Raw genomic sequence first — 72,089 nt, 5'->3', positions numbered from 1 at the left:
CTATGCATGCTGCTGGGATGCATTGATGAATCAACGGCTGTTTCACATAACCACCACAGAAATTTATTTAGGCCCCCAAGGGGCCGCAGCTTCTGTCAAGCTAACTTCAGCTGAACAACAATGGTATCAAGTGCCGAATGCCATGCCTCATGTGACCCTTTTAGTCTCAGAAAAGTATGAATCCCATGACCTAGGTCCAATGGTAAAGACAGCCTCAGAAGTTGAAGAATGGCAAAACATGGAAAGTCCACAAGTACATCTGTCAAAAGACCAGCAGTTTATACGAATTAATTTAAAAGTAAATGATGAGGCTATAGCTCAAAAAGTGGAGCTCAATCCTAGATCAGAGGGACAGATGGTGTTATCGGCCCAACAAGAGAAATTGTTAGAGCAAATACCACCAGTGGTGTGGTCCAAAAGCAAAACGGATGTAGGACTAGTAAAAACAGCCTTACCAGTAAAAATAAAAGTAAAACCGGGAGCAAAACTGCCTCACCAAAGGCAGTATCCATTAAAACCTCAGGCTATTGAAGGCATAAAACCAGTAATTAAGGGACTAATGGCAGCTGGAGTTTTAATAAAAACTGCAAGCCCATGCAATACTCCTATCTATCCTATCCCTAAAAACAATACCAAAGAGTATCGGCTGGTACATGATCTGCGTCCTATCAATGCAATAATAGAAATGGATGCACCTATAGTACCTGATCCGCATACTATACTATCAAGCATCCCTGCTGGAGCAAAATGGTACACAGTAATCGATCTGTGTTCAGCCTATTTCAGTGTGCCCGTGCACCCAGACTCACAACATTTGTTTGCATTCACATTTCTGGGACAACAGCTAACGTATACACGGCTACCTCAGGGACTGAACCTGTCCCCAGCCATCTTTAACAAAGTCCTGGCTGAAGATTTACAACACCTTGATATACCCAGTACATTGGTGCAATATATGGATGATCTCCTTATTGCATCAGAGACTCAAGAACAGTGTGAAAAAGATTCATTAATTGTATTGCATGCATTGGCAGATGGAGGTCATAAAGTAAGTAAGGACAAATTGCAGTTCTGCAAACAACAAGTAGAATACTTGGGAAGGCAGTTGTGTGGGACCACGCGATGTATAGCCCCAAGCCAAGTGGAGGCTATAATCAAGGCTCCCAAACCCCAAACAGTGGGACAGATGCTTTCATTCCTTGGGATGGCAGGGTACAGTCGGCCGTGGATTTGTGATTATGCTATAAAAACTGCACCTTTGCGTGCCATGATTAGAGCAGTGGGGCAAACAAGCAATGCAGCTCTCCTCGTCTGGACAGATCAGGCAACGGGAGCTTTTGAGGCCCTAAAAACAGACATGCAATCTGCTCCCGCGTTAGGTAACCCAGATTATGGGAAACCTTTCCATTTGTATGTTACTGAAAAAACTGGATATGCTTGTGCTGTACTAATGCAGGAAACAAATGAAGGAAAACAACCATTGGCCTATTATAGTACAAAGCTTGACAACATTGAAACAGGATTGCCACCATGCTATCAGGGTCTAGCAGCAGCTGCCTTTGCATTTCAAAAAGCATCATCCATAATCATGGGACATGCAGTAACGTTGTACACGTCGCATCAGTTACATGCCCTGCTAACCAGTCAACGTTTTGTCTTAACACAAGCTAGACGCACTGGATATGAAGTTGTGTTGTCCGCTCCAGAAATAACAATACAACGTTGTCACACGGTGAATCCCGCCACCAAATTGACCACACCGTTAGATGGTACTCCACATAACTGTGTGGCAGAGACAGAGAAATTTTTGAGAGCCAGAGAACATTTGTATAATCACGCCATAGATGCAGATCTAACCCTGTTCGTGGATGGCTCATGCTTTCGGGATGCCGCGGGATTGCATGCGGGTATGGGGATTGTTAAACTAAACACGGATGGCGAGACCTTTGAATTACTGGAGTCCCAAGGAATTGATCAGCCTTGTTCAGCCCAACTGGCAGAAATCAAAGCCTTAACTATGGCTTGCCAGATAGCTAAAGATCAACGTGTTAATATCCACACAGACTCAGCCTACGCTTATGGCGTATGTCATGTACATGCAAACATTTGGAAACAAAGGGGATTCCTGAGAGCAGATGGCACCCCTGTCACTCATGGAGAAGCGATTTCCCAACTGTTACAAGCTCTCCAATTACCGTCTGAGATAGCCATCATTAAATGTGCAGGTCATCAAAAGAATAATAACATCATAGCTCAAGGTAACAACCTAGCAGATGACGCAGCGCGCAAAGGAGCACAAGGAGAAAATATGTTTCCCCTGCTAACCATCCAAGATTGTGCCCCACTGGTTTCACTTGACGCACTGATAGTGGCTCAAAGTAGGGCCAGTGGAGAAGAAAAACGAATGTGGGTTAAACGAGGCGCTATTGAGACACGCAGTCAGGGGCCAGCGGACAAGCTGTGGCGCAGTAGTCATGGACATTTTGTGTTACCCACCAATTTATTACGACATGCAATCATTTGGGCCCACGGACCCGATCATTGTTCGCGAGTCCAAATTATGAACAAACTAAAAGCTGTCTGGTGGTCACCATATATGGCAGCAACAGTGGACCGTTTGTTGAATGAGTGTGAGGTATGTGCACAGTACAATGTCCGGAAATCATTCACAGCCCCTTTAGCCCACATTCCGGTCCCTGATGGGCCATTCAGACATCTTATGATGGATTTCATAGACATGGGAGCTGAAAATCGAGTTAAACGAATGAGATATGTTTTGGTAGTGATATGCAGATTCAGCCGATGGATTGAGGCAGTAGCCTCTGCAAATCAAGACCATAAAACGGTAGCCAAATTCTTGTGCCGAGATGTCTTTCCAAGATTTGGCATTCCAGATACTATCTCATCTGACAACGGTAGGGCTTTTGTAGCCAAGGTTACACAAGAAACATTCAAACAATTGGGTATCAAACAGAAGTTTGGGTGTGTTTATCACCCCCAATCAAATGGGGCGGTGGAATGGGCTAATGGCATTTTAAAGAACAAACTAGCAAAAATCATAGCAGACAGCAATGGCAAACTAACCTGGCTGGATGCGTTGCCGCTTGCTTTATTGTCAATGCGCTCACAAACTAACCGACTAACCCATTTGACACCATTTGAAGCTCTTACAGGTCGGCCGATGCCTATTCCATACCTGAGAGGACCCTACGAAGGACCATCGCTGGAGCAGCTACAAGACGAATGGCATAATTATCTGAGACAGTTAACCCAAATACACAAAACTATCTTTTTGCAGGTCAAAGGTGCTACAGAAGACAGAGAAGCAGAGATTCCACTTGAAAATCAGAGCATCCAGCCTGGTGATCTGGTTTACGTCAAGGTGTTCAAAAAGAAGTGGGACAGGCCCCGCCGAGAAGGTCCTGTCAAAGTTATTCTTGCCTCACGTACAGCAGTCAAAGTAGACGGTAAGGACACTTGGTTTCATTTAAACCACTGCTGTAGGGTTGGTGGCCCAGCGCCCCTGCGGCCTCGGCAAGCTCGTCTTGGCAGAGCCGCCGGGCCAAGGGGGGAAGCAGGAGAAGCCAGAGACCCTACAGCAGCACCGAGGGACGGCCACGCCTCCCTGCAGCCAGAAGAAGCACCGAGGGAAGGCCACGCCTCCCTGCAGCCAGGCGAACACTGGCCAAGGCGCTCACAGAGACTGATTGAACAAAGACGACGCACAGCTTCAGAGAGTAGTGGATCCCTGCCAGATAGAGCAGCGACAGACTCAGATGCAGACTCAGAGACAACTGGAGACACAGGCCAACAGACAGACAGAAATACAGACCGACAGATAGACAGGCCACAGGAGACATCAGACTCGGACAGCAACTCAGTAGATTTACCGACAGAAGAACCGCAGGAAGTACAACCCAGACAAAGCACAGATACACCACACATCCCTAGTGACAGCTCATCTAGTGACGGCTCACTTAGTAGCACATCTAGTAGCACATCTCAACAGTCATCAGAGCAATGATTAAGGAATTATTCAAGGGATTGACAATACTACTGGTGGTCAGTATGGGAGAAAATAGACATCCAAAACATACAACGGACTGTGCCGTGGCCATGGCCGCAATAGCAGCTAAACAAGGCATTCTAAACACAGGAAAAACATATAATTTGGTATACATTAAATCAAAAGCCTACAAGAACATAGGAATACAGGGAAAGCTGGGGGATTACATATTAGGCGAAGCCATTAGCATCAAATGTGAAGAGGAGGGAACACTCAACATAGAGGTAATTTGTGATAAAAGAGGATGCAGGGAAACCAAGCAAGACGTAACTGTTACAGTACATGAAGCCACAAAATGGGTAAAAATCAAACCAAGGAAAAAGAGGACAATTAGAAGCCTAGAAACAAGCAGTCACTTAGGGAGATGGGATCCCAGTACAGACCTAGCCCGCACACAAGGGTTGAAGACCACTTTATTTTACCAATGGTTGAAATTTTCGGCTAGGCAGATCAGTGAAAAGCCTTGCATAGCCTGTCACCGGAAAGGTGTGATACCTCAGGCTAAACCCCTACCTGATATCAACAACTGTTATAGGAGTCCCCAACATAACTCAGACCAAGCAGAATGCTATACACAATGTGTTATGAAAATGGCAGTAGGTGATGAAAAATATGCTGCCGACAGTAAACTTTGTCCAGTGCCCCTAAGTACAGAAGGAACCGTTCCACCTATGATTAAAATAGAGAAAGGGATGATACACCCATTCTGTATAGCTAAAGGCTTAGTAGCACAATACATAAGCGATTGGCAGGTAGAGACGACCCAGCCAAAACACCACATACAGTGTATGCAAAAGCAGCAAGAATACAAACCGGCCAAAACAGCATGGAACATTACCGTCTGTCACACCCTGCCAGCAGCAGGCATACAGTGTGAACAAATAGTACCGGCCACAGGGGGGTCGGTAATTGGACTGAATCTCACCCATGCTTCATGGGTATCTACTCCAAATTTAGCTAAGGGAACGGTACCCTTAGCTGACATCTTTTGGATATGCGGACAAAGAAGGAAACTCCTGTCATCGCTGTCCCCTAATTGGAAGGGCCTTTGTGCTCCTGTGATGCTCACAGGAGCTATAACAGTAATTGAAATGCCAAATTCAATACAACCCATGCCACAGAAACTTCGTAAGAAAAGAGGAATAATGACGTTTAAAACAGACTACAACATCACAGTAAGAAACGGGATACCAGAAGGGATACCCCGACAGTTAGAAGCCATAGACAGTAGCAGAGTTAAAGCAGATGAAGATGCGGATAAATGGGGATGGGCATTGGCTCTGTTCGGGGTTACTCCAAAAATCCGTTCTAGGTTCCAGGAGGTGCAGTGGATTAATTACTTGTGGTATAATCAACAAAGATACCTGAACTGGACATTGGCAGCAGTAGGAGCCTTAACCGAACAACTGCACGCCACCTCGCTAATGACAATGCAAAATAGATTAGCTATTGAGATGATGATGGCTGATGAACAAGGAGTTTGTATTATGATCAAAGCCACCGAATGTTGCACAGCTATTCCCATGCGTACAGGGGAAGACGGAAATTTGACAGAGCTCTTAATCACACTTGAGGAGATGCAACAGGAACTGTTAAGTAACTCCATAGGAGGGAGAAATTAAACTGACGATTCTGGATACATTGTAGGGAATGGAATGAATATTGGCCCACTGTTTTCACTGTTTGGGACTCTAAGGAGAGGGTGGATATCATGGAAAGACTGGTTGTACCAGATAGGTGTAATCTTGGCACTAACAGGGGTGGCGGTCTTGCTGGTAATATGTTGTGGTATTCCCTTGATAAAATTTCTGGTCAATAAATTGATTTCATCCACAGTAGGACAGCTCCCACTGTTAGCCATCCGAGCCCTAGAAGAAAGCACAAACGAAACAGACAGAGAACCAGAATATATGGAAATGGATGAAATACCAATTATCCTCCCCGACAGCCCCCAGCTCCCTAATATTGTGGCGTACACCCCAGATAGGGAGGACTGGGAAGGACCGTGCTTGGTGATATTGTAGACGAGGAAGAAGACATGCACGCACATTTACATTCACACACATGCACCCACAAAAATGAGGGATAGGATAGACAATATCTGAAAGAATGACATGGAGCTGTAATAATGAATGTATATGTATATTACTAGGACACAGGAGTATGGCTGAGAGACCAGACTCCTCTGATCAGGGACCTATGCCTGATCTGCCTCTATCAAGTCTGATTGGACTCTCAGAACTGTTTGGAGAAGAGGATATACAGGAGGGATGGTCGAGACATGATTGGTCGCCACAGCCGCCTTCCATCCAGCAGCTAAACCAGTTGGCAACAGAAGGATCTTCATCGTTCCAGCACCTGGCGATGACGGCTTCACAGAATCTGCCTGCAGCAAGAGTCGGCCCGAGGACTCCACCATCACCTGAAGGACCCTTTGGACTCAGGAACACACCCCTTCCGCAGATGCCATGGAGACAGTCACATGTGCCAGTGGCAACGATACCCTCCAGGGGAGGCAGCCAAGGTCGGCCATATGCAGCAACCGCCCGAGTGCATCCTAGACCCAATTCACTGCTAGGACCTGTCCCCAGCTTTCCACCCCCAAGGCAGGAGAGATATTTTGATCAGCCCAGTACCTCTGGAGGAGGATCAGCAGGGGTAGACCTTAGCCGAACTCACCCACCAGGACAGAGGGGAGCTTTGTACAGGCTGCTAAATGCCCAGAGTGTCCCACCCACTTGCCTGTGCGACATCAACAATACTCCCCCCACACACGAAATGCCTTCCCCCTTGTACTGCCTGTCCCCTGGACTGCACAACCTTAATCTGGTCATGGTCACCCCACAGGACATGGCAATCTTGGTTCGAGAGCTTCGTCTTCCACAAGAGTCTGTTCCAAAAACCTTGGAGCAGCTCCTGCCCCTCACAAATCACATTCCCCATGAGCTATTTGAGGAAATCATGCCACAACTAAGTCAGACAGCTGCATACCTGTTCAGGATACACCGTGACAATGCCAACATCTCTTGTGCTCAGGAGGGCCTCCATACTCAACTGTGTGGTCTTCAGTCTAGTATGGACATGCTAGCCTGCATGATGGAGCATATGGAAAGGGAACAGCTAGGGCTGGCCACCACCACCCTGAATGTGGGCAAGAATTCTCTGGGGGCCCTGTACAACCTGGCCAAGCAGCACAAGGAGCTGGAAAGATCCATCAGAGAACTGCACGACTGTCTGAAAGCCAGAATTCCTGATCCTCCCCCCACTACCCCTGAAAGGCCAACCTCCCCATGTTCCCCAACTTCTCCCAAAACTTCAGATGCTGAGTAAATGCTGAGGAGCGCGGACTGACGTAATGGCACTGAACACGAACTATGATCTTGGTTCTTGAGTTTGAATTGCGGACTGGTTTCAGAAATCTGAGTGTAAATAAAAACAAAGAAGGATATATGTTAGTAACGAAAGTTGGGTAAATGTCTGTCTTTACCATCATCTGCGTAACACAGATAAAGCTAAATGCATACACATAGATATCACATTGCAAAGTTATAAAAAGGGGACCCTTACACGGCGTGTTTGTAGATTTAGTAGTAAAGATGCACCATAGGGACCCCTTTTTCTTAAATTATAGCATGCCTCAAGAGACATGCATCGCCTAAATTTGGCGTCTGGCCAAAAAGGGCATTAGAAAACAAGCTGAAAAAGAAGAAAAACAAAGTGGAGAATGTTGAGAAATGGCCTATAATGAAAACCATTATATGATTGACTAAGGCAAATGACTTAAGGACGGACATGAAGGGAAACCATTTATTGTGTTTATCATTTAACTAGACATAGCTGCGCTAACCTTAGAATAGTTTCTTGATTGGTTGACTAAATAGTGGTAACGTAGGGGTTATTTGATGCAGTTAAATAATAAATGTGTGACGCTTTAACAAAATAATATGTAGAACCAAGTATAATGGGTTGGAGCCTCTGGTTGAGTGAGTCAATAGATGCCAGAAGATGATTGGTTGCACTGATGTCAATGTAAAGCCTTTACTTTGCCATGATTAAGAAGTTGCTGTAACTTGTTTTATGTGGCCATTTTAAGTGCCTTGAATTACACCAAAACTCAATGTTTGAATGTCACCTTGCGTTGATGTAATCCAGCTAAATTGCTCACCTTGTGCCTTAGTATGTAGGTTCACCTGCACTGCAATATATTTACCGTGTGAAGTATCACTGATATTCATATCCGCACCAGAGTTATCAGTAAGTCGAGTGATGTGTTTTTCTTTCTTTTTTATTGCAATGCACAAATGAGGATGTCTTGTCAGTAAACAACCCAAGAGTATAATTGATGTAATGGGACTCTTTCGAGTCCCAGAGGAGGGACTGTAGAAGAATTTTTAGGTCCTTATTTGAACTATGATGAACTATCAAGTGTCCTGATCCGAACTGTATGTCCTCTGGTTGAACTAGCAGGTGTTCAACCCAAAAAAAGGGCTCTATTAGTCATTCAGTCTGTCAGGGGCTTTCCAAGGCCTTTTAGGTGCTTTCCCGCAGGCCACGTGCAGGGGCCTCAGGCCAGCTGCACGTGTGACTGAGGCCACGTGCGGGGGGGGCCTCAGGCCAGCTGCACCTGTGGCTGAAGGTCTTTTAAAAAAATCAGTTGTAAATCCTTCATGTTTTAATGGGAGCGTTTGTCACATTGAAATAATGGCCTAACACCTGCTTAGGGTTCACTAGAGGACGCTTCCAATAGAAAACCATGTCTTAGGAATGAAATAAATAAAAAAAGTTGAAGGAGGAGCGATGCCCGCGGGTCTCCAATAAATAGACGAGCGCGGTTGTCATATTCAGTCTCTCTAGAGGACTCAGTTTGTCTAAGCTCTGTGTCGAAGGCTTAAATAAACTTGAAAACTCTGTGCATTTTATCTTGCTTAAGGCTGAATTATTCTAAAGTGTTGTGTCATTTTCTAGCATATCACTTGCAATTAGTTTGTGTTATCTAAAAGACGACATCCTGAGAAGACTAAAGACGAGCCGCGACACATGCTTCATGCATCACTTTGTAGCATGGTTTCCTTCGTTTGGCTGTGGCCTCCTGCAGACGTCCAAGCCGATGACTCCTCCCCATCCCCGGACAGGTGTCAGTAAGGGCTGGAAACCATTTGGGAAGGTTCTCCATCAGATAACTCAGTGTACTTGGAGCCTTGGCAGTTGAACCCTTTGTGTACAACTCCAGGGTGGCACACAGTGGTAGAGTCATATGAGCGCACCACGAAACATCATGCTGACAGGCAGGCCTGCACGATGCCAGCGCAATGGTTTGTTCATGCGACGTTGTCTGTCGAGCAGCTGCATTGTGTTCCATGGGACGAGCTGCACCACATCGTGCTACTGATTTGGAGGAAAATGAAATAAAAACCAGCTGTATAATTAGTGAATATCACTGGGTTGATAGAAGTAATACATAAAGGGGCACACAATAAAGAACTCCACAGTTAAATGGCCCTGGTTAAAAAATACCACTCATGGGATTTGACCCCACACACCCTGATTACCAGATGACAACTCTACCACTGCACCACAATCACTGTCAAATCAAAAGGAGTGTGAAATGGCTAAAATCAACAAGCACAAAAATGTATTTTCTAAAAAAAAGAAAAAAAAAACGCTGTGATAACTGACCAAACAGAGTTTGCTACGATGTATTTCTGCTGATACGTGATTGAAAGTGGCATATATGTCGTACTGTTGGCCTGTCATATGGTCCTGCGGTGCCCCGCACACTGTCCTGTCAGACAGACGTGACGTTCAGATTGCCTGCTGCATGTCCACATAAACTGACGTCCGGTCCAGCTGGAACAGCCTGTCAGTGTGCGCGCTCTCCAGCCCATCGCGAGCTATATATGTCTTTATGTTGTCGATGTGAGTACAGCAAGTGCACACGTGATGCGTGTTCTGCAGCTCTGATGTCCAGGGCCAGAGATGTCACAGTGGTGACGCGTATTGTTTATTTTCAGGAAAGTTAGTCCCCCTTGGGTTTCTCGCTTTGCTGCTGAAGGAATAAGACACTTGCGACATCACGTGTGACACCAGAGCCTCTCCATGTATGGGAAAATCAAATTATAGACACACTAGCAGCTCCCCCTTTTAAGACAAAACAATGCCTCGTAACCCTGTACCTCCAACGATGTATAAGCGGTTACTTCATTGCAACACCTATATCAACAGCAAAAATAATATAAGCAGTACTTTGTTGCTGATCTGCAGCAAAGATTGTGCACTCTCACTCCCGCCACACCATCCCTATGACTGTGCCGTAGATTTTCTCCTGGGTGCGACGTTGCCGTTCAGTCGCCTGTACAGTCTCTCATGCTCGGAGAGGGAATCTATTGAGACCTACATCTGCGACTCCTTGGGTGCTAGTTTGAGCCATCCCTTGTCGTCTCCTGTGGGGGCAGGCTTCTTTTTTGTCGGAACCAAAGATGACAATATATGCCCCTGCAACGATTTTGGGGGACTGAACGCAATCACGGTTCGGAATCCTTATCCACTCCCTCTGTTAGATTCCGCATTCAGTCCCTTGCACGGGGCAACCAAATTTACCCAGCTAGACCTCAGAAATGCCTATCATCGGTTCAGGTCAGGGAGGACGACGAGTGGAAGATGGCCTTTAACACACCACTCTGCCACTTTGAGTACCTGGTCATGACCTTCGGCCTCCTGCCACATTTCAGGCACGAGTTAATGATGTGCTGCCTGACTTCCTCAATCAGTTTGTCTTTGTGTACACTGATGACATCCTCATCTTTTTCCCGGTTGCTCGTACCCACACCCAGCATATCCGCCTGGTTCTCCAATGGCTGCTGGAGAATCGTCTGTTTGTGAAGGCCGAGAAATACAAGTTTCATTGCTTCATTGTGTCATTCCTGGGGTTCATTATTTCCAACAACCACATCAAACCTGACCCCGTGAAAGTCAAGGCGGTCGCTGACTGTCCCATTCCATCATCATTAAAACAGCTGCAGCCGTTTTTGGAATTCCCTCATTTCTACCACCATTTTATCCATGGTTACAGCCACGTTGCCACACGACTTACCATGCTCACCTCCACTAAGATACCATTTCAATGGTCACCTCAGGCCGAGCAGGCATTTAACACCTTTAAACAGCATTTCTCCTCAGCTCCTATCTTCACTCAACCAGACCTGGACCGTCAATTCATTTGTTGAGGTGGATGCTTCTGACTTGGGAATCAGGGCATTTTGTCTCAGAGGGCTGAGGGTGACAACTGTCTGCACCTGTGTGCCTTTTTCTCCTGGCATCTGACTTCCACTGAGAGAAATTATGATGTTGGCAATTGGGAACTTCTTGCTATCAAGGAGGCTTTAGCTGAATGGAGATATTGGCTGGTCGTGGTGGTGGTGGTGGTGGTGGTGGGGGGGGGGGGGGGGGGGTAGTCCCGGTCCTGGTTTGGACTGATCACCAAAACCTTCAATACATCAAGACAGCCAAACAACTGAATTCACGCCTTGTTCTTTGGACGGTTCAATTTTACACTCACCTATCGACCTGGCAATAAGAATGGCAACCCATTCACCCTATCCAGGCAGTTCAACACTCCAGACCCCACAGGAACCCCGGATCACATTCTCCCCCGGTTCATGGTTGTGGGGGTGCTCACCTGGGATGTGGAAGGAGTCATCTGGGAAGCTCTGAATCATCACTCTGACCCTGGAGGGAACCCCCCAGATGCTTTTTTGTGCCACCAATAGCAAGGTCAGTCATAATCCAGTTCTGTCATTCCTAAAAGCTTGCCTGTCATCCTGGATACCATCAGACTGTGAACCTCATCTGTCAATGCTTCTGGTGGCCTTCAGTCCAGGCAGACGTGAGGGAGTTCATAAACATCTGTACCATCTGTGCCAGGGGCAAGACCACCAACCAACCTTCTGCCGGACACCTCCAAGTATTACCCACTCCAGGATGCCCATGGTCCCATGCCTGCCTGTCACCGGTCTTCCACCATCCCAGGGGCACACTGTTGTCCTCACAATCGTGGACTGGTTTTCCAAGGTAGCCCAATTTGTGGCTCTGCAAAAGCTGCCTTCAGTCCAGGAGGCCGCGGAACTCCTAGTCCACCACGTTGTCTGTATCCATGGCATCCCCCAGGACATTGTCTCTAACCAGGGCCCACAATACACTTCACAAGTTTGGAGGAGATTCTGTGAGGCACTTGGGGCCTCAGTCAGTCTGTCATCCGGTTTCCACCCCCAGATGAATGTGCAGGTAGAACAGACCAACCAGTTCCTGGAGTTAGTCATGAGGTGTATTTTGTCTTCCCACCTGACAGACTGGAGTCTCCATCTCAATCTTTCAGCTTGGGACTCCGACGAGGGCGGTCGCATCTCCTCCACTCTCCCTTATCTCTGTTCTCTGCCTTTAACCTTCAAGTCCCTATTTCACCAGACTGTAAATTCCTCAAATCATATTAGATTCTGGATCTATTTGGGGACTATTGGATTAACCATGGAATTGATCAGCTGGTCTCTGAACGTTATTGACACCATTTTTTCTACAAGAAGGTCAGGACCGGGGGATCCTACCTGCCCAGATGGAACGTATCCTGCAGACTATGTCCTCGACTCCTGGGGGTCTTGGCGTGTTGCATGCTTGGAGCCTTTCTCCGTTGAAGATGTCGAGGATTTATTAATTTTTGGTTTCATGGTAGCAGGGCTGGTACTTTTTGGCTTATGTGCTGCCCTGATCTACCGGAAAATTGGCATGACGGCGGCATCAAGAACCATGTCCCCTCGCTTGTCCATCATGATTAATGAGGTTGGCAAGGCAGTGCATTCTCAGACTGCGATGACTCTTGAACTCAGACGCAAACTGGATCACATCTTGGAGCAGATGCGTGTCTTGCAGTTGAAGCTGAAGATTTCAGAGGCCGGTGAATATTCTTAATTCATAATTGGGAATATTCTTAATTCATAATTGGGATTTGGTTGAGCAAGTGGAACTGTTAAAAAGTGATTTCACTGCTGCAACAATACATTACAGGCTTATCAAGCCGAAGGTCAAATTGCCGGAGTGTCTCCTCCTGAGGGATTTGTTTTGGCCTGGGGAACATTGGCTCTCATCTCACAAAGACAATAAACTGCTTTTCACAGGACTGAAGCATGTTCCATTCCTTCCACCCCCACCCCCTCCTTCCCCCATCAACACCCACCCTTTCCGGCGCCTGCTTCTCGTCATCCCGTTTCCCTTCGGCGGCTCAGTACAGTTTTAGCTGCAACCCACCCCCCCAAGCTGATGTTGGTGGCGCAACTCAGGGTTGCTGCATGGCCTTCACCCACTTGCCTCAATTCGGATAATGGACTTCTTCAAACTTAGTGCACATAAACAATGTCAAATGTGTATGTGTTGCCTTTAATTCTGATGTGTGCCATTATTACGGTAAACAAGTAATTGTGGACTAATTGCTGTCTGAGGTAACTGGAGTGTAAATGCAATTTCTCCATTGTGAGATCAATAAAGTATATATCTATCTACCTTTGGTGGATTGCGCCCACAACAGTTAAATGTCAGCATCAACTGGACTTTCTCCATTTGAAGCCTCCCTAGGCTACCAACCTCCACTGTTTCCATCAGAGGAAGTGGATATCTCTGTTCCTTCAGTATAGCGCCACCTCAGGAGGTGCCGTCAGATGTTGGTGACAGTCTGTTCCACCCTTCTCAAGACCGAGGCTCCGGACCCCAACTACCAGCCCGGGCAGGAGGGGTGGCTGTCTTCCTAAGACAGTCCCCTGTAGACTGAGTCCACTAAGCTGGCATCACGCTTGATTGAGCTATTCGTGGTTGACCAGGTGGTCAATCCCTCAGCTGTATGTCTGCGCCTGCTTCGATCCCTGCGGATCCACCCAGATTTTCATATCTCCCCACTGAAGCCGGTCCACACCAGCTCTCTCTACCCTCAGGCACCACCGTCCCCTCATGCCCTTCATGCATTGCCTGATTTGCTTGAAACTTGAACTGTGTAATAAGGGTCAGCCCCTGTATGCAACTGCCCACATCCAGTCACAAGGGGATGCGCTGACCTGGGTAGGCTGTCGCGTGGCACGAGGGCCCGTATATGACTGCTCGCAGTCCTAGTTATGTTTATTATTATTTTCAGTATTATTAATATTGTTATTTTATTTTATTACTACTTCTATTTTGTCATTTGATTTTTAAATGGACCACAATGGAAATAAGTGTTTTCACTTTCTTGTGTCATGCATGTATTTTTTTTAACACATTTACAATTATGTACTTACATTGAACTTACTAAATAAACAAACACACACACGCTTTTAGATATTCGGCATGTGAATGAGGTACGTTCAAACATTTTCAAGATGTGTAACAATTCATTTAATTTTGCTGAGTTTCATCATCATGACATTAAATTATTTTCACGATTACACATTTCTTCATGCAGCACAGTGGAGGAAATAAGTATTTGATCCACTGTCATTTTTGCAGGTTTCCCAGCTAGAAAGAATGGAGAGGTTTGTAATTTTTATCGTAGATTGACTTCAACTGTGAGAGACAGAATCTTTAAAAAAATCCAGAAAATCACATTGTATGATTTTTAAATAATGAACTGGCATTTTATTGCATGAAATAAGTATTTGATCCACTAGAAAAACAGACCTTAACATTTGGTACAGAAACATTTGTTTGCCATTACAGAGGTCAAATGTTTCCTGTAGTTCTTGACCAAGTTTTCACACACTGCAGTAGGGATTTTGCTCCACCCCTCCATACAGATCTCCAGATCTTTCAGGTTTGGAGTTTCAACTCCCTCCAAAGATTTTCTACTGAGTTCAGGTCTGGAGACTGGCTGGGCCACTCCAGGACCTTGAAATGGTTCTTATGGAGCCCCTCCTTAGTTGCCCTGGCTGTGTGTTTGGGGTCATTGTCATGCTGGAAGACCCAGCCACGACCCATCTTTAGTGCTCTTACTGAGTGAAGGAGGTTGTTTGCCAAAATCTCATAATACATAACCCCAGCCAGCCTCCCTTCAATACGGTGCAGTTGTCCTGTCCTGATTCTTGAGTGGAGTTGATTCCAAAAAGCTCTATTTGGGCAATTTCATATGTGTCGTACAGGACATTCAGAGATACATTTCCAGCCTGGTCAGACAGTGTTAGAGCAAATACCTACATTTGGGTGCAGATAGGTTGTGATACCACTGGGCAATATTGCCTTGTGCATACTTTTGATCAGAAATGTTTTTGGGGGGAAACAGGCAAAAAAAAAAAAAAAAAATCAAACATGTACAGGATGCAGAAAATTGGTAAAATTCTTTCCAGTAAATTCAACACAAAAAGCCTGTGAGTTGAATGGAGACAGATTCATGTAACCATGCTGGAAATCTTCCCTAGAGTCTGAAAAGAAGCCAAATGAAACCTTTTCTCACATAAGACTATTTTTTTCTTAAATGCAGAGACTTTACAAAAGTACAGGGCAGTGTGTCATACGGGACATCGTAAATGTGTCATACCGGACGCTCTGAAAAATGATACGGTTTATCCCAAAACAGTTCTATAATCTGTCATTTCAGTTAAGGTTGTTGCAGCATATGCTGTAGAATATCTAAATGACTGATTTTGTGCTTGATAAATTATCTTATTACCATGTGTGGAGGAAAACTGAGGTTGTATGTCATACAGGACATAAGAATGTGTCGTATGGGACAAATGACTTAACATGTTGGGTACAAGGCTACAAATACCTCAATCCTAGCAGGTTTTCAAGCAACGTACATTTTTAATACAATGGTCTTGAACCTAGAATAGAAAATAGTTTGTTTTTGGTAAGAAAACAGATAATTATAGCTTGAATTCTTAGACAAAATGTGAACATGAGAACAAACAAACGAGATTTTAAAAATCTATAAAAAAAAACTCAACTTTCTTTGTCTACCGGTATTATGGTATGTCAAAGCTACACATAAGCCCCTTTCACACCGGGGCTGATTCGAGTTGCTTCATGTAGTGTCATGACGACGCAGGAATGTCTGCATTAGGTGCGTGCAGCAGCGTGGCAGAAAGGAGGTGAGGACACAGCCTGCAGGTCCTCTACACAGAGAAATCAGAGTGCACAGTTTGGCTGCAGCCAGACTGTGCACTCTGATTTCTCTTCTAGTTTATATGTGTTCTTGTGCTGAGTTGCATGTCTGCACTCTGACTTCTGTTGTAGTTTATCTTTCTTCCTACAACCGTGAGCTGCGTGCGCGCGTGAAGGCGTGCGCCAACGAACAGTCCGAGTGTAAATGTGGAGATGTCTGGAGTTATACTTGATGTGGACATGTCCTCTGGTAATCAGTCTGTGAGCAGGACTTATGTCCTTTTTTGTCCTTTAACACAATTATGAGAGAGTTTGAGGGGAGAGCGAGGAGCTGCAGCAGCCAGCCAGTTTTTTTGTTTATTGTTCACATGTGCGCGCATAAACAAACCGTCTGTGAGTGGACTGGAGATGTCTGGACTTTTTACTGGATGTGGACATGTCCTGTCTCTGGCAATCAGTCTGTGTGACTTTTTCAAACTTTATTTACCGTTTTTTTAATTTTAGTATACATTCACACAAATATAACAACACACAAAACAAAATCAAACAAAAGAAATACAACAACACAAATCCTGGTAAAGACCATGAAAAAAGGGGGGAGGGGGGCCTAAAACAGTGTCATAACAAAAAAAAACTATCACTCCAAATCCAAAACAAAGCAAGGTGCATATTTCTTGTGGGTCACTTAGAGCATTAAGTAATCCAAAATAGGTCTCCATATATTATAAAATTTCTGTGGTGAGCCTGCCACTTCATACCTCAATTTTTCAATATGAAGAATCCCTGTTAGCTCCCTCAACCAAGCCTCAAAATGGGGTGGTGAATCTGACTTCCATAGTTTCAAAATACACCTCTTGGCAATAACCATCCCATAGGCTACAACTACACATGCACTGTGATCCAAATTGTCTAATGTGCTGGAAAAGCCAAGTAAAGCTGTTTCTGGGTCAGGATCAAGGTTTACTTTCAATACAGTAGAATACCATTTACATATTGAACTCCAAAAACCGTTCAACTTGGGGCATAGCCAAAAATGGTGTGCAAGTGTGCTAGGAGCGGCCATGCATCTATCACAAGCAGGAGAGGTTTGTGGGAAGATCTTATTTAACTTGGCCTTTGAATAATGTAATCTATGCATGACTTTAAATTGAACCAACTGAAGCCTAGCATTGACAGAACATTGATGAATATCCTTGAGAGCACGTTTCCAGATCTCATCCTGTATTGTAATATTAAGATCCTCCTCCCACATTTGTTTAATTATTACGGCAGGTTGAGAAAGTTTATAAGAAAATATACGGACTAATAATGAAATTAAACCTTTGGCTTCTGGGGACCCGAGCAAAATTTTAAACAGATCATTATCCACAGGCAGGTATCCACTGCAGGTAGCGGAAAAAATGGGTCTTAGGTAATGCATATTTCAATTGTAGTTGTTCAAACGAGCAAAAACGATTATTAATATAAAGGTCTTTTATAGATGTTAACCCTTTTCAACTCCATTCTCTAAAGACCACATCTGTAAATGATGGGGGAAAGGCATGATTATGCCAGATTGGGGCATGTACTGAAGTATTTGGAAGTCCATAAAATTTGCGGATCTGTAGCCAAAGTCTCTCTGAATTAAACAATGTAAAATGTTCCCCTTTCCGTGAAGACAAAGGCCTGGGGGATGAGAAAAGAAGTGCCTGAAGAGAGGATTTCTGTGCCAGACTCTGTTCAATTGTCAGCCACGAGGGCATATTTGCCGAACTGTCCTGACCCTGCGATAATTGCCAATATACCATCACACTGACATTGGCAGCCCAGTAATAGTGCAAGAAACAAGGCAAGTTCAGACCACCTTGTTCTTTTGGTTTCTGCAGATGTTGTTTAGAGATTCTGTGCGCCTTATAACCCCAAATGAAAGGTAAGATAGTCGAATCGATCTGTTTAAAATAGGACATCGGAATATGAATTGGAATATTCTGGAACAGGTAAAGTAATCTTGGTAGTGACACCATCTTAATTGTATTCACCCGGCCTATCACTGATAAGGGTAATGTTCTCCATTTCTCTATGTTTTTCTTTAACGCATCCAATCTCTCAATAAAATTATATTTAAAAAGTGATTTTGGATTTTTTGTGATTTTAATACCTAAGTATTTAACTACATTTGAAGATGTGTTAAATTGAGTGGAGGACACAAACTCAGGATCTAAATCTCCATTAAGGGATACCAGGTCACTCTTCTGCCAATTGATAGTGTACCCAGATACAGTGCTAAAGCTATTTATTATTTCAAGTACACGTGGAACAGACTGTTCAGGGTCCGACACAAAAATTGCAATGTCATCAGCGTATAGCGATATTTTATGATCTACTCCAGCAATTGTTATGGGTTTAATTATTGCGTCTTCTCTTATATTAATTGCTAATGGCTCTATGGCCAACGCAAAGAGTAATGGGGACAGGGGACACCCCTGGCATGAGCCCCTTCCAAGGCAGAAAGATTGTGACTTATCCTGATTAGTAATAATTGAAGCAGTCGGGCACAAATAATCTAAACGCACCCTGAGGGGACAGTTACAGTCAGTGGTAGACCATCAGGCTTCTACTGTTCCTGCCACCGGCAGCACCAGTGTGCCACCTTCAGGGCTGTCAACGGTGTCACCGGCTATAGTACCGGAACCTGAATGCTGCAACCAGCTGTCGCCGCCTGAACGCTTTTACGGCGAGTCCGGTGACATCATGCCGTTCATTACTCAGTGTGAATTAAACTTTGAGCTCTTGTCATGTAAGTTCCCGTCTGACAGGACGAAGCTAGCTTATGTGATCACTCACCTGACTGGTCGTGCTTTGGCGTGGGCAACAGCGGAGTGGGGTCGCCGATCCGCAACCTGTGCGTCTCTCCTGGCTTTTACAGCGGCACTGCGGTCGGTTTTCCAACACACCTCTCCGGGGCGTGAAGCAGCCCGTGCTCTCATGAGGCTGAGGCAGGGTGGACGCCGAGTCGCTGACTATGCCGTGGACCTCCGCATTCTGGCAGCCAAAAGCGAATGGAATTCCGCGGCACTCCATGACATTTTTCTTCAGGGCCTTGCTGAAAACATTCAGGACCAGTTGGTGGCCGTTGATTTGCGTGAGGACCTTGATCAGCTCATCACACTCGCCATCCGGACCGACCGACGTCTGCAGGACCTTCCTCACCGTGACGTCCAGCTTGCTGCTCGACGCGCCGCAAAATCTCCTGCCCACTCGTCCTTCTCCAGTCATGTCAGCACGGAATCTCCATTCCGTTGGCACTGAGAAGCCGACGCAAATGGGTCGCACTCGACTCTCCTCCGCCGAGAGGCGGCGACGTCGTAAAGGCGGACTTTGTTTTGACTGTGGGCATTCCGGTCACATAATAACTTATTGTCAAGCCAGGGGTGCCGCCAAGCGGCCACAAGCTGAGATTCGGGTGAGTCAGAACACAATTTCTCCTTCCTCAGCACAAAACGTGATTTTGGCTAAATTAATATCTGATCAATCATCCATTTCTGTGCCTGTATTTGTTGATTCTGGTTCTGATGCGAACTTGATTTTGTCTTCTCTGGCCAAATCTCTACACCTTAAACTGTGAGCTCTCCCGCCCCCTGGTGGTACGCGTCGTAGATGGCCATAAAATGGGGTGCATTACCCATTGCACTCAGTCAGTTCAGATGATAATTTCTGGAAACCACTCTGAATCGTTCAGTTTTCACGTTTTTGACAAAATGACTCACCTGGCTATTTTGGGGCATCCCTGGTTACAAAAACATGGTCCCAATTTTGGGCTAAGGGAGAGATAATTTCCTGAGGCCCTGCTTGTAACAATTCATGTCTGTTTAATCCTGTGTGTTTAATCCGCTTCCAATCCAGACCTGGTGGGGGTGCCATTGTGCTATCATGACCTGGCAACAGTATTTAGTAAAAGCAAAGCTAAATCAATACCACCTCACCGGGAATATGACTGTGATATAGAGCTTCTCCCCGGGGCTAGCCCACCCCAAGGGAAGCTCTTTTCTCTGTCAGCCCCTGAACGTGATGCCATGAATGAGTACATTCAAGATTCACTTGCCGCTGGTTTGATTAGACCGTCTTCGTCACCTGCAGGAGCGGGTTTCTTTTTTGTGGAAAAGAAGGACAAATCCCTCCGCCCGTGTATTGATTACCGGGGGCTCAATGACATTACAGTAAAGAACCGTTATCCGCTGCCACTCATCGCGTCTGCTTTTGAGCTCTTGGAAGGAGCTAAAATATTCACTAAACTCGACCTCCGCAATGCATATCATTTGGTTCGTATTAAGCAAGGCGATGAATGGAAGAGTGCTTTTAATACTCCCTCAGGACACTATGAATACCTAGTCATGCCTTTTGGTCTTACAAATGCCCCAGCGGTCTTCCAGAACCTGGTTAATGATGTGCTGCGCGAGTACCTAAATAAGTTTGTTTTTGTTTATCTAGACGATATTCTAATTTTCTCCCCCGATCTGGAAACCCACACACACCACGTCCGTACCGTTCTGCAAACTTTGCTGCAGAACAATCTATTTGTTAAAGCTGAAAAATGTGAGTTCCACAAACCCTCTGTAGCTTTCCTTGGATTCGTTATTGCAGAGGGAGAGATTAAGATGGACCCTGAGAAGGTTGCGGCCGTGCGGGATTGGCCGGTTCCTACCACCCGCAAGGAAGTCCAAAGGTTCTTGGGTTTCGCCAGTTTCTACCGCAAATTCATCCGTAATTTCAGCATGGTCGCGGCTCCACTTCACAAGGTCAGGTCATCTCTCCGGCCATTCGTATGGACACCGGGGTGCGACGAGGCTTTTAGGGTCCTAAAACATCGCTTCACCATGGCCCCCATGCTACTCCTCTCCGACCCTGCTCAACAGTTCGTGGTTGAGGTTGATGCTTCTGATACCGGTGTTGGAGCTGTTCTGTCGCAAGTTAAAACTTCAGACAACAGGTTGCACCCGTGTGCCTTTTTGTCAAAGAAGTTGACTGCGGCAGAGCGTAACTACTGTATCGGCGACCGTGAGCTGTTGGCAGTTAAAGTGGCCTTGGAGGAGTGGCGCCACTGGCTGGAGGGGACACAGATTCCCTTTTTGGTTTATACTGATCATAAAAACCTAGCCTACCTACAAACCGCTAACCGGCTTAATGCTCGCCAGGCCAGGTGGGCCATTTTCTTTAGCCGTTTTAACTTCATGATCTCTTACCGACCTGGCTCCAAGAATGGCAAGCCGGACGCGTTGTCGCGGCAGGGAGACCCAGTCGATGCGGCCACTGATCCAGGGACTATCTTGCCAGCATCATGCTTTGTGTCAGCGTTAACGTGGGACATTGAATCTAGGGTCCAGTCTGCTCTAGGCAATACTCCAGTTCCTCCGGGCTGTCCCCAGGGGAGACTGTTCATTCCGGCCGTTCTCAGTGGGGATGTGATCAGGTGGAGACACGACAGTCGGTTTTCTTGTCATCCAGGAATCAAAAAGACGAAGTTTGTTATTCAGCAGAGGTTTTGGTGGCCTGGGATGTTAAAAGATATTACTGATTATGTTAATGCTTGTTCTACGTGTGCTATTCACAAGTCCTCTAATCGCCCGCCTGCAGGCTTTTTAACGCCACTGCCTGTCCCTACTCGTCCCTGGTCTCATGTCACATTGGACTTTGTAACTGGTCTGCCGTCTTCAAGAGGAAATACCGCTGTTTTGACTGTGGTGGATAGGCTATCCAAGATGGCTCATTTCCTCCCTCTTCCTAAACTTCCCACAGCAAAAGAAACTGCCAAAATAATGCTCACACATGTATTCAAGTTGCATGGATTTCCACAGGATATTGTGTCAGACAGAGGACCGCAGTTTGTATCTAATTTTTGGAGGGAATTCTGCTGTCTCCTTGGGGTCACTGCCAGCTTAACCTCGGGTTATCACCCCCAAGCCAACAGGCAGACGGAACGTGTCAATCGGGAGTTAGAAAAGGGACTCCGGATTCTCGCCTCCCAGCACCCTGCCTCATGGTCCGCGCAACTGTCCTGGATTGAACTGGCCCACAATAGTCTTCCTTCGGCATCCTCTGGTTTTTCTCTATTTCATGTGGTGTATGGTCAACAACCGCCATTGTTTCCATCCACAGCACTTGATTCTTCTGTCCCTTCTGCCCTAGGACTCATCCTCCGCTGCCAACAAACCTGGGAGCGGGCACGTAGGACCCTCCTACGGTCCTCAGCAGCCTATAAACTGGCAGCTGATCATAAAAGGTCTTCCACGCCTGCATACAAACCTGGACAGAATGTTTGGCTCTCGACACATCATCTTCCTCTTAAGGGACTGCCCAGAAAACTGGCTCCCAGGTTCGTTGGTCCATTCCCGGTTTCCAGAGTCCTTAATCCGGTTTCAGTTCGCCTCTGCCTCCCGAGGTCTATGTGTATCCACCCAACCTTTCATGTTAGCCACATCAAGCCTGTTCGGTCCAGCCCGTTGTGCCCCCCGGCCGTTCCCCCGCCTCCCGCCCGGTTTGTGGGTAGGGGTCCTGTTTTTGCTGTGCGGCGGCTCTTGGACTCTCGCCGCTGTGGTCGTGGGGTTCAATATTTGGTGGACTGGGAGGGCTATGGCCCCGAGGAGTGGTCGTGGGTTCCCTCCCGCTTCATCCTTGATTCTGCTCTGATCCGTGAGTTTCGTGACTCTCATCCTGTTATGCCTGGGCCGTCCGGTGCCGGCCGTGGGGGGGATACTGTCAAGGTTTGAGTTTTGCGTGGTGTTCTGTTTGTTATTTTTGCATTTCGTTGGATTTGGTTGGTTTCTTCTCTTGCTGGGGTTTTTCTGTTTGGGTCTGCCTATCTTTCTTTCTCTTGTGTCTCTCCCTTGGATCTTGGGGATGGGTGTTTCTCTCTCTCTCTCTGGCCACGCCCTAGTTCTGGTGCCTTCCATGCACACCTGTTCCTGATTTACTGATTACCACCTGCAGTTACTTAAGCTCTCCAGGTTTGTTTGTTCCCCGCGTTTGTCGTGCCTTGTGCCCTCATTCCAGCTCTGTTTCTGCATTCCATAGTCCTACCCATCTCTTTGTGTGTACCTGACTTCCAGCCTGTTGCTTCGACCACGCCTGTTAGCCTGATGTTTTTTGTACTGCTGCTTTTTCTGGACTGCTTACTCGTGTACCGACCACCGCTATCTTCAATAGTAAAACTTCCTAAAAACCAGAGCTGCTTGTCCGAGCCGTGCATTTGTGTCCTACTATTCCTGACCATCCAGCCTGATACTTTCTAAAACTTTAAATAGGTATCTCCACTCCACTTGATCAAAAGCTTTCTCCGCATCCAAAAATAATATACCCTTTTTTGAAGCTGAAGAAAATTTATATTGCATAATATTCAATACCCTTCTGGTATTAAAGAAAGAATATCTATTAGGGATGAATCCCGTCTGATCTATATGAACAATAGATTCAATGCACTTGTTCAACCTGTTTGCTAATATTTTTGTAAAAATCTTAAAATCCAGATTGAGCATGGAGATAGGCTGGTATGAAGCTGGGTTGGTATCATCTCTATCTGGTTTAAGCAAAAGAGCAATATCAGCATTATATAATGTTGAAGGTAATGTCTTTTCGTCAGTAGAGCAAGATAGCATTCTAAGCAGGAGTGGGGATATCTGTTTGGCAAATTTCTTATACAATCCGGGTCCAAAGCCATCCGGTCCAGGCGCATTACCTGTGCTAAATGAGTTAATAGCATCTGTTATTTCGATTATAGTCACTGTGGCATTTAAAGCTTTACGTGAGTCATCATCTAGTCTTGGGATGGGAAGATCGTTAAGCCATGCATCCACCTCACCACTAGCTTTAGATTTATATAACTCCTGATAAAATTCTACAAATTGTTTATTTATTGCTTTGGGGTTGGTAAGCCTTTCCCCAGTACTAGATCTGATGCAATGTATAGCTCTGCTGGCTTGTTGTCCCCGAAGCTGACGACCCAACAACGTGTGAGGTTTGTCCCCCAGTTCAAAGTAACGAAGATGGAGCCGGGATAATTGATCACTGACTTGTTTTGTAAGAATTGTATTATATTCATATTTGTCAAAATGTCTTGCAATGTTTGACTGTTATTATTTTGCCTGTATAAAGCCTCTAATTGCGATAGCTTGGCATCGACTTCTTTTAATCTTAAATTCCTTAATTTCTTATTTGCTGCTTCATATGAAATAATATGGCCCCTCATAACTACCTTAAATGTTTCCCATAAAAGAGTCCGAGGTGTCTTTAGTATCATTAGTGACTAAAAATTCTTTGAGTTTACCAGAAAGATATTTACAAAAATCTGAGTCATTAAGAAGAGAGGGCCGCAGGCACCACATAGTTTGTTGTTTTGGTTGATTAAAATCAAGGGTCAGAGTAACAGGTGCATGGTCTGAAATATTTGGTGTCCAACACATTAGGCAAAAACTTAGAGTCCAACAAAAAAAAATCTATTCGTGAATAGGACTTATGTAAATTGGAAAAAAGGAATATTCCCTGTCCGTAGGATGCTGCAAGCGCCAAATATCAACAAGATTTGTAGAAGACATTAGACTGTTTAAAGTCAGAGAAGCATTCGAAGGAACAGACTGTTTTTTCGAGGATCTGTCCAAGTGCCAGTCCAAAACCAAATTGTAATCTCCTGCAACAAGTAAATTTGTATTTGTAAGATCAGGTAGCTTTTCAAACGTTTTACGGAAAAATCCTGCATCATCGACATTTGGACCGTATATATTAACTAAAGTAACATGCATAGAATAAAGCAGACCTGTTACTATGAGAAACCTACCATTAACATCAGAAATTGTTTGCAAATGTTGAAATGGTATATTCTTCCTAATTATGATTGCCACACCACGTGCTTTACTTGAAAACATCGATTGAAATATATGACCTGCCCAGCTACAACGCAGACAAGCTTGTTCTGATGGCCTAATGTGCGTTTCCTGGAGAAATATCACATCGGAAGACATGGATTTCAAATGAGCAAATACCTTAGCACGTTTAACAAAATGGCCTAAGCCTTTTACATTCCAGCTCACCATAGTGACCCCATTAGATATAGTACTATCCCCAGACACCATGGGAAAGTCTGTGTGACTTTTATGGACTTTATTTAATCACAGTTGTGAGAGTGGGTAGCTGTAGCAGCTGTCAGGCTGCAATCAGCATTTATTTTTTTTCTCTGTGCTCTTTCTGAGCATGTAGTTTCACTGCATTGTGTACAGGATATAAAAACAATCCTGCCTGATTTATATTTCGGGAGCAGGAATCATAAATTGGCGTCGGGTAACGTTGTATCGGGGACATCGGGGACATGTAACGGGACATCTTTTAAAAGCCAATTATACAATAACTAATTAAAATAATTAACTAAGGCTATGTCAAATGAATAGTTATTGGCCAAAGTTAGAGAATCTGTAGTTGTATGCTTTGGTCTTGAAAAATGAGATGTGGGGAATTTTTTTTTTACGTTTCTCTATGTCGTACGGGACATGACCCCAAACCTCCCATCGAATATGACAATTTCTGCCAAATGCAGTGAAGTCACATGATCAGAGGGTGGGGTGGATATACCAGTGCCCTCACCTATTGACTAATAACAATGAAAAAGCTGCAGCAATTAACTGTTAAAAATGTGGGACAAAAAGTTACAATAATCTTATTTTTCAGAATTTGAGAAAAATTCAAAATTCTGTAATTTTGCCCCAAAATATCCAATTCCTGGTGACTGGCAGGAAAAAAAAATCTATTTGGTCTTTGAAGCACAATGCATTAGTTATTTTTGAGTAATTTTTATATTACCATTTTTTTTTACCTTCTCATGTGGAATCGCCCATTTTGGTGTCATCTGACCACATGACCTTCTCCCATATCTCCTCTGGATCATCCAGATGGTCACTGGTGAACTTCAACCAGGCCTGGACATGTGCTGGCTTGAGCGGGGGATCTTGCTGCCCTGCAGGATTTTAAACCATGATGGCATCATGTGTTACTAATGTAATCTTTGTGGCTGTGGTCCCAGCTCTCTTCAGGTCATTGACCAGGTCCTCACGTATAGTTCTGGACTTTCTCAGAATCATCCTTACCCCACGAAGTGAGATCTTGCATGGAATCCCAGACCGAGAGAGACTGACAGTCATCTTGTGTTTCTTCCATTTTCTAATTATTACACCAACAGTTGCTGTCTTCTCACCAAACTGCTTGCCTGTTGTCCTGTAGTCCATCCCAGCCTTGTGCAGGTCTACAGTTTTGTCCCTGGTGTTCTTTGACAGCTCTTTGGTCTTGGCCATGGTGGATAGGATGGAGTGTGACTGACTGAGTGTGTGGACAGGTGTCTTTTATACAGGTAACGAGTTCAAACAGGTGTAATTAATACAGGTAAAGAGTGCAGAATCGGAGGGCTTCTTATAGGAAAAACTAACATGTCTGTGAGAGACAGAATTCTTGCTGGTTGGTTTAGGAGCGGCGCGCTGCTGCTAGCTAAACAGCAACAAACTTTTTTTCTCCCATCAAGTTCTTATTCTCTTCTTTTCATCCAATTCTGTGCCATTTTACACAATCTGGATTACAATACAGGACTAGAGCACCTGGAGGATTACATTGACGAATATTTCAACAAACTCTGCATCATGGGACGTACTCAAAAGGCTAAAAAACCACGCACGGTAGAATCCGCTTCATCATCATCTGATCTTTCACCTCAGTGTTCTCCTGCTAAACCATCGGACAGCCCAGAAATGACAAACCTTTTACTATCTATAAAGGAGCAATTATCTTCTCTGGACTCAAGAGTCACGCTGATTGAACTCCTGCATAAAGAGCTCCAAGAACTTTGCCGCAGTTTAGAATACAGTCAACATCAAATCGAATCTCTCACTAAGGAAAATGCATCACTACAAAACACCGTCACCTCGCTCACAAACCAACTCTCCACTGTTTCAACCCAGCTCGCCACTCTCACGACCGAAAATAAAACTATGAATGAAACTGTCCTGGATCTACAAGCACGCAGTATGAGGGACAACTTGATTTTCATGGGCATTCAGGACCCACACAGACGACCCCGAAAAACTGCTAAAAGACTTCATGATTAAAGAACTCAAACTCCCACTAGATACTGTCAACAACATCACTTTCCACCGTGTGCACCGTTTAGGACACAAGCTCCCCAACTCCACCCGACCCCGGCCCATTATCTTGAAGTTTGAACATTTCAAAGAAAAAGAATTAGTCCAAAGGCAAGGCAGACAGCTGAAAGGGACCCATTACGGACTTAATTACCAATACCCGCAAGAGGTCATTCGCAGACGCAAGCAGTTATTTCCCATACGCAAGGACATGATGAAGCAAGGTAAAAAAGCAGTCATCACAGTTGACAAATTGTACATTGACGGACAACTGTTTAGAGACAAAAACATTACACCCTGGCTTTACTAACATTACCACCTGTGTTTTCTTTTGTACTCTTTCTACCCAGAAGCTAAATCTATTTGCACCGCGCTTATCACACTGTATATACCATGCACGTATCTCATTGCTCGCTTATGTCGTTTCTCTTGTTTTATTTGCTTATGTTATTGTTTTTGTTGTTGTAGGTCTGTGGATGTCTCCATTTTTTTTCTCCCTTTTCTCCCCTTCTCAACATTTATTGTGCTCCAAACCACACGTGCACATACATCACAGTCTCACTCTTACACACACGCTTGCAGACCTATTCACACACACATAGCATTCCAGATTACCATAAAAATAACAAATTATGCATCTTAAATTTGTAACATGGAACATTCGGGGGGTTGGCTCTCAGGCAAAGAAAATTAAAGTTCTAAATTATTTATACAGCATTCATGCAGACATCTGTCTCTTACAAGAAACACACCTCACCCATTCAAATCAACATAGTTTAAAAAACCCACAATTTACCAATTCCTTTTCTTCTCCATATAATTCAAAACAAAGAGGAGTATGTATCCTACTAAATAAAAAAAATCATTTTAGTCTTAACACAACAATTACAGATCCAGAAGGGCGTTTTATTATCATCAACATTTCCATTAACAATAACCCAATCACAATTGTCAACATTTATGGTCTGAATTCCGATGATCCTTCCTTCTTTCATAATCTATTTTCATCTATTTCTAATTATTCTCACTGCCCAGTAATTGTAGGAGGTGACTTCAATACAGTCATTAACCCATCAATAGACAGATCAAAAACCTCAACTAAACCTTGGCATTCTACTATAACCATACAGCAGTTCATGATTGAATTTGGTCTTGGTGATGGTTGGAGGCTTCAACACCCAAATGCCCGTGAATATACATTTTTTTCATCAGTTCACCAGTCTTACTCTCATATTGATTTATTTTTAACAAGCAACTCAATCATACCCAATATTTCCAAATCTCAAATATATCCAATCACCATCAGTGACCACTCCCCTGTAACATTCACTTGGAACTTGCCTGCTTTTCAGAAATGCTCTAGCAGATGGCGTTTTAACACATCTCTTTTACAGGACTCAGAGTTTGACAGTTACTTTAAGAGAGAGTGGACATCCTTCCTTGAAATAAATGACTCCCCAAAGTCTTCACCAACAATACTCTGGGAAAGTTGGAAAGCTGTTCTGCGAGGTAAAATAATATCATTCGCTGCCTATAAAAAGAAAGTAGTAAAGGAAAAACAAACACAGCTAGAAATGAAAATTAAAGAATTGGAGACAATTAATGCAACAAAACCAACTGAAATTATACACCGAGAACTCAGAAAAAATAAACTTTTGCTAAATTAAATAATTAACAAACAAAAACTATTCCTTATTCATAGACTGAGACAAGAATAATTCAACCATAGCAATAAATCCGGCAAATACATAGCAAACCAAATAAAAAGAAATAAAGAAAAAACAACAATAAATTCCATCATGAGCTCAGCAGGGGAGCCAACCAGTGCCCCACAAGAAATAAATAAAATATTCCAAGACTATTACACAAATTTGTACTCCTCTGATTTGAACCCAAGTCAAGAAGACATAAATCAATTTCTCAACAACATTCATTTACCAAAGCTTAACATAGAACAAACAAATGCATTAGAATTATCAATTTCAGAAAAAGAACTTTACTCCGCTCTTAACTTAATGCCCAGCAATAAAGCACCAGGACCTGATGGCTTCCCTGCTGAGTTCTACAAACACTTTTGGTCAATCTTATCTCCATTATTTATGAGAACAATAGACGAAATAAAACAAAATCTCAAATTCCCAACACACATGAACACAGCTCTTATATCACTTCTCCCCAAACCCAATAAAGACCCCACCCTGGCATCAAATTATCGCCCAGTTTCACTCATCAATGTAGATCTCAAAATCATCAGTAAAGCTCTAGCCCTCAGAATTGAAAAAGTCATACCATATATTATTCACCCTGACCAAACAGGCTTTATCAAAGGAAGATAATCATCCAGCAATACCCGCAGATTATACAACCTAATGCATTACTCATCAGTACAACAAAAAGATACACTCATAGTTAGCCTAGATGCTGAAAAGGCATTTGACAGGGTTAACTGGAATTTTTTACTCACTACGCTGCAAAGGTTTGGCTTTGGGGACTCATTCATGAATTGGATCAAGATTTTCTACACATCACCATCAGCCACAGTCACTACTAATGGACTAACATCACAACGTTTCACATTGCACAGGGGGACTAGGCAGGGATGTCCACTCTCTCCATCATTATTTAACATCTTTATTGAGCCCCTGGCAGCAGCAATCCGTCAGAACCCACTCATCAAAGGTACTGAAACAACCCAAAGTCATAAAATATCATTATATGCAGATGATATTTTACTTTTCATTCAAAATCCACAAATCTCTCTACAAGAAGTAATTACAACAATTCAGTCATTTTCCCAAATCTCTGATTATGCGATAAACTGGAATAAATCATCCATTCTCCCACTTAACAGTTATCGGGATGTGGTAATCCAGCAGTCACCCATTCCCTTATGCACAGATCACATCACTTATCTAGGAGTGAAGATATCCTCCAGGTTGTCAGAGCTGAGTGCTCTCAACTTTACACCATTACTGACAACAATAGAAGATGACTTACTCCGCTGGCATAACTTACCACTTACCATAATTGGCAGAATAGCAGTCGTAAAAATGAATATATTACCTAAATTAAACTATTTATTTTCAATGATTCCAATCCATCCCAAACCCACCTGGTTCAAAAAATTAGATTCAATCATTTCCCATTTCTATTGGAAAAACAAACCACCAAGAATAAAACTAACTACTCTGCAAAAAAATAAATTTCAAGGAGGTCTAGAAGCACCAAACTTTCAATTATACTCCCTGGCAAACCAGCTACAATACATATATAAATGGACACACCCTACTAACAGGTCTGTGAGAGACAGAATTCTTGCTGGTTGGCAGGTGATCAAATACTGATTTCATGCAATAAAATGCAAATTAATTATTTAAAAATCATACAATGTGAATTTCTGGATTTTTTTTTAAGATTCTGTCTGTCACAGTTGAAGTGTACCTATGATAAATCTTACAGACCTCTCCATTCTTTGTAGGTGGGAAAACCTGCAAAATTGACAGTGGATCAAATACTTATTTCCCCCCGACTGTATCAAGCGGGCAATACAAATATAATCCCTCTGTTCCTCTGTAGCTGACCCATGGTCACAGACATACAGTCATGAAATGACATAAATGAGAAGCAGTTCGCTCTTCTCATATCCACATCTTCTGGTCTGGTGTGTCCAGCCAGCCTGTGCGTGTTCTGCCTGACACGTGTCTTGAGGATGACGCACCACAGCACAGACAACGCATTATGTGGAACAGAGCCAGGCTCAGACTGATAATCTGTGATTTTGGGCATTTGCCCGGTGGGCCGCTGCACGTTTAGATGTGCGTGGGCCAGCCGGCCCATATTTATAGAGATTATGGAAATATACAGTGTTCTCGAACCGCGCTGCTGTCAACACGAGGAAAGTCCGTGATCGGTGAAGCGACAGCATTTAATCTGCGCAGCTGCAGAGCCACTTCCTGAATTTGTGTCAAAATAAAAGTTCTGTAGTGTTTCATACACGGCGCAGTCTTATTCTAGGTTTCAGTTTTGTTTCCGTTTGATCACACAACGGAGACTTACATCGAGCACAATGATTGACATGACCAACAGCCAATGACAATGGAGAAGCATACAGAGTGGCCAATCAGATTGCAGGAAGAGCAGGCGGCCACTCCCGCCCCTGTGAATGGATTGAGTCCTCGGCGCCTGGACTTCTCTCCGCTCTTCTACTGATACAAGGTTGGAGTCGTTTCTTTTATCTTAATTAACTGTGCTTTACTTTTGTTAATCTTTAAATGCAACAGCTACGGACTTCAGCTCCTTAATTTGCTGCTGTGTGAATCCTAGCAGTGGTTACACATTACCTCACTCTCACTCTCACTCTCTCTCACTCTCACACTCACACTCACACTCACACACACACACTTTGGACACAAAAACGTTTTTCCGCTTGTGTGCATTTGCTTCCGTTTTGTCAGACCCGGCGCCAGAAAAAAAAATATATATATTAAGGGGCGATGAGTTTATCACAGGGGGCGGGGTCGCACCCACCACCAAAAAAGATAGTGCGCTCCTGGAAAGCTCATGTATTTACGCTGCACCATTGTAACAGACTGACTAAGAGTGAAGAGTGATGACAGTATTTTTTTAAATTATTATTTGAACGTATAGACGCTCGGTCAAGTGATCTCCTGCATTCCACACAGAGCCGGTGTTCTGTCGAGATAAGGTGCGCTAACTTTCGACACTCTGAGCTGTGATGTACATTCGCATTGTCCAACAGGAACGACGCGTCAGGCCAAAACACGGAAGACTCGTGGCAGAAACCACTGATCTCTACAAAATGGATTGGACCAATCCGATTGGTGCAGAAACCACTGATCTGTACAAAACATTAACGTGTGACAGGACTGCTCATTTAGAGAGCAGTTTTCTGAAGAAAAATCATTGGAAATGTTTTTTGTTGTTGTTACCTCAAAATTTCTTACTGTTAAAAAAGTTTAGAACACTTGTAATTAAAATAGGTAAATAAATCAGTAAATAGTTCTTTAGAAACCTTTCATCTGTATTAAAACCACCTGTTATTTCAGATTAGATAATTTCTTGTTTAACATAAGGAACCTCAGACATTTATTTTTAGACAAATAAAATAACATGGAAACTTGTATATTTTTTGAAGTCTGGTAGATTATTTATATCTTATTTCAACCAGAAAAACAAACACTAAATAAATACAAGTGTTTATTATAAATGCAAAAGGAAATAATTTAACAATGACTGCAGTGTGATTGTAAAGTAGGATTTCTGTGACATAAACCTCATGATGTTTTATATATATATATATATATATATATATATATATATATATATATATATATATAGTCATTTAAACTTGTAATTTCGTCAAAATATGTAATTGCCTTTAATGTTATCAGGACGCCCCCTCGTGGCGCCGGGTCTGTGTTTTGTACTATGATCAAGGTGAAATGACAGTGAAAGTGTGTGTTTAGGTGTGTGTTCATGGTGTTTAGGTGTATAGTATTTGTTCATTGGGGGTTCGGTATGGACGGGTGGGTGTGCGTGTTTGGGGGTGGATTCGTCGGGCCAATAGTGGGCTGGTCCAGAGGAAAAATGCCAGGGCCAAAATTTGTTCCCAGTCCGACCCTGAACAGAGCTCATGTGGGTGACGTGACAGTCATATCGCTTGCTGCATGTTATGATCTGATGGTCCATTTCAACCTGGGGGTAGCCTGTCATTGTGCAAGCCGTGCGCGCACTCACTCACTCCAGCCCATCCCCACAACGATATATGTTTTTTTTATGTCCACGTGATGCCAGCAAGCAGACACACACAGTACGTGTTGTCCAGCTGGGATGTCCAGATCGACAGATCTCCATAGCTGCGTCTGTTGGCAGCCACACTTCCTGTCAGTTTAGCGCACACACCAATGTGTCAGTGTGTGTTTGCAAAGCCCCACTCATGGGGCACTGAGACAAATTTCACTGCCAGCACGACAATGATTGTCTGCTGATTGTTGTTGTGTTAATAGTGCAAATGGTCACACATTTTCTAAGTGCCATGCGAGCGGTGTTAGATGTTCGTGCGTGTCACCTGGAATTTGACCGACACCTGCCGAGAGACAGATCGATGGACTCGCACAGCACACATTCTGTCTTTCAGCCGCTGATGTGAGCAAATAGTTGTAGCAACAGGTGTACGAGGTGTAGGATGCAGGTATGATTTTACATGTTTTGCACACGATTTGTGCTTCATGTGCACCTTTATGCGCAAATCGACCAAATTCACAATGTGTGAAGTGGCCCTTAACAATGTACATTTTCCACAGGTACCTATTTCTTCACATGGTTACATTCTCCCCTGCTTAACTGTCAACATCCTCAGTGACAGTATGACTACTTTTAACTTCTTTCAGAGCTTCCCTGAAAAATACAGTACCTAAGCTTGCAGTGATTTGGGAAACCATAGAGGAACTTAGTTCTATCTCCAACACTGGCCTTGGCTCATTGTGCGGGTTTGGGTGTTGCCCTGGAGCTGCGCGCTAGGGGCAGGCATAGGAGCTTTTCTCACACAAGGTACAATTACTGCTGGTACCTCACAGGACTGGTCAGTGGTGCAAGTCAGTTTCCACTCTGCACACAGTTCAGCCTCTGCTTGTTTTATTACAGAGTGCTCACTGTCAGAAACCAAAGGACAGTTTTCTAACTGAACACAGTCTTTGGCTTGGCCATTGGTCACAACTGAGTGAGAGTTAAAGTCAAAAGAAAGTTCTTTAATTAACACTCCATCCTCAGTCTCCTCACATGTGTCAGCATTGGTCTCACTGGTCTCAGTCGGTTGTTTCACAGTCGGTTCACTGGCTTTGGGTGTCACACGCAATAAATTACAAGGTCGGATGTCAACTCTGTTCTCTCTCTTAATGGGACCTCCTTCTGCAGGTTGCACTGTGTACGTAGTAGTAATATGCAGTATCCAGTGGACTCCATGCATCCTGAATCTTGTTACAACCTGCAGGTCTGTGTCTCAGCTACACATACTCTCCTGCCCCAAAGGGCAGTACACTTTGTGACTCTGCTGTGCAATGCGTTTGGCAGCTTTTTGCTCTGAGTATGCTTTGGCTCGATCAAGTACCTCTTTTAGCTAGAGCCCGACCGATATGGATTTTTTGAGGCCAATGCTGATAACGATATTTGGATGAAAAAATGCAGATAAATAGATAAATCGGCTGATTTGCCGATAGCCGATAAATCAGTCGATATTATTATTATTTTTGTTTGTTTTTTTTGTTTGTTTAAATGAATAAAATATTCTTTTTTGGACCCTTAACAATAAAGGTATGAGCTAAAAGCTGAAACTTTGTCCTCATATTGATTAACTTTATAAGAGAGAAGAATTTTCAAGTTCAAAAAATGCAATCAAGAAAATTGCAAATATATTTGTGAAATTAGCAAATATATCCTTAAAAAGAGTTGTGAAATACATCTGATCTTGTACCTCTTGTTGCTGCAACTTAGATGTAGGTTCAGGATAAGGATATAGATCCTTATAAACTTACTTGCTTTTGTCAGCCAATCAGTACAGTGTGACGGCGAACGGGTGCTGGTGATGAACACATTTAAGCAGGGGTGTAAGCAGCTCTCAGTTGAATGGAGTCAGAGCTCCATCTACTGGACAAACGGTGCAAGGACATTTTACATTGCCAACACAAACATTATTTCAGTAACTGTTCTGTATATGAGAAATTATCGGCATTCTATTGACAAAATTTCAGCCGATAGTGAGTACTTTGAAAAGGGCTTATATCGGCCGATAATATCGGCTGGCCAATATATTAGTCGGGCTCCACTTTTAGCCTTTGCTGGTGCCCAGACAGCCAATCAAGATTTTGTCCATTGCCATTTCTTTTGCAAGCAGTGCAGGAAGATGTGGATCTACCCCATAAAGCAAAAAAGAGTGTTGTGACATTGTACGCATATACCAACTCTGGTAAATGCTCAGACCGGCGTTTCTTTTTGTCAGCTGGAATTGTGCGCAACAGCTCTATGCAGTGTGCAATTAAAGCGTTCACATTGTGCGTTGCTTGATGGATGATGTAGCGTGGTGCGTGTCTTTGTTTCACCGTACATCTTACAAAGCTCTGCAATGACTTCCGACTCAAAATTACGACCCTGATCTGAATGTAAACGTTCAGGTATCCCGTCCTTCAAAAAACACTCTTTAAAGAGAACTTTGGCTGTTGTGTCAGCTTTTTGGTCACATGTTGGAAAAGCTTGTGTAAACTTTGTCAGTAACAACGTGAACATTCTCATGGCCATCTGAGACGGGTTCAAGAATGGTTGATGCGTTGCCAAAAAGAACTTCATTGAAGTGCGAATCTTTGGCTTAGGCACTTTCATGAGAATACAGTGCTGGCAGTTTTTTACCCAGTTCGCCAATGTCTCTATGCATTCCCACGCAAAATATCCTCTGTCTTAATCAGTCCAACAGTGAAATTAAACAATCATAGGTTTTAACAATGTGTATTTTCCACATGTACCTATTTTTTCGCCTGGTTGCATATGTATGTTTTTTGTTTATTAAAATATATAAATAAATCATATGTTTAAAAAAACAGAGGAAGGTACATGACTGGTGTATGGTACATGTACTGTACATATATTACAGAGTGTTTAGTAGTTTGGGATGTCCTGTGGCTTACACTGCATTGTGGTTTATATACAATTTTTAAAAAAATCACATATTTGTTATTAATAATATTAATAGTGAGAATTGTTTTTTGCTTATTGTTTTTGGAAAAAATATCCCAAATTAAAGAGTAGATAATAGAGAAAAAGGTGTGACTTATACTCCAGTTCAACTTCTACTCTGGAAAATACAATAATACTGTAATTGTCTGCTTTTTACTTCACTGCAGGTCAGTAAATAGTTTTACCTTGAAATATCAAAGCAGTGTAGACAGAAGACAGAAACAGAAAAAAAAGCAAAGTGCAAACTGTATGGAAGTCAAGATGTTCAATTTTATTAATGCAGAAGACAAAGTATATGCACATTTTCTGAAATTCTACAACATGATTAGCTGCAGAAAAACAGAAAAGAGGCAGCAGAGGAAGGCAATGATCTCAGGATCAGATTTAGTTGTTGGCCATGGTGGTCTGCAACCAGTCAACGAAGATGAAGACCTGCAAACAGACAGAATGAAGTGACCATAACCACATTATGAACAGAAACTATATTTTTGAAAAATGGTTATTTATTATGCAAAGATATTTGAGCGGTACCTTGGTATAGACACCAGGATGATCTTTCTCAGCACATCCGTAGCCCCAGGACACAATACCCTGCAGTTGACCATTGCACACGAGGGGGCCACCAGAGTCACCCTGAAAGCCAATCAACAAGAAGTGAGATACAATCCAAAGACAGAAAACAAAAATATTAAAATCAATGCGAAGACAAGTATTTCTGATGTCTCCATGGGTCTAGAAAGAGGCTCTCTGCAGAGAGTGTTGACCACAGTACCTGGCAGGAGTCCTTGCCTCCCTCTAGGTATCCAGCACAGAACATGGAGTCAGTGATCATGCCAGGGTAGGAATTTTTACAGTCTCTGTCAGACAAGATGGGGATCTTCAGGCACTGCAGCTTGTTCCTGTCAGCAGCTGAGGTTTAAAAGGAAATATGGGGGGGGTTAAAAGGTTTTACTCCTATAAAAGTCACAAGAACATTCTCTAATGCTTAGCTGTGGTGGATTAACTTATTATCCAAATGGATACATCTTAAATTCAGATGTTACTTACTGGAACTCATGGTGTTGCCCCAACCAGAGACTAAGCACATGGTGCCAGCAGGAGGAAAGCTGGTGGGCAGAGCCACAGGCTGCACATTGCTATTGAGAGAGGCAGACCTGCTCAGTTTGATCAGCATGATATCGTTGTCGATGTTCCAAGAGTTGTATTTGGGGTGGCGGATGACGCGGGCAGAGCTGATGAACTGCTCTGTGCTTTCAGTGACCATGATGTTGTGCTCACCAAGACGCACCTCTACACGGCTACACAAGACAGAACAGATCAAAGACTTCACATTCACATTCACATAGACTTCACTTCATCTATTCAACTCAGAGACATTCCTGCAAAACCTTTTCTTTATGACATCACATACGACTTGTAGCAGTGAGCAGCAGATACAACCCAGTCCTTGTTAATCAGGGAGCCGCCACAGAAGTGGTAACCAGAGTTCAGGGACACCTGGTGGGGCTGAGAGTATTTCGGGCACTCATACCCTCCGACAATTTTGTCGTCATCCAATGCAACTGAAAACACAAACAGGTCAAAGAGTTAATAACCAAGTGGATGCATTTAGCGGTCAATGAAAATCACAGGGAGAAGGACTTATGCTCACAAGCAGCTCCGATGAGCAGAACAAAGACCAGAGACCTCATGGTTGCTGAGTGATCCTGTCGATGGGAAGACTTCATCTGGATGTCCTGTTTATATGTGAAGTCAGGAGAGCTGCCCCACTCTCCAGCTGACCTGATTGGACAGTGCAGATCCAGTTGCTGCATTGGGATCACAGAGTTTAGTGAGTCATTGACAGAATTATTAAACACTGAAACAGCTTTCCAAGCCAACACTTTTGGAAAATCAAACAATATATACTGGCACCTGATGGGTAATATTAGCTTTTGTATTTACCTATATAATTTCTATAAAAGGTACTATTACCAATAGATTTTTTAATCATCCATCCATCCATTTTCTTCTGCTTTATCCGGAGTCGAGTCGCGGGGGCAGCAGCTCAAGCAAAGCCGCCCAGACCTCCCGATCCACACACACCTCCCCCAGCTCCTCCGGGGGAACCCCAAGGTGTTCCCAAGCCAGCCGAGAGATGTAGTCCCTCCAGCGTGTCCTGGGTCTTCCCCGGGGCCTCCTCCCAGTGGGACGTGCCCGGAACACCTCTCCAGCGAGGCGTCCAGGGGGCATCCGGAAAAGATGCCCGAGCCACCTCAACTGACTCCTTTCGACGTGGAGGAGCAGCGGCTCGACTCCGAGCTCCTCCCGAGTGACCGAGCTCCTCACCCTATCTCTAAGGGAGCGCCCAGCCACCCTGCGGAGGAAACTCATCTCGGCCGCTTGTACTCGCAATCTCGTTCTTTCGGTCATGAGCCAAATCTCATGACCATAGGTGAGGATCGGAACGTAGATCGATCGGTAAATTGAGAGCTTTGCCCCCCTACTCAGCTCTCTCTTCACCATGACGGTCCGATACAGCGACCGCATCACTGCGGATGCTGCACCGATCCGTCTATCGATCTCACGCTCCATCCGTCCCTCACTCGTGAACAAGACCCGAGATACTTAAACTCCTCCACTTGAGGCAAGGACACTCCACCAACCTGAAGAGGGCAAAGCACCTTTTTCCGGTCGAGAACCATGGCCTCGGATTTGGAGGTGCTGATTTTCATCCCGGACGCTTCACACTCGGCTGCAAACCGCCCCAGTGCACACTGAAGGTCCTGATTTGACAAAGCCAACAGAACCACATCATCCGCAAACAGCAGAGACGAGATTCTGTGGTTCCCAAACCAGACCCCCTCTACACCCTGGCTGCGCCTAGAAATTCTGTCCATAAAAATAATGAACAGAACCGGTGACAACCGGTGGTTTTTTTTAATCATTACAATGTTTTATTCCATCAAATATACAATACAAAACAATGAAATGCATATGCTATCTCTTGCTGTAATACTTTATTTTTTCAATTATTTTTATTATTATTTTTATTGCAACAAACTAGAAATAAATTTCTTTTAAAAAAAACCAAAAGAAAGAATGAAAGAAATATCTGCAACAAGTTTCCATGTTCAATAAAAATCTAAAAAGCCAAATGCATTGCAAAAATGTGCACACCCTGAATATATATGTATCATCGCTTTTAGGGAAAGTGGCCATTAAACAAATAAAGCTCAAGAAAACCTAACAACATCCAGAGACTTCAGCATCTCATCCAATCTGGCACTTCTACGAGCAGCAGACAGACATGCTTTTTATTTATTTAACCAGGTTAATCCCATTGAAATCAAGACCTCTTTTGCAAGGGAGACCTGGATAATTATAGAGTTTCCAATTCACCTCACCTGCATGTCTTTAAATGTGGGAGGAAACCGGAGCACCTGGAGGAAACCCACGCAAACTCCACGCAGAAAGGCCACAGGAGGTAATCGAACTCATGACCTTCTTGTTATGAGGCAACAGTGCTAACTACTAATCCACCGTACTGCCCACAGTACATGATCTGACACTTTCCATTTCACTGTATGGAATTCCATTTTGACTTATTACTTTATTCCATTAAATAATATTGTTATCCTTTTAAACATACAATATTCATCTGACACACACAAAAGCAAGGTCATGTGGAATTTCTGCTCAGCAGTTTGTCTTTGCTCAATTTGTACAGTTAATCTCTGATGTGATAAGAATCCATTTTTAAAAAATATGAGTTTTAACACTTCTTAAGGTTTAGTTTAAAAAATTGTAATCTAGATATTATAATGTATTCTGTAGTTGTCTTTTTGGGAAAATATTTTACTTCACCAAAGAATATGACATTTTGTTAAAAGTTGGCCGTTGTTTCTTTGGTCAAATTGCACAGGTGATGTCTATATATAGCAGTGGAGACATCGTATCTCACAGCTGTTGTTTCCCATAGGGATTAAGAATGTACTCTGTCTTTCCCAGCACCTGCTAGCTGGCACATGCAGTACTGGCTTTGTAGGACAAAACAGCCTCTAAAAACAAACATTTTCAATTTTTCTTTTTACTAGCGAAAATACTACAACTAAGCTTTATCAGCAAAAAATAAAATACAATGAGGTCAATTTTTAGGAAATCAAAAAATAATCCAACCCTTACGGTTTTGTTGGTTATGTTGGTATGGTTGTTGGTGGTGTGCGAATACTGCAAGATTGTGTATCAATCCAATACCAGGTAAATATAGGGCTAAGTATCACCAATACTTTTGTGTTTTTACTAATGAAGGTGGATACATGAATGTATGAATGAATGAATGAATTTATTCTGCACACAGAATCACAACACTGACAATAACACACTCATAAAAAGAACAATGTGTAATGAACCCGTGTGGCCGAAAAGGTGAAGGCAGAAGCAAAGCTTATAGATACCCTCCCCTTATACCATAAAAAATAAAGTACAGAATGTATACGTATACGTATAAATATATATACTCATAACAACAAAACAAAAGAAATGTGCACAAACAAAACAACTCAGTGCACCAGAATTTTAAAACACAACCAAACAAGGAACAGTGCATAAACCCAAGCACAACAACAAAATGGTAAACCTAATTTTCCAAACTATAACGGGTAAGTATATTATTTTTATAAAGCCTTTTAAAGCCGACTAAGGTACCAAGTAACTTAATATTAGCAGGACAGTTATGCCAAATATTAACACCCTTAAGGGAAACACAATGACTTTTTGCAGTAGTTCCAATCCTTAGTTTCTCCATTTTTAATGTCCCTCTCAAATTGTAGCTGGAATCCCTCATTTTAAACAGATCCTGGACATGTTTAGGCAAGAGTTTATTTTTGACTTTATACATAATTTGTATTGTGATATAATCAACCAAGTCCAAGAATTTTAAAATTTTCAAACCAGCAAATAACGGATTTGCTGGCTCACGTTACAGTTTATTACTGAAAATTCTTATAGCTTTCTTTTGCAATAGAAATATTGGATTAGTATTAGTTCTAATTCAATATTATAATTTAGAACATCATGCTAAACATCATTGCTAAATCTGAATGAATTTTCATGACCTTTAAGAATGGCTTTCATTTAAAAATGGCTACGTACATGGACGTGCATTTGACACAAGATGCTGCTATTGAATTCCTAACAGTAGAGAGTCGTGCACTCGTGGACATTCACCAGTGAATGCTGTCATTGGCAATGCCTGTGTGTGTGTCAGTACTGTCAGGAGGTGGATGAGGAGAGTGAAGGGTGAAAATCCAACTACAATGAGTCTGCATGACCAGGTCTACAGAGGGCACTCTATAACAGCCACTGTTGCACAGCATCAAGTGCAATTGCGATGGCATAAACCTCACAGAATTTTTGGAAGATGGCAATCAACTCTGGCCCATATATGGACATTTTGCAAAAGCTGTACATACAGTTGAAATGAGTTAATCCAGGAAAAGACACAATTCTTTAGCATGACAATACTCATCCAAACAAGCTGACAAACACAGGATGCATTGCAGCGGCTCAAATGGATGAGATCTTACTACACCAGCGAAACAGTCCGAATCTTGCACCCTCCCCCAACTTTTTTCATTTGCCCATGCTCAAAAACACCGGAAGGGACACAGTCACACTAGGTGCAAGCAGTTGTGCATCTCTGGTTTCAAGGAAATACACCCAATTTCTTCACTGACAGGATACAAAAACCTTTTGGCCATTGAAAAGGTGAACATTTCAAGCAATGTGCAATTCATATGAGTATCTTTATTGTGATTGAAATAATCACATAGGATGCAGAACTTTTCAGCCAGCTCTCATACACAAGATGACATTTTGTCCTTCGTGTTGATGTGTTGCAAGTGTGGCCCAAGTGACATATTGTTGTGGCCACAGTGGGGTCTGAACACCAGATTGTTTGTAGTTAAGACCAAGGCTCTACCAGGTCAGCCAAAGGGGAATTCCTCACCAGCCAAGCCACTTGTAACATCTTTTCAATCTGGAGTTCACCTTGTTACAGAAAAAATGGGGGACACATAAAGGCTTGAGTGATTTTGACAAGGACCACATTGTACTGGAAGGTGACTGGGCCACAGTATCTCCAAAATTACAGCTCTTTCCGCAGTCTGTAGTGGTCAGTACCGACCAAATGTAGTCCAAGGAAGGAAAATCAGTGAGTGGATTAGAAGGTCATGGGCGACCAAGGCTCACTGATGCACTTGGGTAATGAAGGCTGGTGCATGTGGTCCAATCCAACAGAAGAGCTACTGTAGCCTAAACTGCTGAAAAGGATAAAGACAGCACCCAGGACAGGAAGGGCTAGCCCCCCAACCTGTGTCTCCCATGAGGGAGAAACCCAAATTTGAGAGCCCCAACCGGATAGACCTAAGAGTATTGACCCAGGCAAACGGAAATTTGACCATGCATCTGCGGAAAAGTGTGTAAGAAGCTGCGAGGCCTAAGAATAGGCCAAGATGAAATGCAGGGATCAATGAGAATACACTGCAACGCACAGGATCAGATGCTGGTGAGACACAGGAAGAGCCCAGCCAGGAAGCACCCCACAGAGCCTAGCACCTCCAAGCAGTGGAGCCTCCAAACCCCCGCAGAAGAGTCTAACATAAGCGGATTAAGTGACCTTCAGCTAACAACTAGGCAGTGGGGTCACAGTTTGATGCAGATGTGTGCCAGATCCTGGAGACCACAGCCAAGGGGGAGGTGGACTGGCAGCTTGAGACTATGACGGCAATCATAGTCAGCTATGCAGCTGAGAGGTTTGGCCACACTGAGATCAGAAACTCCAAGACCAACTACACAATGAACTGTAGAGCCACCCAGATCCACAGATTGCGTCAAGAACTCAGAAGCCTTAGAAAACAGCACTAGGTTAGTAGTAGCACTACTAGTTAGTAGGTTTTTTTGTTGATGCACCTTTGGCAGCAGTTACAGGGCGCCTGTGGGTGGCAAGATGGCACCTGTGTGTTTGGCATGCTGTCAGCCCTGTCTCTACTGCTCGTCGAGTTTTTCGTTATTTGTAGCTGTGTTTTTGCTCTGTGTGTTCTGCCTTGGACATCTCTGCCTTCCTTGTGTATAATCGGCAGTCTCTCTTGGACATTAATGCTCTTTATGAGCCACTGCTGTCGTCTGGGTCCGGGCTGGGAGGGCCCCGCCCTGCTCTGCCACCTGTGCTCGTGGAGGTCCTGCTGCACCTGATTCTCGCCTCCTCTGGGATGGACGATATTTTTGGGCGTGGGAGCGTGCGCTGCGCATGAGAGGCTGCTGGATTCTTCCTGTTGTTCCTGGACCATCCTCTCCGATGACCGGACCGGCTCCACTAAAGCTGTGCCCGTTTTTGCCGCAGCTTCCTGCTGCTGCCTTTCGCCGGGCTGCGGAGTTTTTACGCCAGTGCTGTCGTCTGCGGGCTCGCAGACGCGGTGTTTCACCTGAGCTCCTCCGGCTGCTGAAACACGCTGCGTCACTGGCTGCTGAGGAGCTGAACTTCCGCATGACTTCATTAAAATCTGCTGATCCCACCGAGATCCTTAGTTTGGGTCTTATTAACATCAGATCATTGACTCTGAAGTCATTGCTGGTGAATGACTTAATTGTAGATCATCGCCTGGACATGATTGGGTTATGTGAAACCTGGCTTAAATCCACAGCTGTCCTTCCTCTGAATGAGGCCTGCCCACCGACGTACACTTTTAGTCACATTTCACATGATGTGAGGAAAGGCGAGGATGTTGCTTTTATTTATAAATCCAGGTTTACTTTATTAACTGTTGGGGGTCATAAATATAATTCATTTGAGCATCTGATTCTCCGTTATGCCCATAATGCTAAGTACTGTCAAGGTCATAAAACTGGAAATCAGCTATGTTATATTGTCACTGTCTATAGGCCTCCTGGCCCATACTCTGATTTTTTAGATGAATTTGGCACGTTCATCTCTAGTCTTTCAACTAGTACAGACAACATTTTGATTATTGGTGACTTTAACATTCACATAAATAAGCCCTCTGATCCCCTTGGTAAATAATTTATGGAAATCATGGATGCATTAGGATTTCAGCAGTTCATTCATGGTTCAATGCATATCAGTGGTAATACTCTGGATTTGGTTCTTGCACGTGGCCTTGCTGTCACAGATATCGACATCCTGCCTCTTGCATCAGCGGTCTCTGACCACTCGCTTATTAGGTTTACAATTACGCTGCCGCATTTAGTGGAGCAACAACCTTGCCTATCAGCTACGTATTAAACCTTCAACTTTGACTGAACTCGAAGCGAGACTACCAGAAATCTTAACTTCAAGCTTGATGAATTTTCAATCGGTACACAGTCTTGCGGATAGCCTGAATTTAGTGCTAAAAACCACACTTGATAAGATTGCGCCTCCTCTATTAAGGCCATGCCTTCCCAAGGCACACACCTTGGTTCAACAATTATTTGCGCGACCTTAGGCAGAAGGCTAGAGGGTTGGAATGGAAATGGCGTAGTTCCAAACTAGAGGTGTTCCACCTTGCGTGGCGTGAAGCTATTTTAGATTATAAGTATGCTTTATTGGCTACGAAGCAGGTCTATTACTCTGAATTGATAAACAAAAACAAGCATAATTCAAAGTTTTTGTTTGATACCGTGGCATTTCTTATTCATGGACAGCCACCTGTTGGTCGTTCTCCTTTTTCAGCACAGGACTTTCTGGACTATTTCAAAAAGAAAATAGAAGATATTAGGTTGAGCACATCTCAGCATACTTTGGTCCAGTCATTGTATCCAGCTACTGAGCTAGGGACTACCACTGAGGTGCTACCTAGATTCACATAATTTGATAATATCTCACTAGGTGTGCTGACGAAACTTGTGATGTCTACTAAAAGCACAACTTGTTTATTTGATCCTATACCAACAAAATTGTTTAAGGATCTTTGGCCCATTCTTGGGCCAACTGTGCTGGAAATTGTTAATCTTTCTCTAAACTCTGGATCTGTTCCAAATTGTTTTAAATCTGCAGTGGTTAAACCACTACTCAAGAAATCTAATCTTGATCCTGGTGTATTGAAAAATTATAGGCCGATATCAAATCTATTATTCTGCTCTAAAATTCTGGAAAAGGTGGTTCATGGCAGCTTGTGGACTATTTCAGTGAGAATGACCTTTTTGAGCCACTGCAGTCTGCTTTTAGAAAACATCACTCCACAGAAACAGCACTTATTAAAGTAGTTAATGATCTCTGTGAGCAATGGACTCGGATACTACTACAGTATTGGTGTTGCTGGATCTCAGTGCTGCGTTTGACACCGTTGATCATCATATTCTACTTGATCGGCTGGAAAACTGTTTCGGGATTACTGGAACTGCGCTTGTGTGGTTGACGTCTTATCTGTCTGGTCGTTCCCACTGTGTTTTGTGCAACGACACTACCTCTGATTTTAGGAGCATGAAGTTCGGGGTTCCGCAGGGATCCATTCTGGGTCCCCTGCTTTTTTCCCTGTATATGGCACCTCTTGGGAACATTTTGCAGCGTTTTGGGGTTGCTTTTCATTGCTAAGCTGATGACACAGTTGTATATGCCGATAGCTGCTGGAAATCCTGTCCACATAAAATCTTTACAGGACTTTCTCGCAGCAGTGAGAAGTTGGATGTCTAACAACTTTCTACTTTTGAACTCTGATAAGACTGAAATGATGGTTCTTGGTCCAGCAAGACATCGGCATCAATTTGATGAGCTAGCGCTTAGCTTAGGTTCATGTGTTATACATCATACTGACAAAGTGAGGAACCTTGGGGTAATTTTTGATCCTACGGTGTCCTTTCCATGGACTGCTTTCTTTCATCTAAGAAATATAGCAAAGATTCGTCCCATCCGGTCTATGGCTGATGCTGAGACTCTGATTCATGCTTTTGTTTCTTCTAGATTGGACTATTGTAATGCTTTGTTTTATGGTTTACCACAGTCCAGCATCAGGGGTCTTCAACTGGTTCAAAATGCTGCTGCCAGACTTCTGACACGAAGCAGAAGGTTTGACCATATTACGCCGGTTCTGGCATCCCTTCACTGGCTTCCGGTCTCTCTGAGATCAGATTTTAAAGTATTACTATTGGCCTATTAAATTGTTCATGGACTGGCACCCTCCTATCTGGCCGGCCTGGTTGAGTCCTATGTGCCAGCTAGGGCTCTGCGTTCACAGGGTGCAGCCTGCCAGGGAGATTTAAGGCTTGGATTTACCAGCATTCCATCTTGCCCCAGATCCTATGGCCTTTGCTGGTGTACACAGTACCCATAACAATAGTCGAGGCCATGAAGAAAAAGATCAGTTGCTACCTACACAGATGGCTTGGTCTTGGTGCAGTTTGAGTAGCTCTTCCATTCAGCAGGCTCACTGAAGAATTCATGGTGTCCAGAACATGGGAAGTCCTGCAGTATAGGGAATCCAGGGATTCAGAGGTGGCAGGGGCTGGCATCCAGGTGCGTACAGGTAGGAAATGGAGGGCAGACAAAGCTTTGGAGATGGCAAAGTCACAGATGAGGCAGAAGGCACTGGTTGGGTCCATAGCCATGGGGCGTGCAGGGATTGGGTACTTCCCAGTAACCAGGGTGGACAAGGCCAAGGGTAAAGAGCAACAGCGTCTTGTTCAGGAGGAAGTGCGGGCAGGCATGGAGGAGGAACAAGCTAGCAGGATGGTGGGAATGGGGCAACAAGGAGCTTGGACTAAATGGGAGAATGTCTTGCAAGAAAAGATCACCTGGTCCAACATCTGGAAACCAGACTTCCGGTGCATCAGGTTATTAGCCAAGGCTGTTTATGACGTCCTTCCAAACCTAGCTAACCTCCATGTCTGGGGCAAGTCAGAATCACCAGCCTGCAGCAGTGTCTGGGACGGGGAACCCTGGAGCACCTCCTCAGCAGCTGCCCAAAGACCCTTGGAGATGGGCGCTATCATTGGCACTGACAGCATAGGTACAGCCATCAGCACCATGAAGGGCCACCACAAGCCAAGAGACCATCAGGTTTCATAGAGCCGGAGAGAAGCCACTCAACCATGGGCAAAATCTGGCCTCCTCACCTCTGCCACTGACTGGCAACTTGAAGTGGATTTGGGCAAACAGCTGAAGTTCCCAGCCAGAATAACATCCACACGGCTCCAACCAGATATGATCATTGTATCAGACTCAACCAAACAGCTGATCATTCTGGAGCTCACAGTGCCCTGGGAAGACCACATGGAAGAAGCCACTGAAAGGAAGCGTGCCATGTACCAGGAGCTGTGGACGAAAGCAGGAGGCAAGTTTGGAAGACACGCTGCAAACGTCTGGAGGTGGGTTGCTGAGGACTTGCAGGGTGGTCTCTCTGCAAAGTTTTCACGTGTGAATGAAATCCTGCTGCACTCCAGGATGTGCTTTTCCAGGGTTTGAATGACAACATCCAGAGTCAGCTCATCGTGGTAGATCTACCTGAAGACCTTGATGACTTCATTGCGCTGGCTATCTGTACCGATCACTGCCTGGCTGACCGCCCACACTGGGACACCCACCATCCTGCTCCACAGGTCATCTCCTCATCTGAGCATTCTTCCGCTTCCAGTCATTTGAAGGTGCCCACCTGCCCTGGTGCTGCCGTGGAGCCCATGCAAGTGGGATGGACACGCCTCTCCAACAAGGACCGAGAGTGACGACGTGTGGAAGGACTCTGTTATTACTGTGGACAATCTTCACATGATCACTTTCTGTCTTGTAAGGGGTGCCCCAGTGCGGTCAAGATCAGTAGTGCAGGTGAGTCAAAGCTCAATTGCTCCCTTCTCACAGAATGTTTTATCAGCTAAATTTACATCAGATTATTCGGTGTTGACCTGTCCTGTGTTTATTGATTCTGGAGCCTATTTTAACCTAATGTCATCCTCTCTCGCCAGGTCCCTCCACCTTTAATTGTACTGGCTTTCACGGCCCCTGGTGGTTTATGTAGTGGATGGCCGCAAATTGGGTCAAATTGAATTTCGCACTCAGTTCGCATGAACGTCCCTGATAATCATGCTGAACTAATTGCTTTCCATATCTTTGATAAGATGTCTCACTCTGTAATTCTGGGGCACCCCTGGTTACAACACCATAAAACCAGTTTAGACTGGTCTCTGAGTAGGATTAAGTATTGGGGCCCAACGCATATGCCAACTACGCGGTCGCTTAGGGCCTCCACGCCACTAGGGGGCCCCGAGAGCACCGAGACGTTGTGATAAAAAAAGTAAATATATACATGAAATTAAAATAATATTGAATAATTTAAACGAAATTGTATTGCACCCGAAAAAAAAAATTAATTTTGACAAAATACCAATACTAGGTTAATTGATGCCTCCTCTTGGCTGCTGCCACCGTTGGGCAAATTTAGATGCACCGCTTGGGTCAGGTGGTCGATGACTAATCGTGAGGAATAAAGTGAGTGCAAGTCATGAAAAGAAATTATCCCTCTGGAGCAGAGAAAACAAAAAAGAAGAAGTTGGAAGATGAGAAAAAACAACAAGACAAAGGTAGGTTTGCATGTCCAATATTACAATTTTTGTTGTCATTATTTGCGAAATGCTCCGTTTGTTTAGTGTAACGTGCTTTAGGTGTCTTAAAGACAGAGGCGAATGCTCTGACTGCTCAGCTTCCCCTAAAATGTCAAAAAATAAGTGATTAAATATATACTGTTGTGTGTACGTCATTGACTAAATATCCGCTACAACGCGCTCAACTTTTGTTCAGAATCAGCTTCTTATCACTGGTAACGACGCCGCTTTCCTCTCACTCAAACCCGCAGCTTCACAGTGCTTTAAACAGTGTGGACGCTGAGTGTCCACAGACTTCAATAGCGACACAAAGCATGCAGCGAAACGAGACGAGTCATTGGATAAATGCTGGGCTTTGTCCCGCCCATCGGACGCTCAGCGTGTCTTGGGGTCTATGGGGCAGTGGGCTGGCCTCGGCTGGCCCGGACGCTCAGCTTCTGCATGATGATTGGGTGATCTGTCTGAGGCGGAATCCCTTTTTGATTGACAGAGAAATGAGCGAATCAGCGATCTTATAGTGTAAACATCCATGGGAGCATTTTCATTGTGTTCTGAGTGGAACCTAATCCTCTTAGCGGCATTTTCTTTGTTAAAAATGACTAGCGACAAATCAAGCTTCTATTTCTGGTGTTTTGTTTTTTTTTGTAGCTGCTTGTGTTTGGAGACTGACTTCTATCACTCTTTCTGACTTCTATCGTAGTTTCTGTTCTTACCGAGCAGCGGGTGCTGCTGAGCTCCTCCACCGTCACAAAACACTCACAGGCGGACAAACTTCACACTAGCCTCGCGCCAGTCCCAGCTAGTGAGCTAGCTAGGTATCAAGCTGCACATAATGGCAGACAATTTGAATGTTGTGGACCGAATTTTGGCGAAGCCATTTGATAGTCTTCCTTACGAAGAAAAACAGAGTTAAACAGCAGGGCCGATCAACTGCTCAGATTAATTTGGTGCAAAAGGTGGGGAAAAGTAGCTCAGCTCTCAATGGTTTGCAGGCCAAAGTTAAAGCAATAGCCCCCAGTGCAATGTGTGTGCATTGCTAGTATGCACACACATTGCTGTTATGGTGTGGATTTCTATGTTCATTTTGGAGATTATTTAAGTATTGTATTTATTATTTAAGTATTTAATTTTGATTACAACTTTATTTTTCTGTAAGATAATGTGAATGTCATTTGATTCTATTTTGTATTTGGATATTGAACATTTTGCACACCATTGCACACCTGAAAGAAATTAAACTCTTTAACGTGTTTACTATAAATGCAGTCTCCTGCCTGCTGATGTTACTTTCAAATAGTTAAATTAATGAGCCATACTTATACATCACTCTATATGTAGAAGTTAATTAAAACATATTTATGAGTTTGCTACCCCTTTAAGGTTAAAAACAAGAATGACACCTGTATGATGTAAGATAATTACAAATAATGCTAATGACTGTGGGTACGTTACACACATAACAGTGTAGCCTATGGAATAATGAGGCATCTGGTGCTGAGGTGATGGTAGGGGGGCCCCCCAAATGAAATTCTGCTTAAGGCCCCATAAAGGCTTGGGCCGGTCCTGACCATGATCTCGCTGAAGTCTTCAGCAAAACTAGAGCAAAGTCGCTTCCACCCCACCGCTAGTACGATTGCACTATTGACCTCCTCCCAGGGGCAGCACCGCCCGGGGTAAGTTATTCTCTTTCAGTGCTGAAACGCATAGCTATGAACACCTATATACAGGAGTCACTGGCAGCCGGTTTGATTTAGCCCTCGTCCTCACCCGCTGGGGCAGGGTTTTTCTTTGTGGAGAAGAAAGACAAATCCCTCCACCCCTGTATAGATTATCAAGGGCTTAATGACGTCACGGTCAAGAATCAGTATCATCTGCCACTAATTTCTTCAGCATGGAACTGTTAGAAGGAGCCAAGGTTTTCACGAAATTGGATTTATGGAACACGTAACATCTAGTTCACATTCGCGCAGGGGATGAATGGAAGGCCACCTTCAACACACCCATCGGCCACTATGAATATCTGGTAATGCCTTTCAGACTTACTAATGCACCCGTGGTGTTTCAAAACCTTGTTAATGATGTACTGCACGAGTTCCTCAACAAATGTGTCTTTGTTTACCTTGACAACATTCTTATTTACTCACCTGTTCTGGAAACCCACATGCAGCAAGTCCGAGCTGTCCTTCAGACTCTGTTACAAAACGGTTTATATGTAAAAACAGAAAAATGCGACTTCCACAGCTCCACAGTGTCTTTCTTGGGGTTTGTGATTTCTGAAGGGGAAATACAGATGGATCCAGCCAAGATTGCCATGGTTCAAGACTGGGCGGTCCCTAATTGTCGTAAGGCCATTCAGAGGTTCTTTGGGTTCGCCAGTTTTATTGGACATTTATCCGCAATTTCAGTACCATAGCTGCTCCTCTGCATAATGTAACCAATGTCTGATGCATCGGCTTCAACCACGAACTGCTGGGTTGGGTCAGGAAGGAGCAGCACGGGGGCCATTGTCATACGATGTTTTAGGTTCCGAAACACCTCCTCGCACTCAGGGGTCCGCACAAAAGGACGTGGCAAGGAGGTGTTTCGGAACCTAAAACATCATTTTACAACAGCCCCCTGCTGCTCCTTCCTGACCCCACCCAGCAGTTCAATGCCAACTGCTAGTTGGCATGGCTTATGGTCGGAAATACGATGCACACAAAGTACGATGTACACAAAGTGAAAATGCAAAGAAAAAGTGACGATGCAGTGGGAAAGTGGACATGCATTGCAGTTTGTTTATGATCCAGAGCACAAATGTGTCAAGGCGGTTTTGCAGGAGAGAGACCGGAGCTACTCTGGTTAGTTGTGTATGCTAACACTTACCATCTCCTACCTCCTCGCCTTTTCTTTTCCACTGGGAACCAAAACAAATAAGAACCTTTTTGCAACTGCTTCGTTGATTCCGAAAACAAATCCGTACACAGTTTATCCATGTGAAGTTATGCTGTGTATATGCCATCTCACAGTTACGAGTGCACGTGTGGGAGAGCCTATAGCACTTCTGGGTTAACGGTCAAGTACCCCAAACACCAGCTTGCTGCAGGCTTGCGTGTCTGCTTTTTTCTTAACTACTGTCACAATTACCCATGTTCTTCCTCAATCTTGTGTGGCTGAATGCCACATGTCCCTATAAGATGCTGGCGCCGACCGCACAGGGCCACGTAACTAGTTAGTATGTTGAAGTCCCCTTTGTTATCGGAATTAACCAGACAAATCGCTCCACCATAGGCTAACATTATGATAAAGTTAGCTGTCAGCTGAGGACTGATTCAAACATTCTGAGGACATTCTCACGACATGAAGAAACCAGTGACATTCATGACCTTGTGAGAACCATAGGGTAACATTATGATAACATTAGCTGTTAGCTGGGCTGAATGTCTGAACCAGGAATTAGAAAAGGGACTATGGATCCTGGACTCCCAGTATCTCGCCTCCTGGTCTGCCCAGCTTCTGTGAATTGAACTTATTCACAATAGTTTACCTGCATCTGCTTCTGGTTTCTCCAATTTTCATGTAGTGTTTGGTCATCAACCATCTCTGTTTTCCTCCACAGACTTAAGCTCACCAGTACCTTCAGCCCTGGGACTCATACTGCGGTGCCGGCGAACCTGGGAGCGGGCCCGGAGAGCTCTGTTATGGACTTCTGAGGCCTATAAGAAGGATGCGGATTGCAGACGGCCAGTGGCACCTTCCTACACCCCAGGGCAACGGGTTTGGCTGTCCACACAGCACCTGTCTCCACAAGGAGTACTTCAGAAGATGACTCCCAGGTTCGTTGTCCCTATATCCAAGATCATTTAATCCTGTCTCTGTCCGTCTCTGCCTTCCAAGGTCCATGAGGATTCACCCTTCCTTCCATGTCAGCCATCTGAAACCAGTACAGTCCAGCCCTTACATACTCCAAAAAACAATGCCCTCTTCTTCCTGAAAAAAGTCTGATTTTGCTCCTTTTTAATGAAAGATGCACATATAACAAACATTTTGGTGCTCACTCGAAGACAACGCATCTTCCTCATTGGAAGTCACCATGTTGTCTCAACACGTGACTGAACCACTCTGCTATAGTAATTGTCATTGGTCAAGTGGAAGTGATCTATTGAACACATCTTCCAATTGGTTATTTTTGTTCAAGGCTGAGCGGATACGTAGATCTTCAAAATAATGATTTAAAAATCCAAATTACTAAATAACGTACCAAGATATTGCATGTGGAAAGACATTGAACATTTCCTGTAATATTTTCGGGGAGCATGGTGGGTTAGTGGTTAGACTATTGCCTCTCAGTGAGAAGGTCATGGGTTCATTTCCCACCTGTGGCCTTTCTGTGTGTTTGCATGTTCTACCCCTTGTTTGCGTGGGTTTCCTCCGGGTGCTCCGGATTCCTCCCACATCCAAAGACTTACGGGTTAGGTGGATTGGAATCTTTAAATTGTCCATAGGTGTGCGTGTGGGTGTGGCTGTGTTTGTCTGTTTGTGGCCCTGCAACAGACTTGCATCCTGTCCTGGGTGTGCCCCGCCTCGCACTCTATGGCTGCTGGGATGGGCTCCAGCTCCCAGCAACCCTTGGTTGGACTAAGTGGTTGAAGATGTGTGTGTGTGTGTGTGTGTAATATTTTCAATAAAATCATGCAAAAATCATACCCACCCTTTTTGTAGGTCATGCAATAACACAATACGTATTTCCACACGGCCCACTGCCTATAATATGTTTCATACCTTGTTTGTTGGAGGTTGTATTTAGATGTATTTGTCAGGTTCCGTAGTCTCTGATGGTCACGATTTTGTCCTCTTCTGGGGTTCCATTCAGTTTTATGTAAACTTTACAGTTTGCTGTCCATCTAGATTGTACCTTCCTCTGCTTTCACAGAAGGCAGGCCGTTCTGGCGATGTCCACGGTGCATTTTCTTAGGTCTCGTTCAGACCAGGAGTTGAGAATCTGGCTTTTGCTAACCTCCAGAAAGACACTCCTGTTTGCTGGCATCCTCACTGCTTGTTCTTGGTACAGCACTGGCATAATAACAAGGTTCTGTCTCCAATCAGCTGAATATGATGTCATTCATCCTTGTGTAAAATTCTAAATTAGCCACTCGATTCTCCAGAAATATGATCCTATTTTCTGTTTCTGCATCCCGTTGACTCATTGCCTAGTTGTCAGTCCAGTATTGCTGTCTGTTGCAGTCTGATTGCTGTAACCTCCTCTGATCAAAAGTGAAGCGACTTTTTTATTTCATTGACTTCTTTAGTGGTGGAGCACTTTTTTTGGAACTATATTGGTCAGTGTCCCAAGCTATGTTCAGCTTGGGACTCCGACAAGAGCGGTCGCATCTCCTCCACTCTCCCTTATCTCTGCTCTCTGCTTTAACCTTCAAGTCCCTACTTCATCAGACTGTGAATTCCTCAAATTATATTGGATACTGGATCTATTGGACTACTATTGGATTAACTATGGAATTGATCAGCTGGTCTCTGAACGCTATTGACACCATCTTTTCTACAAGAAGGTCAGGACCGGGGGATCCTACCTGCCCAGATGGAACGTATCCTGCGGGCTATGTTCTCGACTCCTGGGGGTCGTGGCATGTTGCATGCTTTGCACCTTTCTCTGTTGAGGATGTCGAGGATTTATTCATATTTGGTCTTATGGTAGCAGGGCTGGTACTTTCTGGCTTATGTGCTGCCGTGAACTACTGGAAAATTGGCAAGACAGCCGCATCAAGAACCATGGCCCCTCGCTTGTCCGTCATGATTACCGAGGTGGGCAAGGCAGTGCATTCTCAGACTGCGATGACTCTTGAACTCAGACGCAAATTGGATGACATCTTGGAGCAGATGCGTGCCTTGCAGATGAAGTTGAAGACTTCGGAGGCCGGGGAATAGTCTTAATTCATAATTAGGAATATTCTTAATTCATAATTGGGATTTGGTTGTTCAAGTGGAACTGTAAAATGTGTTTTTCACTGCTCAAACAACAACACGGCAGGCTTATCAAGCCTGAAGGACAAATTGCCCGACTGTTTTCCTCCAGAGGAATGTCTTCTGGCCTTGGTGATTATTTGGCTCCTTTCTTTCTTATCTCAACCCACAAAGACAATAAACTGTTTCACAGGACTGAAGCATGCTCCACTCCCTCTCCCCACCCCCTCCTACCCCCCATCACATACCCCCTACTCCGGCTTCTGCTCACGTCATCTCTTCCCTTCTGTGGGGGCGGTGCAGTTTTAGCTGCAGCTGGTCCGACCACCAGGCGCACGAGCCCCAACCCCAGGCCTGGCTCCAGGGTGGGCTCCCCGGCTCCGCCCATACCGGGCGATGTCTCGGTCCTTGATTTTGTACTGGTCATGGGAGCTTCTGAACTGCCCTTAATCTGACCCGTCACCTAGGACCTGTTTGCCTTACGAGACCCTGCCAGGGGCACAAAGCCCCCGACAACATAACTCCTAGGATCATCTGGGTACGTAAACTCCCCCACCATGATAAGGTGGCAGTTCGAGGGGGAGGTAAATGTGAAGTCTTTGATCTGTTCTGTCTTGTGTAATGCATCTGTTTGTTGCAAAGGAAGTAACTGAAGTACATCAACCTTACCTCTGCTTCATGTTAAAAAGTGACATACAGTGGTCCCTCGTTTATCGCAGGAGTTACGTTCTAAAAATAACCCGCGATAGGCGAAATCCACAGAGTAGTCAGCGTTATTTTTTTACAATTATTATAGATGTTTTAAGGCTGTAAAACCCCTCACTACACACTTTATACACTTTTCTCAACCAGGCATTAACATTTTCTCACTTTTCTCTCCTGTGTAAACACTCTCAAAGTTCAAACCTTAGTAGAAAAATAAGTCCAGTATTATAGAATGAAACCCAAGATCAAAACCTGTTTTCAGGCCCAAACATTTGTTTGAGAAATAAAAACAGAACATTTTCCTATAAATAAATATGATGGCTTTTAGAACTAACAAATTTAACTTTAACGATCAACCTATGAGGTTGGACACAAGAAATTATTAATAGTGACTCACCAGTATTTCACAGTTCCTCTGACCGTGCCTCTGCGTCCTGGTGCTGCTCCACTGTAGCGTCTTTTTCCACTAAGTGACACCTCGGTGCAGGTGTCTTTTTCCAAGTGAAGAACACAGTTATGGGTAGTTGTTGGCACTCTTTTTTCTTCTGGGCGAGAAGATTATACACAGGCACACGCAGAACACAATGCGCATGGTCTTTCTTCACTCACTGCCTCCGGTGTTACCGTTGCGGGACGGATGTGGGACCCGCAAAGAATCGAAGTTATTATAAAGATACAAACCTCTCTCAGTGGCCACGGAGCTCTGCGGCTGCGGTTACCGAGACCATGCAGCGCTGCGGATTTTTCCCCAAGAATTCTATCCTTGCAGGCTGCTGGAGCGCTCTGCATGAAAACAGCGAGCATAGTCTCTGGACCTGTTGCCAGATTTTGGCCGCAACTCTGCACAGCAGACAGTGGGGCGGTGTGAGTGGCCCGCTGCGGCGCTTACTGCGCCCGCTGATTCGGTAAGCGCATTGGAGGCAGTGAGAGCAATCGTGGTGATGCCGATCGGCCTGCCTGATGAGGACGCAGAACTAAATGCGCTGTTAAAAAAAAAAGAAGAAGAAGCAGCAGCATGCAAAATTGCACTAAAAAAATCCGCGAAACTGCAAGGCCGCGAAAAGTGAACCGCGTTATAGCGAGGGACCACTGTATAGCTTTAGTTTAAAATTATTTTGTGGTTCATGAGTCCACATAACAAACCAGCAAGAGGTAATAATTAATGAATAATCAATTGTTGACAGGAAAAGTACAGGATAATTCACCAAAATATACACTTCGGTTTTACAGATAGCTGGTGCTCAAAGATTCATTTTGTTTAGTGTCATTCAACAAGCATGATGGATCAGTGATAACTGATATTTAGCACTTCTTTTTCAACATCTATTTTGACACACACACATGCACACATAAAACATGGTGATTCACAAAGACATTTGTACCCAGTTATGATGTGAAGTGGGGCCTAAGAGGTGTTACCACGGTTGGCGTTTGGTTGAGTGATTTGGTTTCTTTCCATGTTTCTAGAATCAGTATTTTAAGTGTTCTGTTTAAAGACGTCAGTTTTTTTTTTGTGAAACACAGATTCAGTGTGCAGCTGTCAACAACACCATCTGCAGAACTCCCACTACGTGTTCACATCAGGATTAATGATTAAAGTATTGTGTCCTCAATTGAGCTGCAGTCCAGTAAGCCAACTGAAACATGTGATGAAATGTTACATGAACAGAAATTTTTTTTAACAGACAAATTTGTTACAGCCCACTTTCAAACAAAATCCATGTTTTATTGTCTCAGCTGTCTGAATAATCAGCTGCAGTAGTTCAGGACAGACCGCTGATTGGTCCCAAAACATTAAGAGGCATGACCAGGACGGGTCCATCAGCATATAAATGCGACATCCAGATGAAGTCCTCCCATCGACAGGATCACTCAGCAACCATGAGGTCTCTGATCTTTGTTCTGCTCATCGGAGCTGCTTGTGAGCATAAGTCCTTCTCTGTGTGATTTTCATTTACCTCTAAATGCATCCACTTGGTTGTTACCTCTTTGAACTGTTTGTGTTTTCAGTTGCGTTGGATGACGACAAAATTGTCGGAGGGTATGAGTGCCCGAAACACTCTCAGCCCCACCAGGTGTCCCTGAACTCTGGTTACCACTTCTGTGGTGGATCCCTGATTAACAAGGACTGGGTTGTATCTGCTGCTCACTGCTACAAGTCGTATGTGATGTCATAAAGAAAAGGTTTTGCAGGAATGTCTCTGATTTGAACAGATGCTGTGAAGTCTTTGATCTCTTCTATCTTGTGTAGCCGTGTAGAGGTGCATCTTGGTGAGCACAACATCAAGGTCACTGAAGGCACAGAACAGTTCATCAGCTCTGCCCGCGTTATCCGCCACCCCGACTACAACTCTTGGAATATCGACAACGACATCATGCTGATCAAACTGAGCACCTCTGCCTCTCTCAATAGCAATGTGCAGCCTGTGGCTCTGCCCACCAGCTGTCCCCCTGCTGGGACCATGTGCTTAGTCTCTGGTTGGGGCAACACCATGAGCCCCAGTAATTAACATCTGAACATTTATCCCATTAATCCACCACAGCTAAGAGAATGTTCTTGTGACTCTTACAGGAGTTCTTTTAACCCTTTTCTGCCATATTTTCTTTTAAACCTCAGCTGCTGACAAGAACAAGCTGCAGTGCCTGAAGATCCCCATCTTGTCTGACAGAGACTGTAACAATTCCTACCCTGGAATGATCACTGACTCTATGTTCTGTGCTGGATACCTGGAGGGAGGCAAGGACTCCTGCCAGGTACTGTGGTCAACACTCTCTGCAGAGAGCCTCTTTCTAGACCCATTGATTTTTATATTTTTGTTTTCTCTCTTTGGATTGTATCTCACGTCTTGATATATGACTTTCAGGGTGACTCTGGTGGCCCCGTCGTGTGCAATGATCAGCTGCAGGGTGTTGTGTCCTGGGGCTACGGATGTGCCGAGAAAAATCATCCTGGAGTCTATACCAAGGTACCGCTCAAATATCTTTGCATAATAAATAACCATTTTTCAACAATCCACTCATGACTCACTTCTTTCTGTCTGTTTGCAGGTCTGCATCTTCATTGACTGGTTGCAGACCACCATGGCCAACAACTAAATCAGATCCTGAGATCACTGTCTTCCCCTGCTGCCTTTCTTCTTTTGTTCTACCTCCAGTTGTGTTGTAGAATGTAAAAAAAAAATGTGCATGTGGTTCCTGCTTTAATAAAGAACACAATCTTAACTTTCATAAAGTTTGTTTTTGATTTATTTCTGTCTTTGTTGTCTTCACTCAGCATTTACAATATGCTTTGACATTTCAAGGTCTGAATTATTTCTAGTATTTGGGGGACATTGCTTCAGTGTTTCATAAAGATGGTGGTATCTGCTAACTGGCATTTCAAGAACATCGAGTGAAGCCATACAGTATTTTTTTTTTCCAATATTTATTTCATTCATTTAAAAGAAAAGCACAAAAGCAGAAATGAGTACAAGACACTGAATGAAAAGGAGCAGAGAGAAGAACAAGTCTTATATTTTCTGCCCCTTTTTACAATACAATCTTTCAATTTTAAGCATCATTATTCAACATTATTTAACAGATTACATTTTTTGACTTTGTCACATACCACTGACTTATTTCATAATTTTAGACATTATTAACAGATTACATTTTAGACTTTGTCATAACCCACTGACTTATTTCATAGTTTCATACTTACTTAATACATCTAGTTTAATACGTTTTTTAAAATAATTTAAGCGACCTTGATTCTTTGATTTCTTTGTTGAGGTTGTTCCATAATTTTACACCATTCACTGCAATACTCTGTTCCTTTACTTTGGTTCTGAATCTTGTTTTTTTTAAAGACTTCTATTCCTTTCAAATTATAACTACTTACTCTTTTTTCAAACATATTTTGAATGTTTATTGGTAAGGTATTTTTATTAGCTTGGTGCATTGTTTGTAATATTTTCAAATCAACTAAATCATGAAATTTAAGTACCTTATACTTAATGAATAATGGATTAGATGGATCTCTAAAACGACTATTGCTAATCATTTTTAAAGCTTTTTTCTGCAGAATAAATAATGGTTGTGTATAAGTTTTACATGTTGATCCCCAGATTTCTACACAATAAGTTAAATATGGGACAATCAATGAATTGTACAATGTTAATAAACCATAACTATCCAATGAAAATTTGACTTTATGCAAAACAGCAATGGCTTTCGCTATTTTTCCTTTTTCCTGTTTTCTATTTTCTAAGTAGCTTTTTACACACTGATGTGCAATACCTCTAATTCCATATTGTTGTAACTTGTGAAGCATTCTTGAGTGGTCGATAACATCAAAAGCTTTTTCCAGGTCGATAAAAATACTTACAAAATAATCTTTATTATCTATTGTTCTTGATATTTTCTCTGTTAATTCCATAATTGCCATAGCTGTTGAATGTTTTGTTCTGAATCCATACTGAGCATTATTTAAAATATGATGTTTCTCAATGAATTTGTCCAACCTTGTCACAAAAATTTTTTTCGATAATTTTAGAAAACTGTGGAAGCAATGACACTGGCCTGTAATTTGAAAAATTATGTTTGTCTCCATTTTTATATAATGGGACTACCTTGGCAATTTTTGTTTCGTCTGGGAAAATTCCTGTTGACAGAGACAGATTACAAATGTAAGTGAATGGTTCAATAACAGTTTCTATTATACTTTTTACAGTCATCATGTCTAAATCTTCATAGTCAGTTGATCTTTTGCTTACACAGTTTTTTACAATATTTCTTATTTCATCTTTTTCCACATTGTCAAGGAAAAGACTATTGACCGTATTTACAAGTGTATTTAATTTATCTTCTACTATTAGTTTATTTCCCACCAGACTTGATCCCACATTTGAAAAATAATCATTAAACTCATTTGCAACTTCTTTTATGTCATATCTCTTTATTTTCCTTGACAAAGTAATTTGGAAAAGTTGATTTCGCTCCATCACTTTTAATCACACTATTTATAATTCCCCATGTTGCCTTTATTCTCCATGTTGCCTTTATATTATCTTTACTCTTATTTAATTGTTCACTATAACAATCTTTTTTTTTGTTTCCTAATTATTGTCAATAGTTTATTTTTTATATTTTTTGTATCTGTGTTCTGTTTCCTTTGTTTGCATTTTTAAAAAGCACCTATATAAATAGTTTTTCTTTACACAAGCATTTTTTATTCCCTTAGTCAGCCATGGTTTATTTACTCTTTTCTTACTAATTTTTATTAATTTCCAGTTTTTATTATATGATTTCATCAGTATTTTCATAAATGAATTATATGCTACGTTAACGTCGCCGACATAAACTTCTTCCCAATTTTGATTTTTACGGTCATAATTTAATGCCTCTAAGGCTTTTACTGACTTATCTCTTTTAAAATTTACAACAGTTTTTTTCTTGTAATTTTTGTATTTAAATATTGAAAAAACTGGTAAATGATCACTAAGATCTGTCATCAAGATCCCATTCTTAATCATTTCATCTGTTCTATTTGTGAATATATTGTCAATTACAGTTGCACTTTGTGATGTAATTCTGGTTGGTTTTGTTATCAAGGGGAATAAACCCAAACTATACATTGAATTCACAAAATCACTTGTTCTTTGGCAACTGGAGCTTTCTATATTAATGTTAGTCTCCACACATAAAAAGCGTTTTGTTTTTGATTTGATGGACTAATTCTATTATTGTATCTGTAAATTTCACAACGCAAGAGTCTGGTGCTCTGTATACACAACTTATTAGAATATTCTTAGATGTTTCATGTACAATTTCCAGTTACAATTTCTATGACATCATCTATAATTGTCATTTCTTCTACAATTGTACATGTCAGATCTGTTTTTGTGTTTTGAACTCTTGACAAATATAGAAAGCATTTCTGTAGCTATTATAAAAGACAAAATTAGAAATAGGACACCTCTTTTTAACCCCGTTTTTGAATGTACTTTGGGGTGATGTTCCTCCTGGACACTGGACAAACTGCTGGGCATTATGGACAATGCCAGTCACCCTCTGCACACCGTCATCAGCAACCAGAAGAGCCTCTGCAGCCATAGACTGCTCCTTCCCAAGTGCAGGACCAACAGACTGTACAGCTCCTCACTCAGGGGGAGGAGGAGTAACAGGAAGACAGAGGTCAGGAATGAGAGGAACAGTAGTAGCCAGTAAACCAGTATTGATCAGTATGTCTGGTATTGATATTGTATATTTATATTTATATTTGCAAACTGTTTTTCTTTTTTACTTTCACTTTTGATATTCTGTGTGCTTCTTACCCTGTGTACTGCTATACAATGCTGCTGGAACCTCAATTTCCCTGAGGGAGTCTTCCCAAGGAATCAACAAAGTTCCTTCTAATCTAGTCAAAAGAGACAGAAAAAGTTTCCACAATATGACAGAATTTATCCCCAAAAATTCATCAGAATTCAGTGCCATATAAAAGTAAAAAAAAAAACCACCATGTATATTGTGAACATTGTAAATTGGGTCTGTGTCTGTGACACATCTCCATATGTTCCCATCTCGGCAGTGACAAACTCTGCATAACAAACTCATAAATACAGGCATGAGCAAGACAGGCATGACCTGGACAAGACATGAAGCCCAAACACATCCACCTGTATCAAAGTTAGTAAGCTACAACCCCTGGCAAAAATTATGAAATCACTGGCCTCGGAGGATGTTCATTCAGTTGTTTAATTTTGTAGAAAAAGAAGAAGAGAAGAATTTAAAATTCTTCTTCTTACTTATAAGGTTTTGAATAATCAGGTCCCATCTTATCTTAGGGACCTCGTAGTACCATATCACCCCAATAGAGCGCTTCGCTCTCAGACTGCAGGCTTACTTGTAGTTCCTAGGGTTTGTAAGAGTAGAATGGGAGGCAGAGCCTTCAGCTTTCAGGCTCCTCTCCTGTGGAACCAGCTCCCAGTTCAGATCAGGGAGACAGACACCCTCTCTACTTTTAAGATTAGGCTTAAAACTTTCCTTTTTGCTAAAGCTTATAGTTAGGGCTGGATCAGGTGACCCTGAACCATCCCTTAGTTATGCTGCTATAGACGTAGACTGCTGGGGGGTTCCCATGATGCACTGTTTCTTTCTCTTTTTGCTCTGTATGCACCACTCTGCATTTAATCATTAGTGATCGATCTCTGCTCCCCTCCACAGTATGTCTTTTTCCTGGTTCTCTCCCTCAGCCCCAACCAGTCCCAGCAGAAGACTGCCCCTCCCTGAGCCTGGTTCTGCTGGAGGTTTCTTCCTGTTAAAAGGGAGTTTTTCCTTCCCACTGTAGCCAAGTGCTTGCTCACAGGGGGTCGTTTTGACCGTTGGGGTTTTACATAATTATTGTATGGCCTTGCCTTATAATATAAAGCGCCTTGGGGCAACTGTTTGTTGTGATTTGGCGCTATATGAAAAAATTGATTGATTGATTGATTGATTGATTGATTAAAGTCATTTAAAATGGCAACTTTCTGGCTTTAAGAAACACTATAAGAAATCAGGAAAAAAAAATTGTGGCAGTCAGTAACAGTTACTTTTTTAGACCAAGCAGAGGAAAAAAAAAATATGGAATCACTCAATTTTGAGGAAAAAATTATGGAATCATGAAAAACAAAAGAATGCTCCAACACATCACTAGTATTTTGTTGCACCACCTCTGGCTTTTATAACAGCTTGCAGTCTCTGAGGTATGGACTTAATGAGTGACAAACAGTACTCTTCATCAATCTGGCTCCAACTTTCTCTGATTGCTGTTGCCACATCAGCTTTGCAGGTTGGAGCCTTGTCATGGACCATTTTCTTCAACTTCCACGTAAGATTTTCAATTGGATTAAGATCCGGACTATTTGCAGGCCATGACATTGACCCTATGTGTCTTTTTGCAAGGAATGTTTTCACAGTTTTTGCTCTATGGCAAGATGCATTATCATCTTGAAAAATGATTTCATCATCCCCAAACATCCTTTCAATTGATGGGATAAGAAAAGTGTCCAAAATATCAATGTAAACTTGTGCATTTATTGATGATGTAATGACAGCCATCTCCCCAGTGCCTTTACCTGACATGCAGCCCCATATCATCAATGACTGTGGAAATTTACATGTTCTCTTCAGGCAGTCATCTTTATAAATCTCATTGGAACGGCACCAAACAAAAGTTCCAGCATCATCACCTTGCCCAATGCAGATTCGAGATTCATCACTGAATATGACTTTCATCCAGTCATCCACAGTCCACGATTGCTTTTCCTTAGCCCATTGTAACCTTGTTTTTTTTCTGTTTAGGTGTTAATGATGGCTTTCGTTTAGCTTTTCTGTATGTAAATCCCATTTCCTTTAGGTGGTTTCCTACAGTTCGGTCACAGACGTTGACTCCAGTTTCCTCCCATTCGTTCCTCATTTCTTTTGTTGTGCATTTTCGATTTTTGAGACATATTGCTTTAAGTTTTCTGTCTTGACGCTTTGATGTCTTCCTTGGTCTACCAGTATGTTTGCCTTTAACAACCTTCCCATGTTGTTTGTATTTGGTCCAGAGTTTAGACACAGCTGACTGTGAACAACCAACATCCCTCTTTTAAGAGTTTGATAATCCTCTCCTTTGTTTCAATTGACATCTCTCATGTTGGAGCCATGATTCATGTCAGTCCACTTGGTGCAACAGCTCTCCAAGGTGTGATCGCTCCTTTTTAGATGCAGACTAACGAGCAGATCTGATTTGATGCAGGTGTTAGTTTTGGGGATGAAAATTTACAGGGTGATTCCATAATTTATTCCTCAGAATTGAGTGATTCCATATTTTTTTCCCCTCTGCTTGCTCTAAAAAAGTAACCGTTACTGACTGCCACAATTATTTTTCCTGATTTCTTAGTGTTTCTTAAAGCCAGAAAGTTGCCATTTGAAATGACTTTAGTTTTGTGTCATGTCTGTGATCTGCTTTTTTTTCTACAAAATTAAACAACTGAATGAACATCCTCCGAGGCCGGTGATTCCATAATTATTGCCAGGGGTTGTATACGTTCGTGTTCATTTTTAACCAGAAAAAGTAATTTTCCTATCTGCAAAATGCACACTTTGTCAGCTAATGTCAGTCAAGTCCATCTAAAAGTTTTGGCGTGTTCAAAATTTTGAGCAGATTAGTGAATTTTGTGATGTCCTTTTGATGGAGAGAGGCCTGACACCCCTATTCCACAGGGTACCATTCTATTACGATTGCCCATGATCAAATCAAATCAATTTTATTTATATAGCGCCAAATCACAACAACAGTTGCCCCAAGGCACTTTATATTGCAAGGCAAAAGCCATACAATAATTACAGAAAAACCCCAACGGTCAAAACAACCCCCTATGAGCAAGCACTTGGTGACAGTGGGAAGGAAAAACACCCTTTTTAACAGGAAGAAACCTCCAGCAGAACCAGGCTCAAAATTAAACAACTGAATGAACATCCTCTGAGGCCGGTGATTCCATAATTTTTGCCAGGGGTTGTAGCTCGTCTTAACAATCTCGGCAAACTGGAGTTGGGTGATTTACAGATGGTTTTTAAAATTTGTATTCATTTAATTATTTACAACCCCAATTCCAATGAAGTTGGGACGTTGTGTAAAATGTAAATAAAACAGAATACAGTGATTTGCAAATCCTCTTCAACCTATATTCAACTGAATATCAATCAATCAATCAACATTTATTTATAAAGCGCTTTACAGCACCGACTGGTGTCCAAAGTGCTTAACATTAAAAACACAAATTTACAAAATAAAACACATATAAAATAAAATTTTAAAACAACACATAAAAAAAGAACATAAAAATAACAGAACATGTCACCTCCCCACTAAGTGTTAAAAGCCAGTTTAAATAAATAAGTCTTTAACTTAGATTTAAAAAGTGCTTGGTCAGGAATAGTACGTAACTCAAGAGGTAACTCATTCCACAGTCTGGGGCCAGCTACCGCGAAAGCATGATCACCCCAGCGTTTATATCTTGACCTTGGAACATCTAAGTAAAGCTGGCCAGACGCCCTTAACGTCCTACTGTAGGTGCGCAAAGTTAAAATTTCAGACAAGTAGGGAGGTGCAAGGCCATAAATAGCTTTAAAAACAAACATTAAAATATTAAAATTAATTCTAAAACGAACTGGAAGCCAGTGGAGTAAGTATAGGATGGGCGCAATATGCTCACGTGTAGAAGTGTTTGTCAAAAGACGAGCAGCAGCATTCTGCACCAACTGGAGACGCGCAAGAGACGACTGATTAATGCCCGCATAAAGTGCATTACAATAATCAAGTCTGGAGCTGATGAAAGCATGAATGGCCGTCTCAAGATCACGTCTACTGAGAAAGTGCTTTATTTTAGCGAAGAGGCAAAGTTGGAAAAAACTAGCTTTGACAACAGAATTTATCTGTTGATCGAACCTCAAACAGCTGTCAAATATCACTCCCAAATTCTTGACAGCTGGTTTTACATAGTTAGCCAAAGCACCAAAATTTGGTGTTACCACATTTGGTATGCCAGTGCGCTCAAACACCATGATCTCAGTTTTGCCATCATTCAGGTAAAGGAAGTTTCGGGACAGCCACTGCTTTACATCACAAATACAATTAAATAATGATGACAAAGCATCACTCCCATTAGTCCTCACAGGCAGATAGATTTGCAGATCATCTGCATAACAATGAAAGGGCAAATTGTGCTGGGTTATAACTGACCCCAATGGCAGAATGTACAAAGAAAATAGAATCGGCCCAAGGACAGATCCCTGCGGCACTCCACAGCACAGAGGAGCAGTTGATGAGGAAAGGTCCCCAATCATGACAGAAAAGCTCCTTTCAGCCAAATATGATCTAAACCACTCAAGTGCAATACCATGAATGCCAATAAAATGTTCCAACTGGGAAACAAGTACTGTGTGATCCACTGTATCAAAGGCTGCTGTGAGGTCCAACAGAACCAGCACAGCAGGATTCCCTGCATCCACCGACAGAGTAATATCATTATGAACTTTTAAAAGTGCTGACTCAGTGCTGTGTCGCGATCTAAACCCAGACTGGAATTTTTCAAGGATGAGATTGTCTTCTAAAAATGATTGTAACTGTAAAAAGACAACCTTTTCTAAAACCTGAGATAGAAATGGCAGATGAGAGACAGGTCTAAAATTGGATAAAACTGATGAGTCCAGGTGAGGTTTTTTAAGAAGAGGTCGAACCACAGCATGTTTAAAAGCAGCTGGAACAGACCCTGATCTAAGACAAGCATTGATAAAAGTTAGGAGACCCGCCCCAACAGTATTAAAAGCCTCCTTCAGCACCTTAGCTGGAACAACATCAAAAGGACAACTTGTAGATTTTATGTGTTTTACAACATCAGCGAGAGATGCAAAAGAAATGGGCTCAAACTGTTCGAGCTCAGCAGAATGTGCACGAGGAGCAGACAACTCAACATTACAGTTCTGATCAGCGTTCTGTCTGACTGATGAAACCTTATCAATAAAAAACTGAAGAAACTCCTCACAGGTTGTGGTTGTAGCGTCCAACAAAACAGAGGTGTGTGGATTTACAACTGAGTTTATAGTCTGAAATAACACACTGGGACGATGACAACTGCTTGAAATAATATGAGACAGATATTGTGCTTTTGCCTCCTTCACAGCCTTCTGATAGTCAGACTGTCCCTCAGAAAACCCAGAGACACCTGCAGTTTGTCCTTTTTCCATTTCCTCTCCGCCCGTCTGCAGCGTTGCCTGAGGGCACGGGTCGTGGCATTTAACCAGGGGTCGAATTTTGATTTCCTGGATTTGCAGCGCATCGGTGCAACAGAGTCCAAAATGACTGTGCATGTAGAGTGGAAAGAAGAGAGGATGTTATCTGGGAGTAATGGAGAAACCAGTCCATTCATGGCATAAAACTGAGAGTCCATGAAGGCAGCAGCAAAGTACCCCGCTGTCGAGGAGGTGACCAAACGGCGGCGAGAGACAGGAACAAGTGGCTTACTAGCAGATGGAGGAGCAATAAATTCAAAAATAACAGGAAAGTGATCTGAAATAGCAATGTCTGATATGTCCTTAAGTGAAACTGAGAGCTCAAAAGAAATAACCAGGTCCAAGGTGTGTCCAAGATTATGTGTTGGTCCATCCACAACTTGTGTTAGACCAAGAGTTCAGGAGGCTTTTAAAATCATCAGCCAGCTGATTAGAAGGACAACAGATATGAATATTAAAATCACCACAGACCAAACATTTGTCATATTTTGGGATAAAATCTGCCAGAAACTCAGAAAACTCCTGAATAAAATCCTTATTAAATTTTGGTGGACGATAAACAACAACACAGAGCACAGGACAGTCGAACTCCATCACAAACAACTGAAGTTCAAAAGTGGAGTAGACATTAGAAGATACAAATCGGCATTTAAAGCTGTCTTTAAAAACCGTGGCCACACCCCCGCCTCGACCTGATGCTCGCGGGGAGCTGAAAAACGGGCAGCCGGGGGGGAGGAGCTCAGAAAAGGCGCTATTTTCACCTGGTTTCAACCAGGTCTCCGTTAACAGGAGAAAGTCCAGATCACGACTGGAGAAAAAGTCATTCAAAATGAAAGTCTTACTTGTGAGTGACCTTGTGTTGACGAGCGCCACACGGACTGAGCGCACGTCAGTCTGCTGCGAGACACGACTGAGCGGGCGCAGGTTCTCCTGCACGCAGCCACGACTGCAGCTCCTCACAGGACGGCGACGCGGAAGTGGAGACCCGGCAACCCGGACAACCGGCCGGAGCCACCGATAGCGAAAAGTCAGGGAACGCCGCACGTCGTAGCCGTCATATGGTGTGAAGAATCCGGCTATGAATTGTCGTGGAGCATGTTTGCAGGAAACAGCCAGGCACACTCTGAGCCGAACACGGACTCCTCCTCTCTTCCCACGTCCTCTGCGACGCAGACGCCGAGGCAACACGCCAAGCGGCCGGCGTAGAAAGTCTGGTACGGACGCTAAGACAGGCGGCGGGGGCAGCCGCGTCCCTGGCCGTCCGCCCGAGCCAGAAACAGCGAAATTCTCCAGCGAAGCCCGAACGCTGATAAGAGTCTGGCGATCATACGCCAGGAGCGGTGACACATTCCATGCAACAAAGTGTAAAAACAATAAAAACGACACTAAAAGAAGCGAGTGCCGACGGCAGGCCACATACAACGGCGCCATCTTGACACCAATACACCACAAAGACAAGATATTTAATGTTCAAACTGATAGACTTTATTGTTTTTGTGCAAATATTTGCTCATTTTGAAATGGAAGCCTACATCATGTTTCAAAAAAGCTGGGATAGTGGTATGTTTACCACTGTGTTTTATCACCTTTCCTTCTAACAACACTCAATAAGTGTTTGGGAACTGAGGACACTAATTGTTGAAGCTTTTTAGGTGGAATTCTTTCCCATTCTTGTTTGATGTGCAACTTCAGCTGTTCAACACTCCGGGGTCGCCGTTGTATTTTGCGCTTCATAGTGCGCCACACATTTTCAATGGGTAACAGGTCTGGACTGCAGGCAGGCCAGTCTAGTACCTGCACTGTTTGACTACGAAGCCACGCTGTTGTAACACGTGCAGAATGTGGCTTGGTACTGTCTTGCTGAAATACAGTAGTGTTCAGAATAATAGTAGTGCTATGTGACTAAAAAGATTAATCCAGGTTTTGAGTACATTTCTTATTGTTACATGGGAAAGAAGGTACCAGTAGATTCAGTAGAGTCTCACAAATCCAACAAGACCAAGCATTCATGATATGCACACTCTTAAGGCTATGAAATTGGGCTATTAGTAAAACAAAGTGGAAAAGGGGATGTTCACAATAATAGTGTGGCATTCATTCAGTGAGTTCATCAATGTTGGGGAACAAACAGGTGTGAATCAGGTGTCCCCTATTTAAGGATGAAGCCAGCACCTGTTGAACATGCTTTTCTCTTTGAAAGCCTGAGGAAAATGGGACGTTCAAGACATTGTTCAGAAGAACAGCGTAGTTTGATTAAAAAGTTGATTGGAGAGGGGAAAACTTATACGCAGGTGCAAAAAATTACAGGATGTTCATCTACAATGATCTCCAATGCTTTAAAATGGACAGAAAACAAGAGATGCATGGAAGAAAACAGAAAACAACCATCAAAATAGAAGAATAACTAGTATGGCAAAGGCTCACCCACTAATCAGCTCCAGGATCATAAAAGACAGTCTGGAGTTACCTGTAAGTGCTGTGACAGTTAGAAGACGCCTGTATGAAGCTAATTTATTTGCAAGAATCCCCCGCAAAGTCCCTCTGTTAAATAAAAGACATGTGCAGAAGAGGTTACAATTTGCCAAAGACGGCTGTTGCAGGGACGTCCCTGAAAAAGACGTTGCTTGAATTGTGTTGCTCCAAAACATGGATGTACCTTTCAGCATTGATGGTGCCATCACAGATGTGTAAGTTGCCCATACCATGGGCACTAACACACCCCCATACCATCACAGATGCTGGCTTTTAAACTTTGCACTGGTAACAATCTGGATGGTTTTTTTTACCTCTTTTGTCCATAGGACACGACATCCATGATTTCCAAAAAGAATTTGAAATGTGGACTCATCAGACAACAGCACACTTTTCTACTTTGCGTCTGTCCATTTCAAATGAGCTCGGGCCCAGAGAAGGCAGCGGCATTTCTGGATGTTGTTGATGTATGGCTTTTGCTTTGCATGGTAGTTTTAATTTGCACTTGTACATGTAGTGATGAACTGTGTTAACTGACAATGGTTTTCTGAAGTGTTCCTAAGCGGTAAGATCCTTTACACAATGATGTTGGTTTTTAAGGCAGTACCGCCTGAGGGATCGAAGGTCACAGGCATTCAGTGTTGGTTTTTGGCCTTGCCACTTACGTGTAGAAAGTTCTCCAGAATCTCTGAATCTTCTGATTATATTATGGACTGCACATGACTGAATTCCTAAATTCCTTGCAATTGAATGTTGAGAAACATTGTTCTTAAACTGTTGGACTATTTTTTCATGCAGTTGTTCACAAAGTGGTGATCCTCGCCCCATATTTGCTTGTGAACGGCTGAGACTTTTGGGGATGCTCCTTTTATACCCAATCATGACACTCACCTGTTTCCAATTAACCTGTTCACCTGTGGAATGTTCCAAACAGGTGTTCTTTGAACATTCGTCAACTTTCCAAGTCTTTTGTTGCCACTGTCCCAGCTTTTTTGAAATGTATTGCAGGCATCCATTTCAAAATTAGCTAATATTTGTACAAAAACATAAACGTCTATCAGTTTGATCATTAAATATCTTGTCTTTGTGGTGTATTCAATTGAATATAGGTTGAAGAGGATTTGCAAATCACTGTATTCTGTTTTTATTTACATTTCACACAACATCCCAACTTCATTGGAACTGGGGGTTGTAAGTTATCACATACAGGGAATTTGATCTGGTCTCACTGGTACATAAACAACAAGAACAAAGACAAGGAAAAAACACTTCTGCATGAAATAAAAGTCAAATAAACTATGTACATTGTAAAATAAATAAATATAATGTAGTGGAATGAGACTGTACAAAAGCATGTGATTGGTGTTAAAATGTAGAGCACCTTTCACTGAATCAGAATCGGAATCACCTTTATTGTCATTGTAATTTACATTGCAACAAGATTTGAGTGCAACTCCAAAAGGTGCTTTTCTGAGGTGTGAATAATTGTTAGCCAAATAAAAGATAATGAAATTTAGCAAAAAAAAATATTTAAATATATGTACAACTAAATAAAATGTAGATCAAAGTAAAATGTAAAACAAGAATTATGTACAACTGTGGAATCATATTGCACATGATTTACAGATATTGCACAAGAAACTTGAAGGTGCGGATTAGAGTGATTTGTTATTGTTCAGTGCAGTGATCGCTCTGGGGACAAAGCTGTCCCAGAGTCTGTTTGTCCTAGTTTTGATCGACCTATACCATCGGCCGAAGGGTAGTAGCTCAAGCAGGTGGTTGCTGGGGTGGGATGTGTCTTTGCTGATGCTGGCAGCTCTGCTGAGGTAGCGAGAGCTGTTAATATCTTCCAGGCTGGGCAGAGAGCAACCAGCGATCTTCTGGGCCCTGTTGATCACCCTCTGCAGCACTCTTCTGTACCACGCTGTGATGCAGTACGTCAGGATGCTCTCAATGGTGGCTCTGTAGAACAACACCAGCAGCTTCTCCTCCAGATTGTTTCTCCTGAGCACCCTCAGGATGTGGAGTCGCTGCTGGGCTTTCTTCACCACCACTGTGGTGTTGGCAGTCCAGGAGAGGCTGTCAGAGAGCTGCACTCCTAGGAACCTGATGGAGCTGACCCTTTCCACACAGTCCGCTTGGCTGTAGAGCGGGGCTGGGTCAGCCCTGTTCTTCCTGAAGTCCAGGATTATTTCTTTTGTTTTTGTGATGTTCAGTGGCAGGTTGTTAGGTGAACACCATGCTGTCAGTCGACTGACCTCGTCTCTGTAATCAGTCTCATCCCCCCCTGAGATAAGCCCAATCACGGTGGTATCATCCGCAAACTTTATGATGGTGTTTGTGGGGTGGGTCTGAGAGCAGTCGTGCATGTAAAGGGTGAACAGGAGGGGGCTCAGTACACAGCCTTGAGGGGAACCGGTGCTGAGTGTGATGGTGGAGGAAAGGTGGGGGCCAAGTTTCACGGACTGTGGGCGGTTTGTGAGGAAGTCCTTGATCCACTGGCAGATGGGGGTGGAGATGCCCAGATGTGT

The 72,089-nt window shown here is 43.2% G+C and overlaps 2 protein-coding genes across 2 annotated transcripts; one reads left to right on the top strand and one right to left on the bottom strand.

The window, feature by feature from the left end:
- Positions 1 to 36,306: 36,306 nt before the first annotated feature.
- On the bottom strand, positions 36,307 to 57,408 carry LOC117513784 (trypsin-2-like). The gene is made up of 7 exons (XM_034174013.1): positions 57,331 to 57,408; positions 37,712 to 37,775; positions 37,472 to 37,622; positions 37,108 to 37,358; positions 36,833 to 36,969; positions 36,592 to 36,693; positions 36,307 to 36,492 (listed from the first exon to the last, which is right to left on the bottom strand). Exons 2-7 carry the CDS (start codon positions 37,749 to 37,751, stop codon positions 36,445 to 36,447), a joined length of 729 nt encoding a protein of 242 aa, XP_034029904.1. The 5' UTR covers positions 37,752 to 37,775; positions 57,331 to 57,408; the 3' UTR covers positions 36,307 to 36,444.
- Positions 57,103 to 58,515, top strand: LOC117513783 (trypsin-1-like). The gene is made up of 6 exons (XM_034174012.1): positions 57,103 to 57,211; positions 57,301 to 57,451; positions 57,542 to 57,792; positions 57,908 to 58,044; positions 58,155 to 58,256; positions 58,339 to 58,515. The coding sequence occupies exons 1-6, from the start codon at positions 57,136 to 57,138 to the stop codon at positions 58,384 to 58,386; spliced, it is 765 nt and encodes a 254-aa protein (XP_034029903.1). The 5' UTR covers positions 57,103 to 57,135; the 3' UTR covers positions 58,387 to 58,515.
- The last annotated feature ends 13,574 nt before the right edge of the window (positions 58,516 to 72,089 follow it).

Source organism: Thalassophryne amazonica, chromosome 7 (assembly GCF_902500255.1).
Source record: "Thalassophryne amazonica chromosome 7, fThaAma1.1, whole genome shotgun sequence".
Lineage (NCBI taxonomy): Eukaryota > Metazoa > Chordata > Actinopteri > Batrachoidiformes > Batrachoididae > Thalassophryne > Thalassophryne amazonica.
The sequence above is the reverse complement of the archived record's forward strand: the minus strand, read 5'-3'. Positions and strand labels throughout refer to the sequence as shown.

Coding starts and splice junctions, on each gene's coding strand:
- LOC117513784 (XM_034174013.1), bottom strand. CDS start 37,751: ATGAGGTCTCTGGTCTTTGTTCTGCTCATCGGAGCTGCTT. Junction 37,623..37,711: donor TCTGCTCATCGGAGCTGCTT/GTGAGCATAAGT, acceptor TTGTGTTTTCAG/TTGCATTGGATGACGACAAA. Junction 36,694..36,832: donor GAGGCAAGGACTCCTGCCAG/GTACTGTGGTCA, acceptor ATTGGCTTTCAG/GGTGACTCTGGTGGCCCCCT.
- LOC117513783 (XM_034174012.1), top strand. CDS start 57,136: ATGAAGTCCTCCCATCGACAGGATCACTCAGCAACCATGAGGTCTCTG. Junction 57,212..57,300: donor TCTGCTCATCGGAGCTGCTT/GTGAGCATAAGT, acceptor TTGTGTTTTCAG/TTGCGTTGGATGACGACAAA. Junction 57,793..57,907: donor GGGCAACACCATGAGCCCCA/GTAATTAACATC, acceptor TTTAAACCTCAG/CTGCTGACAAGAACAAGCTG.